Below are 72,089 nucleotides of genomic sequence, written 5' to 3'. Positions count from 1 at the left end.
TTTTAAAAGCACATCTATTTTTAACTTATCAAGTTCTCTGAGATATTGTGAAAGAATAGTAAAATAGTCATTTAAATTTGGCAATTGTGATATTGCATGATCAGAAACTTAGACATTGGTAGTTTTAGAATGCACAGATTCTTAGCCAAATGTAGGATCTATGACTTTCTATATATTACATGAAATATTTGAAGTTTTATTCAATATCTTTTTATATAAAACTTATTTCATGATCAAGACTAAGTAAGAGAGTAAAAATAAATTGTGTTTAATTACTTTCAAGTTTTAAATTATTTTGAGTAATACAAATTCTGCTACTTTTATATAAATGGTACATTTTTTTATAATCATAAAAAACTCAATATATACTATCCTAACATGAAGCATATCTCCCCAAAACACACCAATAATACACAGAGTTATTAAAAATGTGATGCTCTTACTATGACTTACCATACAATATATATAGCATGTGTGTCTACATATGGTTCAAGTAATATTATGTCTTTCCATTGCTTCTATTTGAGTATGCTCATATTTGTGGGATTATGTTAAATATATGTCATATTTAGTTAACTAATTTCTTCTTAGTTGCTATCTTTATTATACCTAATTTTTCACATTAAAATAATATTGTACAAAATTAGAAAGCCATATAAGTGTGTAATCTAGGTATTCTTTTATATATAAGGTATAACTTACTTCAAAATGATAAAATTATCTGAAGAAACATCAATAAAGAAATACATATGGCTAATAAATGTAAAAAATATTTTTACCTCATCAGCCATCAAAGGAGCACAAATTGAACAAATACAATCTCTGATTATGTCTTTAAAGATGCTAATAAAGCTGAATAAGCAAATGTTAGCGAATATGTAGAAAAAAACCCAGAACACACATAATTGGTAGGAAAGTAAATTAATATATGTAACATAGTTGGAGTGTAGTATGCAAGTTCTAAGAAAGACTAAAAACAACTTTTTTCACGTAATCCAGAAATCTCACTTCTAGATATATACCACAAATAAATAAAATCAGCATATCAAAGACATGCTTGAGTGCTAGATTTTTGCTGTACTGCTCACCATATGATGTAGACTCTGCCCAGATGTCCAGGAACAGATGAATGGATAAACACAACATATGAAGACACAATATAACAAACCAGGTTCTGGGGCCAGTAGGCTGGTGAAATACAGATTAGAAAAAAGAAACAAGAAATGGTAAAAGGCAAAGGAGCATTTGTGAGGGACAGCTGGGACCAGATATCTGAAACCAGAGGAAGAATGTAGCATAAGGTGATACTGACCAGGGATTTCCTTTACTACTATGATAATTTGCTCTTTTATGAACCAAAAATTCAAGCCTTATTGGGATACATTTTGGACTCCATGATTTTCAAAGTTTTTCTCAACTGTTTTTACTGAGAAACCAGGGTAATCCCTTTCCTTACTGCCCCTACCAACCTACTTCACTACAAAATTCTTATATTTCATGGATGACATTTCACCACAGCTCCTCCCCTTGACAAATCCCATTATGTAGTTGAAAACTATAACAATGTTATTATTATCCTAAAAGATCTCATGCCCCTCCATAATCCAAACATATTAGAGACTTTCACAGTGACAATTCTGTTTTGTATCTTTGCTTTTATATACTAAAATTTTATTTATAACCAAAAATATGTTCATTTGTAAATGACTGGTTTGGGTTTGATATTTTATATGATTTAGGAGAGGTAGCTCACAGATTCATAATATAGAACCTGTAATCTAACATTGAAAAGCTACTATCCAGGGTCAATACATATATAGAAATTATTATTTAGAAAGATATTATTTATCAAATCAGAAGCCAGGAGTTGGTAGATAATGAGATAATGAGGGAAGAAGGAATAGAAGTAAGGAGAGAGGGAAGAAAAGGAGAGAGGAAAGAAATGGGCAAAGAAAGGTGTGGCATGGAGACAGGGAGAGAGCAAGGCAGAAAGGAAGAAAGAAGCAAAGGAAAGGAGGAAAGGAAATGCTGTGGGATGTCTTTCTGTATGCTATGAATGTGTGTTGCTATGATTGGTTAATAAAGAAGCTGCTCTGGCCTATGGTGATTCAGGTTATAGCCAGGCAGGAAATCCAAGACAGAGATAGAAAGAAGAGAGGCAGAGGCAGAGGAGATGCCAGCCTGCCACCCAAGAAGACTGGTAATGCCACAGCCATGTGGTAAAATATAAATTAATAGAAATGGGTTAAGATAAAAGAGCTAGCTAGCAAGAATTCTTAGTCATAGGCCATACAGTTTGTAATTAATATTAAGCCTCTGAGTGATTATTTTATAAGCAGCTGCAGGACTGCACATAAGAGAGATTTGTCTGGACCACAGGCTGGATGAGACACAGGAAATCTTTCAACTACAAGGAAAGAAGGCAGGGATGAAGGAAGGAAGAAAGAAAGGGAGAAAGGGAGGAAGAGAGAGAGAAGATGCTAAGGCAGAAAACAGGGAGAAACATTTTTAATGGAGTTTACTTGCTCTCAGTAATGGTCATATATTCCCCTGACATAAACGTTCCTTTTGATCCCAGAAGGTCTTACATTTCAAGAGTTTTTCCCCATGGAACATTTCTCTTTTTCTATTTAGTCAGATTTCAAAGTGTATGGTAGCAGAGTAGGTCTCACGCATATCACCTTCAATTTCTCACCTTAAATATCAAAGTCAACAATTATTGAAGAATTGGAGGAAATCTCTTTAACTGTCAAGTGTTGCATGAATCTTAGAGAGTCTTATTAATAAAATCAAACCCGGGGCCAGTTGTTGGAGTGAAATTCTGGATGGTCAGAGAGACAGAACAAGCCACAGCTATCTCACCTTGCCAATTCCTCAGCTGGTCCTGTATCCTCAGACTGGAAGCCTCTGAGTCCTCATCCAGAATGAATCTCACCTGAACTGTGTTGCTCCAACTGTAGTTGGCCTGAATTCTTAACCAGGCCAAATGCTTAACCAGCCAAATGCTTCTAGTTTCTGGTCCTCACACCTTATAAACCTTTCTGCTTTCTACCACCACTCCCTGGGATTAAAGGCTCGCTTTCTGGGATTAAAGGTGTGTGTCACCATGCCTGGCCTTTCCAATGTGGCATTGAACTCACAGAGATCCAGAAGGATTTCTGTCTCTGGAATGCTAGGATTAAAGTTGTGAGAGCCACCATTTTCTAGCCTTTGTATCTAGTGGCTGTCTGTTCTCTGACCCCAGATAAGTTTATTAAGGTACACAATATTTTGGGGAACACAATACCACCACAGTCAAGGATTTGTAATTAAGCAATAATGGCTCCACAGTTAGTCACTCTATTTCATGCTTCCCATTCTGAAAACAAATCATAAAGTTTGCTGCACACTGCAGTGAAGAATGGAGGCTAGAATTAGCTTCTTGGGTCACAGTGAGTTATGATACCAGTATTTTATGTCTCCTGCTGTCTTTACCTATGATATGTGTTGAGATTGTTACTACCCATTCTGTATTGCTCTGGTGTGTTCTTGGTTGGGGAACTGATGGGAAAGTGACTATCTGATTTTTATTCTGGACTAAACTCATTTTCTTGAGCCTAGATTTCGATCTTTAGCTTTAGTCACTCCCCAAAAGAAATACTGTCTGGAATAGGGACATTGCCAGAACTCTAGCCACTAAGAAGACAGTGAACATGAGGGGATGTAAGACCAAGTAACACAGAGCCTAGGGTTAGGTTGTAGGAGTTACTTTATTCTGTAGTTATCAGTGTTTAAATACTTAATTCCTATTAATTCATAAATTCCAGGATTACTAACTAACGTTTGTTATAAAAGTAACTAATGTAGGGGTGTTGTCTGCTTTTAAATAATACAAAATGAAAGCAAACATTTGAGTTGTTTCAGTACTCAAACTATTGAGCAATTAGATAATTAAATATGTTCTAGACACAAAACTGATGATTCTCCTAGGAACAGCCAGCCTGGTAGACAAGATATAACTTCTCTAAAGCCCATTTCCCTATGAAAGCAACTGTCTTTTCCTTGCTACAAATGCTGTATTGAGCACTCCAGATGAATCAGCATATACGTGTGTGTGTGTGTGTGTGTGTGTGTGTGTGTGTGTGTGTGTGTGTGTGTATCGTGTGGAACTGGATTTAGGATAAGTATCCGTGACATATTCATGTGAATGGCAATGCTGTGTTTGAAGGGACCTCATTTTTCATGGATACCACACACAATCTTCCTCCTGAAAACTGAGCAACATTATAAGAAAGAAACTTTATTGAATTTGCTGTCTCAGTTTTCCTCTAGGGATAGGTCTTATAGATACTAATAAAAGCATTATTTCAATAAAATTAGAATGAGAGAGGTAATGGGAAGAGCCAAGGGACTCTACAGGAAAACATAAATGTTTAAATAATTGAAATACTCTGAATAAATAAAGATAAAATTGACAAAGTTGAAACAGGGTAATAAATAAGAGAGTAATTGTACTCATCTAATCCAGATGAAAGTTTTTAGATGATTATTATCAAATTTCGTGAATTAAATAGAGATTGATAGATAATGTCATGATTACTTCTTAAAAGCTGGAAAAGAGTATTTTAAGTGTTTCATCATAAAGAAATAGTGATGAATGCAGTAACAGGTGTGCTTATCTTGATTTATAGAACCTAAAATAAATTTTAACATGTCAAGTTTTATAAACAGATACTGGTGCAACAAAAATAAATGAGCACTGTCAAAGGTTTAGTGGGCAAAGGAGCCTCCTCCATTACCCAACTGAAATGTCCCAGTAGAATTGCTTTTGCTTTGTGTTTCCAAGTTTTGGGAATTTGGGAGACCATAGTTATGAATTTAAATAATAATAGCATTAAGGTGAAGTTTTGAAGGACCAGTTATGTAGGGATAGTGTTTGAGACTCTTTCATCTGATTCTGATACAGAGATAAGTATTGCATCTAACTGGGATATTTATCACATATTTAATATTGTAAAAAAAAACACACATATAAAATTTCCTTCAGGCAGTGTTAGATGGAATCCAGTTGTATTTTCTGAATCATAATCACATAGAGTAGAAGTCAAAGAGCTGGTATAGGTACGTTGTCTATACGGTGTTCCTATATAAGGCAAGGACAGGCATTTATGACAAATCACTGTGGAAGCCTCCTCACCCATGAATTCTAAGACTTTTTATTAAAAGATTTACTTCTGAAAGGAAATAACTAATATTGTTGTAGATTTATTGAAAGTGGTTATGACTGAAGGACAGAATTATCAAAAACATAAAATGCTCATGATATTTTAACAGATTGTGGATCCTAGGGAAGGCAATGCCTGGAGGAGTTCTATTGTAACATGAAAAAATGGTTTCTATAGGAGTATGTTTTCAGAAGAGTGTACAAATATCACTGTATCTATGAACAACAAGCTTCTTTTCCCTTAAGACTGATTTCAGTTTGGAGTGCTTCCAGAACCTGTTTTCTCTTCCACAGTAGACTGGGAACCATTTACAATTGGCCAATAAGTTCCTGTTTGGTTGATCCAAGCAAGTAGGAAAACAGTAAAAAGACAGTGTCTTGTATGTTAAGCTGTTACATTGAGACTAGAGTATGGAAAGACTTCCTCTTATTGAGGAAGACAAGAATGCTGTGGGATGTTCTGTATATCACATGTGTTGCTGATTAGTCAATAAATAAAACACTGATTGGCCATTGGCTAGGCAGGAAGTGTAGGCAGGACAAGGAGGAGAATAAAGCTGGGAAGTGAAAGGCTGAGTCAGAGAGACACTGCCAGCCGCCACGATGATGAACAGCTTTTAAAGATGCCGGTAAGCCATGAGCCATGTGGCAAGGTATAGATTAATGGAAATGGATTAATTTAAGCTGTAAGAACAGTTAGCAAGAAGCCTGCCATGGCCAGACAGTTTGTAACCAATATGTCTCTGTGTTTACTTGGTCGGGTCTGAGGCTGTGGGACTGGCAGGTGATAGAGATTTGTCCTGACTGTGGGCCAGGCAGGAAAACTCTAGCTACACAAGAATAAATTTAATCAATGAAATTCTAACCTGGACCATCAGTGACAAGGTTCTAAGAGGGGTGACTAAGAGATAAAAAGACAAAGAAATGGGAAATCTGGTGTCAAGATGACTTGCACAAAATAGACCTTATGCCTAGCAAGTTTATTCAGAAGTATAGCATCCTAAATGCTATATGCAGGGGTAGAGGTGGGACAGAATCAGCAGAAAGCTATCATACAATGAAACAAAATCATCAGGAAGCTAGTCAAGCAATGTTGCACAAAGGGAACATGGGATATCTGAAGAGCATCACAGATCAAGCACACTGTGGCCTTGAGACTGATATCAATAGACCCTTATGGTGGGAAGAGTTGGATTCTCAGGATCTGAAGCAGCAGCTCTCCCAAAGCCCTGGCCCCAGACCATTCCTGGCTTTCCAAGCATATTACTTGTTTTAGAGAAGGAATTATGTTTCTTCTGCATATATCAGGGCCTCAGAGAAAGCCTCAGTCTGATCTAGCACTCAGACAAATACATTTCATGTTTTTCTAACAATGATGGACAAACTAAAAATGTTAATAAGAAACCTCCTATATTTGAGAAGATGGAATAGAGTGCTCAGACATTGAAGATATGATAGAAGTAGATATATCAATCAAAAAAATTAAATTCCTGACACAAAACATCCAGGAAATCTAAGACATTATGAAAAACCAAAGACAAAGATGAAAAAGAAGGAGGAGGAGGAGGAGGAGGAGGAGGGTGAGGAGGAGAAGGAGAAAGAAGAAGAAGAAGAAGAAGAAGAAGAAGAAGAAGAAGAAGAAGAAGAAGAAGAAGAAAAAGAAAAAGAAAAAGAAAAAGAAAAAGAAGAATCATCTCACCTCAAAGGCCCAGAGAATATTTTCAACAAAATCGTACAAGAAAATTTTCCTAACCTAAAGAAGGAGATGTCTATAAAGATACAAGAAGCATACAGAACACCAAATAGTTTGGACCAGAGAAGAAGATACCCTTGCCATGTAATAGTCAAAACATTAAACGTACAGAACAAAGAATATTAAAAGCTTCAAGGGAAAAAGATCAAGTGACATATAAAGGTGACCTATTAGAATTATCTCCAGCTTCTCAACGGAGACTCTAAAAGCCAGAAGGGCCTGAACAGATGTCCTGCAGACTGTCAGAGAGCACATACGCCATACCTGACTATTATACCAAGCAAAACTTTCAATCACTATAAATAGATAAAACAAGAATTCCATGACAAAGTCCAATCTCAACAATATATATATATATCTACAAATCCAGCTCTACAGGTGATACTAGAAAAAAACTCCAATCCAGTAGGTTATCTATACCCATGAAAACACAGGAAATAATCTCACACCAGCAAAACTAAAAGAAGGGAAACGCACATACCACCACCAACAACAAGAACAACAAAATAACAGGAATTAGCACTCATTGTTAATTGATATCTATCAATATCAATGGACTCATTCACCAATAAAAAAACACAAACTAAAATAATAGATTTGAAAACAGCATCCATACTTCTGCTGTATATAAGAAACACACCTCAACATCAAAGTTAGACATTACCTCAGAGTAAAGGGTTGGAAAAAGATATTCCAAACAAATGGACCTAAGAAGCAAGCTGGTGTAGCCATTCTAACATCTAAAACAAAATAGACTTCAAACCAAAATTAATCAAAAGAGATGGAGAAGGATACTTCATACTCATCAAAAGAAAAATCAACCAAGATGACATTGCAGTTCTTAACATGTGACTGTTAGTGCCCTGAATGCAAGTGCATCCATGTTCGTAAAAGAAATACTACTACAGTTTAAACCACACATTGACCCTCACACATTGATAGTGGGAGATTTTAATACCTCACTCTCAGCAATGGACAAGTCATCCAGACAAAGACTACACAGAGGAATACTGGAGTTCGGAGATATTATAAACCAGATATACAGCTTCTTCTCGGTACCTCATGGAACTTTCTCCAAAGCTGATCACATACTCAGTCACAAAACAAGTCCCAACAGGTATAAGAAAACTGAAATAACCCCTTCATCCTATCAAACCATGATGGATTAAAGCTGGGTTTCAACAACAGAAATGGCAAAAAACCTACAAACTCATGGAAACTGAAAAACTCTCTACTTCTCTTAGTTAGGGTTTCTATTGCTGTGAAGAGAAACTATAACAATAATAACTCTTATAAAGGTAAAACATTTAGTTGAGGTGGATTACATTTTCAGAAGTTAGTCCATTATTATCATGGTGTGATATGGTGGCATGGAGGCAGACATTGTGCTGAAGAAGAAGCTGAGAATCCTACCACTTGACCCACAGGCAACAGAAAATGGTCTGTCTCACTGGGTATAGCTTGAGCATAGGAGACCTCAAAGCCCACCCCCTCAGTGACACACCTCCTCCTATAAGGCCACACCTATACCAACAAGGACACACCTCCTAATAGTGCCCCTCCCTTTGGGGGCCATTTTCTTTCAAACTGCCACATTCCACTCCCTGGTCCCCAAAGGCTTGTATCCATATTATAATGCAAAGATGCATTCAGTCTAACTTCAAAAGTCTCCATAATCTATAGCAGCCTCAAACTTATTTTTAAGTCTAAAGTTCCAAGTCTCTTCTGAGATTCATGCAATCTCTTAACTGTATCCCATGTAAAATCAAAATAGAAAAGCAAACCACATACTTTCAACATATAATGGCACAGGATATTCATTACCACTCTAAAACATAGAGAATGGAGCATAGTGAAGAAATACTGGACCAAAGCAAGACTGAAAACCAGCTGGACAAACTCAACTCTGCATATCTATGTCTGATGTCAAAATACTCTTGAGATCTCCAACTTTTTTCAGCTTTGTTGTCTGTAACACACATCTCTCCCTTGGGCTGGTTTCACTTCCTAGTCTCAGTTCTCTGGCAGGTATTCCACAGCTCTGGCATTCCCAACATCTTGGTATCTCCAAGACAATCCAGGTTTCACTTTTACAGCTTCACACAATGGCCTCTGTAGGCCTCCATTCAGAGACACCTCTGACATATGCCTGGCATCAGTGGTTTCCTTAGTCACTCCTTGACTTGAAAGTCAGATCCATATGGCCAAAGCTGCCAAGTTCTCCTGCTTGTTAGGGCTGGAACATAACCTCCTTGTTCAATTACATCTTCACTAAAATTCTGATTTCAATGGTTTCATGTACTGCCTATGCCTAGTTGTTCTGGAACTTGCTTTGTAGACCAAGCTGGCCTCAAACTCAGAGATCCACCAGCCTCTGCCTCCTGAGTGTTGGGAATAAAGGCATGCACCACCATATCTGTCTCTAAGCTTTTCTTTAATTCCTTTTTATAAGTTGGAAACTTAGCTGGGTGAGGTTTTTGCCCTGAGGTCACCACATCCTTTATTCTATTTCTTGACCTGTCTATCTCCTTGGACACAAGAATTAGTTCTATTCCACTTCCTTGTGCTCATTTTCTCCTCAAATTGTACATTTTATATTTTTTCTTTGTCATCTTGCTCCTTTTCATTATAAATCTTCATTATAGTTGACACTAATAACCTCATGACAGAGTTGTTTTGAGATTTTCTCTGTCAATGGAATTAATCCAAATCTCTTCACTTTAGCCTCAGGTAGACTCTTTAGACAACAACAAAAAGCAGCCACATTCTTCACCAAAATATCATAAGAAAGATCTCTAAACAACATACTAAAATTCTTCTCCTTTGAAACCTCTTGATTCAGGCCCCCACGGTTCAAATCTTCCATGGTCCTACCAGTGTGGCCCAAACAAACAAAAATCATGGTCAGGCTTATCACAACAATACCTGAGTCCCTGGTACCAATTTCAATCTTAGTTAGGGTTTCTATTCCTGTGACAAGACACCATAACCACAGAAACTTTTTATAAAGGAAAAACATTTAATTGAATTGAAGTGCTTTACATTTTCAGAGGTTTAGTTCATTATCATCATAGTGCGACATGGTGGTGTACAGGCTGAGATGGCACTGGAGAAGGAACTGAGAATCCCACATCTTGACCTGTGGGCAAGAGGAAATGGTATGTCTCATTGGGTGGAGTTTGAGTATAGGTACCTCAAATCCCACCCCAACAGTGGTACATATACATCAACAAAACTACATCTCCTAATAGTGTCACTCCCTTTGGGGGCCATTTTCTTTTTTTTTTCCTTTTGCAATACAATTCAGTTCTACATATCAGCCACAGATTCCCTTATTCTCCCCCCTCCCGCCCCCCTCACCTTCCCCCCAGCCCATTCCCCCATTCCCATCTCCTCCAGGGCAAAGCCTTCCCCGTGGACTGAGATCAACCTGGTAGACTCAGTCCAGGTAGGTCCAGTCCCCTCCTCCCAGGCCGAGCCAAGCGATCCTGCATAGGCCCCAGGTTTCAAACAGCCGACTCATGCAATGAGCACAGGACCCGGTCCCACTGCCTGGATGCCTCCCAAACAGATCAAGCCAATCAACTGTCTCACCCATTCAGAGGGCCTGATCCAGTTGGTGACCCCTCAGCCATTGGTTCATAGTTCATGTGTTTCCATTCGTTTGGCTATTTGTCCCTGTGCTTTATCCAACCTTGGTCTCAACAATTCTCGCTTATATAAACCCTCCTCATTCTCGCTAATTGGACTCCCAGAGCTCCACCCAGGGCCTAGCCATGGATCTCTGCATCCAGATCCCTCAGTTTTTGGATGAGGTTTCTAGCACGACAATTAGGGTGTTTGGCCATCCCATCACCAGAGTAGGTCAGTTCGAGCTGTATCTCGACCATTGCCAGCAGTCTGTCATGGGGGTATCTTTGTGGATTTCTGTGGGCCTCTCTAGCACTTTGCTTCTTCCTATTATCATGTGGTCTTCATTTACCATGGTCTCCTATTCCTTGTTCTCCCTCTCTGTTGTTGATCCAGCTGGGATCTCCTGCTCCCCCAAGCTCTCTTTCCCTCGACCCTCACCCTTCACTACCCCCACTCATGTCCAGGCTGTTCATGTAGATCTCATTCCATATCTCTGTCATTGGGCGATCCCCTTGTCTTTCTTGGGGTCCTGTTTTCCAGGTAGCCTCCCTGGTGATGTGAGTAGCAGTGCAGTCATCCTTGTACATCTAGTATCCTGCTATGAGTGAGTACATACCATGTTTGTCTTTCTGAGTCTGGGTTACCTCACTCAGGATGATTTTTTCTATATCCATCCATTTGTCTGCAAACCTCATGATGTCATTGTTTTTCTTTGCTGAGTAGTATTCCATTGTGTATATGTACCACATTTTGTTTATCCATTCTTCAGTTGAAGGGCATCTAGGTTGTTTCCATGTTCTGGCTATTACAAACAATACTGATATGAACATAGCTATACATGAACATTGATGCAAAAATACTCAATAAAATACTGGCAAACAGACTCCAAGAACACATCAAAACAATTATCCACCATGATCAAGTAGGCTTCACTCCAGGGATGCAAGGGTGGTTCAACATATGAAAGTCCATCAATGTAATACACCATATAAACAAACTCAAAGAAAAAAACCACATGATCATCTCACTAGACACAAAAAAGGCATCTGACAAAATCCAACACCTCTTCATGATAAAGGTCTTGGAGCGATCAGGAATACAGGGAACATACCTAAACATAATAAAGGCAATTTACAGCAAGCCAACAGCCAACATCAAATTAAATGGAGAGAAATTCAAAGCAATTCCACTAAAATCAGGAACAAGGCAAGGCTGTCCACTCTTCCCATACTTATTCAATATAGTACTTGAAGTTCTAGCCATTTTCTTTCAAACCACCACACTACTAAGTAAAATGGTCAAGATAGAAATAAATAAATTAATTAAAGACTTCCTAGAATTCAATGAAAATGAATGCACAATATATCCAAAATTGTGTGACACAGTGAAAGCAAAATGGTGCTAACAGAAAAGTTCATAGCATTAAGTGACTACATAAAAATATGAGAATTCTAATACTAGCAACTTAACAGCACACCTGAAAGCTCTAGAACAAAAAGAATAAAGAATACCTAAGATGGCAAGAAATAATCAAATCAGAGGACTAAAATCAATAAAATAAAAAACAAAACAATACAAAGAATCAATGGAACAAAGAGTTGGTTCTTTGAGAAAATCAACAAGATAGACAAGCCCTTATCCAAAATAAGAAAAAGACACAGAGAGAATATCTAAATCAACAAAATCATAAATGAAAAAGGGGACATAACAGACACCAAAGAAATTCAGAAAATCATAAGAACATACTTTCAAGAACTGAACTTCACTAAATGGGAAAATCTAAAAGAAATCAATAATTTTCTCAATAGGTGCTATTGGCCAAAGTTAAGTGAAGATCAGATAAACAAATTAAATAGACCTATAACCCATAGTAAAATAGAAGCAGTAATTAAAATTTCCCCATCAAAAAAACCTAAGGGTCAGATGATTTTAGCACAGAATTCTACCAGACATTCAAAGAAGAGCCAAAACCAATACTCCTCAAATTATTCCACAAAATAGAAACAGAAGGAACATTGCCAAATCTATTTTATGAGATCACAGTCACCCTGATACCCAAACCACACAAAGATTCCACCAAAAGAATTACAGACCTATTTCCTTTATGAACATAGATGCAAAAACAGTCAACAAAATACTCACAATCCAAATAAAAGAACCACATCAAAAAGATCATCCACCACAATCAACTAGGCTTCCTCCCAGAGATGCAAGGGTGGTTCAACATATGAAAACTCAGTCAATGTTATCCATCATATAAACAAACTGAAAAAGTCCATATGTTCATCTCATTACATGCTGAAAACCCTTTGACAAAATCCAGCATCCCTTTGTGATAAAAGTCTTGGAGAGATTAAGGATACAAGGGACATACCAAAACATAATAAAAGCAATGTACACCAAACCAATAGCCAGCATCAAGTTAAATGGAGAAAAACTTTAAGCAATTCCACTAAAATCAGGTACTAGACAAGGCTGTTCACTCTCTCCATATCTGTTCAATATAGTACTTTAAGTTCTAGCTAGAGCAAAAAGAGAACTGAAGGAGATCAAGGAGAAACAAATTGGAAAGGAAGTCAAAGTATCATTAGCTGCAGATGATATGATAGTATATGTAAGTGACCCCAAAAATTCTAACAGGGAACTCCTACAGTTGATAAACACCTACAGCAATGTGGCTGGTTAGAAGATTAGCTCAAAAAAATCAGTATCTTTTCTATACACAAATGACAAAAGAACTGAGAAATAAATCAGGGAGACAACATTCTTCATAAAGGCCACAAGCAATATAGCATATCTTGGATGAACCCTCTCCAAGCAAGTAAAAGACTTGTACAACAAGAACTTCAAGTCTGTGAAATAATTGAAGAAGATGTCAAGAGAGGGAAAGATCTCCCATACTCATGATTGGCAGGAGTAAAATATTAAAAGTGGCCATCTTACCAGAAACAATCTGCAGATTTAATTTGATCCCAATCAAAATTCTAACACAATTCTTTACAGATCTTGAAATGACAATACTCAATTTTATATGGAAAAAAAACTCAAGATAACTAAAACAATCCTCAACAATAAAAGAACTTCCAAAGATATTAGCATCTCTGATTTCAAGCTGTACTATAGAGCTATAGTAATAAAAACTTCATGTTACTAGCATAAAAACAGAAATGTTTGTCAATGTATTGTAGAAGTAACCATCTTATTCAATAAGAAACACAGAACCAGTGCAAAGAAGAAAGCCAAGAGGTCAGAGCTATTAGCAAGCCATAGTGACAGCCAGGTGATGGTGGTGCACGCCTTTAATCCCAGCACTTGGTAGGCAGAGCTAGGTAGATCTCTGTGTGTTCAAGGATACAGCCAGCATTGGAGACACACGCCTTTAATCTCAATACCAACCATAGAAGACCTGGAGGTCTGTACAAACAGGCAGTGACGAGGTGGTCATGTGGTTGGGTTTACAACCAATAAGAAGGCAGAACAGAAAGTCTTTATAAAGACAGACACACAGGAAATAGGTCTCTTTCAGAGAGGTAGGACCACTGCAAGAGGAAGGGTAAGGTTTTTAGCTCTTAGCTCTGACCTCTTGGCTTTCTTCTTGGTTACTTCTACAAATGATGCCCAACATGTTGGCAAGAGTTTCCACCTAAAACCCGAGAAAAAAGATTCTAAAATGGAGCTAAAAACAGTTCCTAGTTGTTTCTCTCAAGTTAGTGGCAGCCTGCGTGTTTGAGCTACTATGGCAGGTTCCTGGTGTGCGCGCTCCACCTGCAGTATGTCCGAAATGAGGCCTCTGCAAGTGGCACATTAAACTGTGTGGTGGATTTAGCTTTTGCTAGTACAAAACAAAAAGAGGTTTCTGGGCTACACGCTGCTTTGATAGAAGCATAGACCCACTCTTTCTGAGAGTTAATGGCTCCCAGAGCTGGCAGAAAATGTACCACCGCCATGTTGGGAAGCTGAAGTGGGCGGAGCCAGCAGCCACAGCACCGTTTCAGTCTTAGAATGATTCAGTTTAAAGCAATAGGTTCAAGGTAATACAAAAAAATAAGCCACATAAAGATGGCTATCACACAAAGAACTGTATTATGTTCTCTTTGATATTTGTAACTGAAGAAAAACATTTGATTGCAAAAGCTGTTGAGTTATGCCAAAATGTATATTTTAAAGGTACCTTGACTTCAAAATTTGGATATAAAGATATGTTGCTTTGGAAAAGAGGCTCTGCTTTTGTTTCCACAGAAAGCCAGAGGCTATGGATTTGTTCCAGATTAAGATACATCAGGTTTGACCAGCCAAGACCACCTGAAAGGTCTCTGATGACACCATGGCCCAGATGATCCAACATCCAGAATGGTTTCAAGGCAACTGGCTCAGACGATACACCCTCACAGACTACTCCATGATTCTAAAATTTTCTTTGTGTCCCCATGAGATACAGAGCCCCCCTCCAACAAGAAGTAGTAAGAGAAGCTACACCCAAATTCCCAAATATACCAACCTGGCTTTGGAGATGTGTAAAAGTTAAAATCTTCCTTTAAAAAAAAAAAGGAAAGAAAGAAAGAAAAAAGAAAGAAAGAAAGAAAGAAAGAAAGAAAGAAAGAAAGAAAGAAAGAAAGAAAGAAAAGAAAGAAAGAAAGAAAGAAAGAAAGAAAGAAAGAAAGAAAGAAAGAAAGAAAAGGGGAAGTGCTGTGGGATGGTTTGTATGTCAAATCTGTTGCTCTGATTGGTCAATAAATAAAACACTGATTGGCCAGTGGCTAGGCAGGAAGTATAGGTGGGACTCACAGAGAGAATTGAGAGAACAAGAAGGTGGAGGGAGACACTGCCAGACACCGACATGACAAGCAGCATGTGAAGATGCCGGTAAGCCACGAGCTACGTGGCAAGGTATAGATTTATAGAAATGGATTAATTTAAGATGTAAGAACTAGATAGCTAGAAGCCTGAGCCATTAGGCCAAACAGTTTAAATAATATAAGCATCTGCATGTTTATTTTATAAGTGGGCTGTCAGACTGCTTGAACTTGGCAGGAGCTGGAGAGAAATTCTCCAGCCACAATATATCAAACTGAAGACCCAGACATAAATCCATCTACCTACAAGCACCTATTTTTTTTAATAAAGAAGCCAGAAATATACAATGGAAAAAAGAAAGCATCTTCAACAAATGGTGCTGGTCTAACTGGATTTTGGTATGTAGAAGAATGTAAATAGATCCATATTTATCACTCTGCCCAAAACTCAAATCCAAGTGGATCAAAGACCTCAACATAAACCAGACACACTGAACCTGACAGAAGAGAAAGTAAGGAATAATCTTGAATGCATCTGCACAGGAGACAACTTCCTAAAAAGAATACCCATAGTGCAGGCACTAAGATCTTCAATTAATAAATGGGACCTCATGAAATGGAAAAACTTCTGTAAGGCAAAGGACCCTGTCAATAGGACAAAATGACAGCCTACAGAGTGGGAAATTATTTTCACCACATCTAAATCTGATAGAGGACTAAATATCCAAAATAAGTAAAGAGCAAAAGAAACTAGAAATTAACAAACCAAACAATCCAATTTAAAAAGGGGGGTTCAGATTTGATCAGAGAATTCTCAATAGAAGAATCTCAAATGGCTGAGAAACACTTAAGGAAAGAAATGTTCAACATTCTTAGACATCAAGAAAAGGCAAATCAAAACTACTTTGAGACTCTGTCTTATACCTGTCAGAATGGCTAAGATCAATAACACAAGTTATAGCTCATCATGGCAATGATATGGAGTAAGGTGAACACTCCTTTATTGCTAGTGGGAGTGCAAACTTATATAACACTATGGAAATCAATATGGCAATTCCTCAGAAAATTGAGAATCAATCTACCTCAAGACCCAGTTATACAAACTCTTGGGCATATACCCACAAGATGTTCCATCCTATCACAAGGACACTTGCCCAACTCTGTTTATAGAGACTTTGTTCATCATAGTTAGAAACTAGATATAACCTAAATGTCTCAGCTGAAGAATGGATAAAGAAAATGTGGTATATTTAAACAATGGAATATTACTCAGCTTTTAGAAAAAAATAACATCATGAAATTTACAGACAAATAGATGGAATTAGAAAAAGAAAATCATCCTGAGCACAGCAACCTGGAAACAGAAAGACAAATATGGTATGTACTCACTTATATGTGGCTATTAGCTGTAAAGAAAAGAATAATAATGCTACAATTCACAGAGAGGCTAAGTATCAAGAAGGGCTCAAGAGAAACACATAGATCTCCCTGGAAAGGGGAAACAAAATAGATTTTGTGCATGGACTGGGGGCTAGTAGAGATGGGAACAGGAGGGATCTGGCAGGGGAGGGAGGAACAGAGGGAGAGAGTATGAGAAGAGACACTGGAATGGCAGGCATTTGGAAGGTGATATGGAAACCTAGTACAGTAGAAACTTTCTGAAACCCATAAAGGTGACCTAGCAAGAACTGATAATGGAGGATTAGGAGCCTGAACTGGCCATCTTCTGTAACCAGGCAAGGCTCCCAGTAGTGGGACTGGAACACCAACCCAGCTACCAAACCTTTGATCCACAAGCAATGGTGGCTCAGAACTTTTGGGAGTGGCCAACATATGATGGTCTAATTTGAATCCCAAGCCATAAAAGGGAGTCCATACCCAACACTATCTGTTTTGTCCAAGAATCAGAAACTGGATGGTTCAGGGACCTAGGGTAGAACCAAACATGAATGACAAAGAAATTTTTTAAAGGGGTCAATGAAATGATTCCTAATATTCTGCTACACTCATAAATTGGTGCCTAGATCAATTTGGAGAGGCTTCTTTCAGCATCTGATGGGAGCAGATACAGAGACCCACAGGCAAATATTAAGCAGAGCTTGGGAACCCCACAGAAGAGAGGCAGAAAAGATTGTAGGAAGCAGAGGAATTAAGGACACCATGACAACACAGCCCACAGAATGAACTAAGCAGGACTCATAAAGGCTCACAGAGAGTGAAGCGTCAATCATGCAGCCTGCATGGGTCTAAATTAGGTCTTCTATATACTCTATCTATATACTTTATGGATTCTTTATCTTGGGGTTTTTGTGAGATTCCTAAAGGTAGGAGAAGGGATATCTCTGACTCTTTTGCCTGTTCTTGGGACCCTTTTCCTTCTACTGGTTTGCCCTATCCAACTTTGATATAAGGGTTTGGGCCTAGACATAATGCATTTTGTTATATCCTGTTAAGTTGATATCACTGGGAGGCCTGCTCTTTTCTGAAGGGAAGCTTGGGAGCAGTGGATTTGGGAGAGAAGGAAGGTGGGGGAGGGAGAGTCTGGGAAAAGTGGAGGTTGTGGTCAGGATGTATTGTATGAGAGAAGAATGAATAAAAAGAAAAAAGAAAAAAAGTATATTTCTAATGGCCTATTTGTTCTTGCTATGCCCCTCATATTAGCCCATTTACCTATAAATTCATTGATGGATTAGTTAACTGATAAGACAAGTGCCCTTATAATCCAATTTCTTCTCAATGTTACCAGCTTGGAACCAACCTTTCAGCACAGGAGCCTTTGGGAACATTTTAAAAGAGAAACCATAATAGGAACAGGTAAACATGAAGGGCTAACTATATGCTATCACCAGCTCTCATAATGAAGGCTTAGGAAGGTATCCCCAACAGATAGATTCCTCTTTTTGAGGGGCTATAAAGAGAGCAAGAGGAGGAGGAGGATGCTCATATGGCTACAATTGTAATATTAAAGATGTGGAATATTAGCATAATGACTATACTTTATTCCCTGTCCTTTTAAAATTTTATATTTCAGATTACAATATAATTACAAAAATTTTCCCTCCTTTTCCCTCCTTCCAAGCCCTCCCATATACCCATCCTTGCTCTCCTTCAAATTCATGGCCTCTTCTTTCATTAATTGTTATTGAATGTACATATGCATATACATATAAAGCTCTAAAGAGCCTTCTAGCACTGTTACTGAGCAGTTACTTCCTGTCTAGATGGAGTGGACTCAGAAAGCAATTATGGGAATACAGCTGCTATCCTCAATCTGGACTGTGGTGATATTTTATATGTGTCCCCCAATAAAGTTTATCTGAGGATCAGAGGAAAAAGCCAGCCACTATAGTAAACATAGAAGTCAGGTAGTGGTAGCATATGCCTTTAATCCTATCACTTGGGAGGCAGGGATCTGTCTCGATCTCTGTGAGTTCAAGGCCACACTGGGAACAGAGCCAGGCATGGTAGCATACACTTTAAATCACAGCACTAACCACAAAGGTCTGGAGGTCTGTACAGACAGACAGGAAGTGACAAAGCTGGGTTGGAAGAGGAAGTGATGTAGCTGGGCAGAGAGGAAATGAATTGGCAGAACAGAAATACATATAGGCATGGGTATACAGGAAGTAGCTCTCTTTGGAAGCTGTGGAGTTGGTGAGGTGAGGTTAGCTGTGGCTTTTCCTATTCCTCTGATCTCTCGGCTTTAACCCTAAATTCTGGCTCCATGTTTCTTATTTTACAAGACCTTTTAAGATTTGTGTTATACTGGACCAGCCTTTCTGAGCCTGACATTTCTTCTTAAGATGGGAAAGCTTGGTTATGAATAATAAAAAAGGAATGAGAGTAGAGGAATGAGCAAAGGGGTTATGTAACAAGAGATATCAAAACTATATCAATGTCTATGAACAGTGTTAAAAGAGCTGATATTGACTCAAGTTCACTGAGGCTGCTATTGCTTTGGTAAACCTGGTCAAATGGATGCCTGTCATTATAAACAGTCTCATCTTGGAAGATTACAACATACAGTTTGATGTAAGACTGGTTATGACACAATGGGACTCTTGTAAAGTACTACTGTCTTGTAACTGCTAGATACTTTCATTCTAAGTGATTTGTGGTCAAAGGCTAGATGATAACCTATGGCATAAGAAACATTTAATCTTTGCACCCAATTCTTGGCAGAGAGCTCATAAAACTTTAGGGATATCCCTAGTAATAGGAGTATTATCTTCTGTAATTAACAAGGCAATCCTTTTGCTCACATCTGGAATTATGGCAATGGGATGAGCTCAGGGGAGTTCCTCTACATAGCTTCAGTGTAAGAATATTCAGTAGAAACACATGATAAAATGTTTGGAATTTTCATTGGAATTGGAAAGTAGACTGAGTATGTTTGTCAAAATTCTAAACAATTAATTTCATTAATTTCTTGTTTTATATACATGTCAGAATTCTGGGAGAATGATGTGTCAGAGAGGCACAAAAATGCATACTACCCACTCTCTAAAGCCTGGCTTTATTTGTGTCTTTCATTTGGCTATTCCCAAGTGGCATCTTTGATAATAAACCAGTAAATACAAAAAAGTAATGATATACTTGGACTTTACTATAATTTAAAACTTTTCACCAAAACTCAACAAGAGACTTAAAAATGAAAGACACAAAATGGATAAAAAAAAAAATCTCTGTCTCTGCCCAAAGTATAACCAAATATGAAAATAACTTTGGCAGATTCCCTTGTTCCCTTTCCACCCTTTCACTCTTTCTCCCTTTATTTCGTATGTGCTCCACTACTCTCTCCCACTTCCTCAAAATCTTTTCTTTCCATGATTACTGTATACTTCAAAATTGAAAATGACTTGGTTGTGAGTTACTGTTGTGTGTTTCCTCCATCAGTTTAAATCTGAACTAATGGCATAGAATTACAAATTCAAAATGCACTGAACTGCAATGGATTTTAGGGAAGTCATAAAACTATTATTTTAGTAATTGATTAAATATTTGCCAAAGTAAAAAAATAATCAAAATATTTTCTCATAATGATTGCATTCCTCTTGTGGCCAGCTTAGTTTTAGCTTCAAATAATAATCCAAGCTCCAGATATTTAATATAAAATATTTACATCTGAAATTGGTGCAGATCATTTGGAAAATCATGGGGTCAGTGGCTACTTTAGCTCCATCTGCACATACCTCATAACCAGTGCATTTGAGGGCAGAACAAGTGGTAAAAACCCTGGACACTAGTGGTAAAAATCCTGGACATGTGAGTATTCAATTTAGTCATGAGTTTAGTTAAACTGAACTAGCAGATATGAACAGTAACAAAAGAGCAGCATATAGATCTTTGTTGGAGGATGACAAATAAAAGTCAAGATTCATGTAGTATTAGTAAACACCAAAAAAGCTTACCACCAAAAAAGGATATTAAATAAAATGGTTATTTGTTTAATGTCTTTCATTGCCTTTTGAAGATGACAAGCTCTGTAACATTGATGGTTTTGTATTTTATCTGTCATTGTCACTAAGTATGCAGCTCATAAATATCTGTAACATGGAAAATAAGAATTGGATAATACACCCATTTCATTAAAATATGGACTTTACAAAGGAGGAAAAATATAACTCTAGTTCCATAACTAGCGTCACAAAATATCAAAAGCTCCTCAGATGTCTGCCCTAGGGAACTTTCTCCCAGAGTCTGGGGAAGGTGCTTACAAGTAGCGGGAATTCTAATCTTAAGGAAATGAACTCCACACACTGTGCTCTTTCAGTCCATCACTTTATTGTTCTAAGCAAGCTTCAACTCTGCCTCTGATCTCCCTGCTGTTCTTTCTTTTTTCTACTGCTTCTCTAAATCTACAGCTTGTTTAGCTCTCATTCTTGGCTCCTCTCTTACCTGACTCCTTATATTTCTAACCAAAGACTCCATGCAATCCTGAGAAAAGTTTCAAAGCCCTCAAGGCCATAGCATATTCCTAGAATAGATGATAAGGAGCAGAGCCATTGTCTAGCAATGAAAAGTTCCAAGGTCTCAGGACCAGAGGGAGGGGGCACAGTGCCCAGTGCAACAAACTCTGAGACATAGCTTTTTATCAGAAGACTTGGCAAGTGAAGAATTGGCAGGCTTTTCTTGGGGTGTTTTGTGTTAGTAGTCTTGGTGAGACACCTGCAACTCTGACCTTGTGCATAACTGTAAACTTTAAACTTATGATCTATATACAAAGGCCTTTAGTCTAGTTTGAACTTGCTCAGAGGTATAAATGAGCTTATGTGTGCAGTTTGTGTTAGATTGAGGAGAGATTAATATTTTCTGTGTTAGTCTGAGCAAAATAAACAAAGCAGGCTTTAAGTGTCTACAATCTCATGAGACAATGAATCTGGCTTTGAAGCATATCCTAGTATATTTTCTATATATCAAAATTATACAGCTAAATGAAAAGCCATCTTCCTGACCACCCATGGATATATGTGCCCATAAGATTGAGATGTATTCATGAGATTACATATATACATTTTATGAAAATGTGTGGTAATAGGGATATATCAAAACTATTATTGTACAAAAAGTTTACAAAAGGAAACAACCAATTAATTCCAAAGGCAGTAATTCCAAAACACCTTGCATGATGGTTTCCTCCACCAGAATCCTTGGTTCTGATAGGTTGACCTTTTGAACACTTATTGTCACCTACTGTATACTTCCATGGCCTTTTCCAGCAGCTCTCAAAACAAATGACCAAAACTCAAACTGAGAAATGTGGACATAGTGTCTTAGAGTAACATCACAAGAAATTCATGTTGAGCATGGTTAGCCTTGGCCAACACTTCTGGGCTGGGTAGTGACAGGTGCACAATATGTCAACAGTGGTAATGAGGCAGAGGTAACTCAGAATGTAGACCATTAATTCAAAGGACAGAAGTACATACACATATCTTTTAAAGTCTTTATCAAAAACATAGAAACCTGTAGGGATTGGAGTGGTTGAAAAGATTAGTTTAATGTAAGAAAATTAGAATAAAAAAGTTGATTGTCCAAATAACACAGACATTTGACCTCTATCTGCTTGGGAGGCTGGTGTAGGACAGCAAATTTAAGGCCTGTCTGGGCAATTTAATGAGATATCTTAAAATAAAAAGAAGGAGCTAAAGAGATGGCCCAGTGGTTAAGAGTGCTTACTGTTCTTCCAAGGACCTGAGTTCAGTTTCTAGTAACCATGGAATCCTGTAATTCCAGCCTCAGACAATCCAACATTCTCTTCCGGTGTCTGTAGACACCTATGCACACATGACATACACTCACAGAGATTCATTAACACAAATAAAAATAAATATTTAATGTTTTTAAAGTAAATAAAAAGAGGCCTGTGATGTAGTTCAAAGAAAGTGTTTGCTTAACTTGCAGAATGCGCTGGTTTCAACTCCAGGTACAATATAAAGTAAATAGGAAGGTTGGAAAGGTATGAACTATATTACTTGGTGTTTTATTTTGTAAGTATTGTGGTTCTTTCTCACAAATCAACTGTATTTATTTCTCAAGAAAATGACAGCCGGGCGGTGGTGGCGCACGCCTTTAATCCCAGCACTCGGGAGGCAGAGGCAGGCGGAGCTCTGTGAGTTCGAGGCCAGCCTGGTCTCCAAAGCGAGTTCCAGGAAAGGCGCAAAGCTACACAGAGAAACCCTGTCTCAAAAAAAAAACCAAAAAAAAAAAAAGAAAGAAAAGAAAATGACTATTAAAATATTTTATCTGTCATATTGTACCTGAATCAGAACCTTGAAGAAATTGAGGGTCTAATCAATAATGGATAACCCTAACACCACACTCCAAAAAAACTGAAGCTATTCTTGACTTGGTAGGGGAGATACCTCAATGATTTTAGCTACAATTGTTCTGTCTTTTCAAGTCAAGAAACAGAAAAGCATATGCTAGCTTCCTCAGTTATCTGTGGGAACTCCAAGTCCTCCACCCCAGTCTTATCACTGCTCCTTTTACCTCCTTGTTCCTCAGTGTGTAGATGAGGGGGTTAAGAGTTGGAGTTATTACAGTGTATAAAAGGGTGAGAAACTTGCCCTGTTCATGAGCATAGTGAGTCTTAGGTTGAAGATAAACACCTGTGACAGTACCATAGAAGAGGGAGACAACAAGAATGTGAGAAGTACAGGTGCCAAATGCTTTTTTCTGCCCTTCAGTTGACTTTATCTTCAGCACAGACTTTACAATAGCACCATAGGAGGAAAGTATGATGACCAAGGGTAACACTAGGAGAATAACACTGGCTATGGACATCTGGACTTCATTGTAGGTAGTATCTGCACTGGAGAGTTGAATCAGGGCTGGAACTTCACACACAATGTCGTCTACCTCCCGCTGGGAGCAAAAGGGCAATCTGAGAGTAGCAGAAGACTGGATCAGAGACTGAATCAGGCCAGCACCCCAAGCAAGGACAGCCAGTTGCAGACAGACTTTGGGATGCATGACAGTTGTGTATCTCAGAGGATGACACACTGCTACATAGCGGTCCACAGCCATGACAACAAGAAGAACACATTCGGTGGCGCCAAGCCACAGAAAGATGTAGAGCTGAGTGGCACAGCCGTGATAGGTGATGATCTTATTTGGACTTCCCAAATTAACCAACATCTGTGGAACACAGCTGCTGGTGAAACAAATATCTAATAAGGAAAGATTGCAAAGGAAGAAATACATAGGGACTTGGAGTTTGGGGTCCTTCAAGGATACAACAATTATGATTGTATTTCCAGCAAGAGTCAAACAGTAAAAGATAAAAATGACCCCAAAAAGTACCTTCTCTAAATGTGGCCTGTCAGAGAAGCCAAGGAGGATGAAATCACCATGGCTGTCATTGCAAACTGTGGTCATGTTTTTCTGGGACAATCGCCTCTTCAAGCTACGACACAAAAGTGGTTGCTCAAAAGTCTGTGAAGATCCTAGCAAGCAGGAAGCAGGTCAGTGTAAATTGCTTGCTTCCTTTTTACATAAGAATATGAAGTTAGCCTGTAATGCTTAGGGGAGAAATAGTAGATTGAGTGAGTAGTTTAATATTTAATATTTGCCATTCATTCTTTTTATCATTGATGCTTTATATCTATAGCTCTTCAAGGTAAACTGTGTAAAATATACTTACTTTCTAATAAAACCATTTTGCTAAATATTAAACATGCTGTGTTTTTGTTTTTGAAGACTCAGCATTTACTGAATAGACAGACTGTGCAATGTGTATTTTTTTTTTTTACTTCCTATTGGCTTTTTTAGGCATCTCAATTTATCTGACTATTTTCTCTTGGTTCCTATCTCTGTTCTGTATTTTTCATTTCCTTCTTATTGACTTCTTTCTTCACATCTCTTTTATCTTTTTCATTCCTCCTTTTCACTTTATCTTTTAATTTCTAAGCTTTAGTCATCACTTAGTCATTTTTAATGCTGTGTGATCTTGTGAGTGAATTTAAACTTCTGCTTCATATTTTCACTGTCTCCTTAGGGGGAAAAATCAAGACCTTTAAAATAAATGAACTCAACCCTCCAATAACTTCTGAGTGTTTGTAATATATTCAGACATATCTGTATTTAATGTCCTTTTCATCCAGTGAATGTTAGCACTAGTTCATTCATCTAGGTATTCCTCATTCTCCATTTGGAGGCAAATTTGACACTGGAATAGTAATTCCTAAATTTTATAGAGTAGGGCATTCATATATTTTAAGGGGTGATGATGAAGAATGATAATAGAAATGAATTGAATAAACCAAAAACTTGGAATTAGTATTAAAACATTTTAAATCAGTAAAAACTAAATCAGCACAAGTAATTTAATGACATATATGTAATTGGGCCTTGATTCTGGGAAAGACTGTTGTGTGGTTTAATATTTAAAGTATGTTACATTCATATTTTTAACTTTATTCACATACTAGAGTTAGATTCAGCCAAAGGTTTCACAGTCAGTATTTATCATAATTAAAAATATTAAAGTGCAGGCTGCCCCCAGGACAAGCTTTTTTCAGAGCACTTAGGTGCACAATTCAAACTTTACCATATTTTGTTTACTTTATGCATAGTTATTACTGTCCCGTGCATTCTAGAAAGTTTATATATGGCCTTTGTGACTGGCATCTTCTCAGTGTCATTTATCCTTTATATTACCTAGAATTTTTTAACTGTGGTGATGTATTAGCACCTTCCTTGTGAGTAAAACATAGTCACAGAAGGTTAATTGTTATTTTGAGGAATTTTGCTTCCTGTGTTCACATCTACAATCTCATCCTATTCTTTGAATTCTATCTTTTTTGTATAGTGACTGACTACTAGTCTCTGTTTATCCAAATTCTGTCTTTGTTTCCTCTGTTTATTAGCAGTGTCTCTATTTCTGCATTTCTTTGACTCTATATATCAGTTTATCTACCTTCTGTCTCCCATTTCCTAATTAATTATTAATCATTTCAGGAGATATATTTTTCCAAGTTCAACTGTTTATATATTGTTTTCATTAGGAGACAGTCTTAGCCTAACTGGCTTTCATTAAGCAAAATTCAAGAATTCTCTCTATCTGTTTCTGTTCAGATCGTCATTTTCCAGAAACTATCAATTATCTCTTGACTGTTTTTTCAACTCACCTTTTTTACTTTTCTGAGCACTATCCAGGGAGTTCATATAGACACATGGTGCCCCTCTGATCCTTATGGTCACAAATGTAAAAGATAGCATTGATACATTTCTTTTAAAGTTGATGTTTCTGGTTCAGATATAGCTCTTTGCTTGAGCCCTGGTTTTATTTCAGCAGAACTACTGAGTCCTCTGTGAACTCACATTCATTTCAGACAAACTGACATTGGTCTGCTTTAAGGACCCAGTATATACTCCTCTCTCTGTCTTGAGGTCTCAAACCATGAGAGACCATTTTGCATATGAACAAGAGTTTCCCAGAAGCACTGATACTTAATGACCCAAGGGAAATCCTCAACTGAAGATGGTAGCAAGTGGCTAAATGTTTTAGCCAGTCTTCCCTCAGGTACAAATGTCCTTTTTCTGGATAGCCCTGAGAAAATATACCCATTCCATAAAACCTGGCTATCAAAACTCTATATTGTGTTTCCTACTTACTTATATCATTCTCCTTTTCCCTTTTACACTTGACTTGGTATCACTGCTAAAGTTATTTAACTTTATCTACCTCTTTAGCTAAATTCCTGCTTTTAGAAGAACCTGAATAAAAAGTGATTGCTATAAACTGACTTATAAGTAAGTACCTTAGAAGAATATTTGGGAAATAAATTATGCATGGGTCAGATTATCAAGGATCCTGAACTACTGAATAATCATGGTAACTTCTGCCATGCATCAACATCATCATCACTCATTATCTGTCTTACTTATGACTTTAGATGAGGAAGTTGAAGGAGCCCTAACAGACCTGAGCATGGCAAATAGAGGCCCAAGCATGGCAAATATTGAAGACAGGTTTTGCCCTTTTACCCTTATTCTTCTCTTTGGCTAAAATCATTAAATTCCTAAAACTAGCCCCAAGCTCTATTTCCATATTTGGCCGCTGACTCATTACTCAGACAAACACCAAGGTCCAACAATCAAAATTCATTATTTGGCAAATATGTCTAATCAGGATTTATCAACCCACCCTAGCACATACTCCCTGATTTTTCTCCTTAAAAACTCAGTCCTGCAGAAACACTTTCTCTTGCTTCTCTTGCTTTTGAACTCTTGCTCTCTTGTTTTATTTATTTATTTATTTATTTATTTATTTATTTATTTATTTATTTATTTATTTATTGGATTGCTGCTGCTGCTGCTTTGCCCACCTCACCACCTCTGCCAGTACCTTTCCCCTCCACAGCAATAAATTTCCTTTGTGCTGAGAACTTGGTATCTGGGTATGTCTGTTACTGATTCCAGTGGACCAACCTCCCTTTAGTAGGATCATGATTTGGAGGGTGTACACAGGACCCCAAAACCAGGTCTTGCACTTTCTGGACAGCCAGTGCCCTTTCACTAAATCCAACAGTAGCCAATTGGTGTGTTTTCCCTTACTACCCATCCTGAATATTCTGTAATACATTGGGTGATGACTGATGAATCTCTGGCATCCCTGCTCTGTCTTGCAGCCTTCAGTAGTCAAGGTGGACACCCTTGGATGTCCATTAGACAGATTTTGTTCGGCTTGTCTTGGTTGGCAGTTTTCCTTTCATTTTTATTGACTGTTGTGCTAGAATCCGGTATCCATTCAAACATGCCAAAAATACTATTGGCAGGTCTCAGATTTCTCCTCTGATCCATTGTGTCCCCTCTTGGTGATGGAGTTTGGGTGATGACCCCTCCCTCACAGAGGTCTCTGTGATCCACTTGAAGCCAGGGAATGTTCTCAGCTCTCAACCGTGTCTCAAGGCCACCACTGGCAAAGTGAATCTGGTCTCTCATTACAACTGAAAACTGCAACACATACCCAAAATTATTGATGTATCCTAACACTCAAAAATAGTCCTTATACTCTTCACCCCCAAATGACAATCTTTACATTTTTTTAGGTGGGCATAGACTGAAGGAAGTATATATACCGCTCCACTCTCCAAGTCATTCCATATCTCCATCTGTCCCTGCCTTCCCTCTTTGAGACATCTTTTGCCTCTACCTGTCCTTGCCTGCTTCTCTCAGACCTGAGTTTTAAATTCAAAGGCTCACTGCTATGTATGACAACGAAAGACCTACCACCATTGCCTAGCCATCAAGACTACAAGAGCCTAGGACTACTGTCTAGGTAATGAAAAAGTCTCTGTCATTTTAATTAATGCATAGAGAGTTTAAGATAATACTTCCTACTATAATTTATCCTTCTCAGATCTCTGATGATATTGACTGAACATCCCAAACCCACCCCAAATACTCCCCAGGAGCCTAGGTTCTCACTACTTTTAATATCATATTGCCTCATCATGTTCCTCACTCACCCCACTTACCATTCTTCTTTACCCAGAGTCACCCATAGTCAGAGAATACAGCCAATCCTCCAACCCCTCCAAATTCTACCCTTAACTTGCTTCTTTCAAACTTTTTCCTTTTCCCACTCCTTTATCACTACCTCGTGTTCTATTCCCTTACTAGAAAAGGAAGTTCTCTTCAAAATTGGCAAAAAAGTTTGCCCTGTTCACTGACAACAGCCCCCAAAACACCTCTATGTCCTTTCTCTTTCTTTCCTCAGCCTCCATGTACACATTATCTCACTCTCCAAAATCCTCAAATCTCTCCTGCCCTCTGCCCATTTCTCTAGTCAACCCCATTGTACTCTATACCACTATCCTTCCTTTGCTGCTGCATACCATACTCAAAGATATTTCTGCCTACATCTCCCAACCAAATACCTCCTACCCTTAACCAGACTCTGCCTAGGCCTGAAACCCATTATTCCTATGCCCAACCTCCTCACCCTAGAATGCTCCCATATTAACAATAACAACAACAACAACCAACAAAACTTAACAAAACCTTCCTCCTGGTCCAGGACCTTTATTTCATAAACAATGCCATTATTTCTCTCCATCCTATGGTTCCCTTCCATATGATCCTGTTGTGGGATGTTCTGTATGGCAAATGTGTTGCTCTGATTGGTCAATAAATAAAACACTGATTGGCCAGTGGCTGGGCAGGAAGTATAGGCCGGACTAACAGAGGAGAAAAGAAAGAACAGGAAGGCAGAGAGAGACACTGCCAGCCGCCACGATGAGAAACAGCATGTGAAGATGCCGGTAAGCCACAAGCCACATGGCAAGGTATAGATTTATAGAAATGGATTAATTTAAGCTGTAAGAACAGTTAGCAAAAAGCATGCCACGGCCATACAGTTTGTAAGCAATATAAGTTTCTGTGTTTACTTGGTTGGGTCTGAGCAGCTGTGGGACTGGCAGGTGGGAGAGATTTGTCCTGACTGTGGGCCAGGCAGGAAAACTCTAGCTACATGATCCCCTTTCAGTCCCTACAGACCTGGCCTGCCCTTCCTTTTTTCCCTCCTGCCTCTTTCAGTATGTATACGACCTCCTCCTTCTCAGTCCTTCCCTCTCTGATAGCAAATCTGACACCACCTCACTCCTCAATTTCCGCAGCTTCAGAAGTTACCAGATCTCACATTCCAAAACTCAACTCTCCTCTCCCCAAGTCATCTATCTAGGATTCTCTTTCACCCCGACCCATAAACACCTCATTTTAGACCACCTTGCCCATCTCCAGTCTTTATCATTGCCCCCATGGCCAGTTTCCTTCACTCATGAATCTCTAAATACTCACTTTGCATACATTACATGTTCAAAGCCATTTCATGACCTCCTCATGACCACATTCCTTCTATCCATAAATAATTACTTAAATTTCAAACATTATTCTTTCTACCCCTGCCCTTTGTCTCCTAAATCTATACAAACCTTACCATATTTACATTTCTAAAATACATAAACACTTTCTAGGACTGACCTTTACCCCTGTCACCTACCTTTGCAAAACTCTAAAAAAAAAGCATCCTTGTCTACAAACTCTTGCTACAGTCTCTCTGCTCACCTCTAAACTAACAAATTAACTCTGGGATTCCCCCTCACAAGATCAATCTATTCCCACCATCTCCCTTAACTCCTAACTTAATTGGGACCCCAGTACCTTCCACTGTCTCAGTTTCTATCCCTCCGAACTTCTATCAAATACATATCACTTGTATTCCTTGCCTGTCTTCCCTTCAATCCATCCAAGATTATCCCTTTGCCTCCACAAATCCAGATCCTCTATCCTCCTGTCCAAAAACTCTCAAATACCTTCTCTTCATCCCTTTCACACACAAAAGCATCCTCTAGCTACTTCAGCCTATTCTTTTTATAGGGATGGCAGCTCCTTCCTGTCATAAGGCCACATCAGACTGATTGATCCCTCTATTATTAGTAAAGACAATAATTGTGCAAACATAACAGCCTGTCAAGCTGCCTTTCATTCCTTATGACTCACCTCACTTCCCTCCAGGCTACCCTACTACTTAGATACCAGATAACAACATACCTAACCCTCCTTCAACACAGGACATCATTTGCTACTTACATCAAAAATTTCACTCTAATACTAAATCCCTTCTATTCTTTCTCCAAATCTATCTGATTCTCACCCCAACAGATAAGACTTTTTTACAAAACCAAACCCAGACCTAAAATATATGTCAGCTAACTAACTCCTCTTCTATGATACAACCTGTTACCTTTCTCATTCTCTAAATTATATAGGTCTGAAGTTATGACAGTCTAAGAAAATGTTTTGTTTTGTTTTGTTTTGTTTTTCGAGACAGGGTCTCTCTGTGTAGCTTTGCGCCTTTTCTGGGACTCACTTGGTAGTCCAGGCTGGCCTTGAACTCACAGAGATCCGCCTGGTTCTGCCTCCCGAGTGCTGGGATTAAAGGCGTGCGCCACCACCGCCCGGCTAAGAAAATGTTTTAAGGTATGTAAATACAAGTTATGAAGGTCTGAGGATGTAAAAACTTAATTGTAAATGTCTGTAAAAATGTTTTAAGGTCAGAGGATATGAAAGCTTAAGGAAGTTTTAAGGGTTTGAGAAAGGGATTTATGAGTCTTAAAAAATAATTTAAGGTCTCTGAAAAGTTATTTCATATTCCTTTCTTTCTCTCTATGTTATTGTTTCAATCACAAACTTTTACTATGACTCAAAAACATATGCCTACTGGGAGTGAAGGCACTCTAGTAGGCCCAAATTTGGCAAACACAGGCCCAAGCATGTCAAATATTGCAGACTTTTGCCCCTTTTCCTTTTGCTAAAAACTATTACATTCCTAAAACCAGCCCCCAAGGTTTATTCCCTTATTATCCACAGAAGCTTAATATAAATTATAAATACTTGGCCAATTGCTCAGGCTTATTACTAATGAGCTCTTACATTTTAAGTTAGCCCATGTTCTTTATTCATGCTCTGCCACATGGCAGTATGGTGGTACCTTTATTAGCATGTCATGTTCATCTCCTGTTCCCTTTTCATTAGGCTAGTGACTCTTGATTCTGCAATTCTCCTTCCCATCATCCTTAGTTTGGTCACCCGACCTATACTTCCTGCCTGGAAACTGGACAATAAGCATTTTCCTAAACTAATTAGAGTTACAAATTTTTACAGTGTATGACAGGATTATTTCACAACATCCTGATACATATTCATAACCAACACAATACTGTTTTTTGTGCTAATCTAGCCCAACATTAGATATTGTACATAAGAAAGTATTGTTATAAATATCAGAATAATAAATTTTCTAAGCAAGGTGAGTGAGGGATGCTCTGAGTATTTGGACATGTCTAAGCATAATGTTAGCTTGGTAGCCAATTGAATTCAGATTTTCTGATTTCATATGTTAAAACTGTACCAATGTTTTCAAATTATTTCTTATTCTTTATAGTAAGAAATAGACTTTGCATGATAATTTGATTTATAAAAACATATATATGCCCACCCATTTAGAGGAAAAATAAATTAATAAAATAACATGAACAATTAAATGTAGGCTAGATTACAACTCACAGTCTAAATGTACTAACCAGACTGTGTAGATAAGTATTAATACCTTTTATCTCTAGCCTTTGCAATAAATTACTGTTTGTCTTGTTTCTCAAGTTTTAGTATATTTTAAGAGATAATTTTTACTCAGTTTCACAATTCTTTTTATAATAAATTTTAATTTGGTGCTAGGGAGATGGCTCAGTGGGTAGGAGCACTTGCTGGACAAGCACAACAACAAGCCTAAGTTGAATATGTAGCATCCTTGTAAAATCTGGGTGTGGTTGAGGGAGCCTGAAATTTCAGTGCTAGGGTGCAGTTGGCAATAGAAGGATAGGGGGATTGTTGGACTTACAAGCTTTGTGTATGTGGGTGTGTGGAGTGATGTGTAGTGACGAACTCCAGGTTCACAGAAAGGCCCTGTCTTAAGAAAATAAGACAGAGAACAAGACACCAATAATTTTCACAAGCACGTTTACAAGCTCAGGCTCATATCTGCACACATATGTGCTCACACATGCAGCACACAGATGCACACACACGAGAGAGAGAGAGAGAGAGAGAGAGAGAGAGAGAGAGAGAGAGAGAGAGGACTAATAGGGTACAAGAAAGTCTCAGACTTTAAAGTAAGAGCAAAGAAGGTGCAGTATGAATTGTTTCTATGCAAATCAGACTGACCCACATGGAACTGTGAAGTTCTGAATTCAAATGAAACAAGCCATAACTAACCAGAGCCTGGAAACGGCTAGCAGTTCATGGATGAAAGAAATGTACATATGTGGTAAGTCATTGTGAATGGTTCCTGAGCATCCTTTATAATCATTCATTTACCATGTTTCCTAATGTAAGATTGACTGACTTTCTATTTACCTCATGATTATTCCACAAACATTCACTCTACTAAATTTTGAAAAAGTGATTTGAATTTATTTCTCAAATTAGTGTACATTTGAAGTATTAAAAACTTATAGGACACATTGAAATATTCCAAAAAGCACAGACTTCATAATGTTTCTGCAAGGAAGAGTGAATACAGTTATTAGAGTTAGATACATTGATTGTGAATAAACTCATGGAGGTACAAATCTAAAACTTCTGCATGACCCCTGTGAGAAAATTGTAACAAGTGGATATAAGAATACATAGTAGTTCCCATATGTGACCTAAAAAAAATAAATGAATGAATAAAAATAAATAAATAAAAGAATACATAGTAGGTATTATTCACTAAGTAGTAGACAGATAACTTTCTCATTATCAACTTTTTATTATGATTAAATACTAAATATTTAGAAGTTTTTTTTCAGTGTTTCTAGATTATTCATAGTGGATATTGTATTTTCACTACATATTATTTTTGCTATTCTCATGGCTTTTATTTCCCCTTATTGTTATAATAGAGATAAATTAAATCTCAAAGTTTTGTATGATATCCTTAAATAAGGTGACATAAAAAAATTCTCATTTAAATTACTGAGAATAACTGATTCAAACAAGTCCATCTTTAATTGTATACATTTTAGCTGCTGTTCAGTGTGTTGGGAAACGGAATTAGATTATTTCAAAATGCACCCCACTGCAGCAGAGATTGGCACCCAGCCTTAGCACAGCAGGTAACTAATTGTGTGTGTGAAGCATGTCCTCAGAGAGCTCTTTCCCAAGGAACCGTCTCTATCTAGTCACTCAGGAAAAGGGTAAATGAGTTGCCTCTGGAAACAATTCCCAAGGGTCTCAGGAATAGAAAAGAATCATAGTAACGTATAAGCCTTCTTGGTGTTTTCTATTATTGTCTTCCTAATTTGAGATTTCCCTCCACTTTGGCACCTTTGTATGAACTGAAAACCCGAGAGTTCTGAAGCAAATCTTAAACTCTAATGTTCATATCAGAGTCTCTCTGTCTTCTGAAAAGGACAATTTAAGTACCTTCCTTTCTAATTACTTTTTACCAAGTAAAGGGGGTTCATCAAATAAGGTAAGTAAAGAGACACCTGTATTGACAGACATGCATGCCAAGGAAAGGTGGAAATTGTGGGTTGCAGTGTCTAATTAGTACACAGAAAACACAGCTTCATTTCAAAAAGCCATTCATAGGCTTTGGCTATATCTTTTCAGTGGCTCTAGAAAGAACTAGACTTTAATTTGTAATTCATTTCTTTCTCATTCTATCACTGAAACCAATCTTAGAAGCCCTTAAGTTTCCATAAACACTGTATTCCTCAGATGTTGATTACCTGAGAGAATTATTAATGCTTTAATCAGTCATTTGATCTTTTAAAACCATGTTTAAAATGTGATTAATTTCGTTCATATGTTTAATCCAATGTTTTGGTCTCTGATTTTAAAAGTCTTCTTTAATGAAGGGTGTTTTCAAAATAATCATGGCTTCTTGCAACCTCCAAAGCCAAAAAGTACTGCAAATATAATTGAAATGCTGTTTGTTATCAAAAGGAACATGAATGTGTTATGCTGGTATGAAAATGCAAGCAGAAGTGTGGACAGCATGCCACCAGGAAGTCACCTGTAGTTTAACAGTGATGTTAAACACTGCTAGATGAATATATCCCTGTGAGTTGAAATAGTGATAAACCGTTGGATAAAAAAATACAAATCTCTCACTTGTCACCATCTCCATCTGCCTCCAGTTCACCCACAAAATCTATTTACTCCTCCTAGGGAAATCCTCCTGCCTCTCCTAGACCCCTCCTCTTTATCTAACTCCTCTGGGTCTGCGGATTATATTATGGTTATTTTTTACTTAACAGTTAACATCTACTTACAAGTGAGTACATATAATGTTTTTCTTTGTGCATCTGGGTTGACTCTCTCAATATGATTTGTTTTAGTTCCATCCATTTTTTGTTGGGCTCCTAATAGTGGGAGTGGGAGTGTCTCTGACCCTCTTGTCAGCTACTGAGACCATTTTCCTCCTACTGAGGTGCCTCATTCAGCCTTGATACAAGGGTTTATGCCTGGTCTTATTGCATCCTATTATGTCACATTCAGTTGATATCACTGGGAGGCCTGCTGTTTTTCTTAAGAGAAATGGGAGAGCAGTGGATCTGGGGGAGAAGGGAGGTGTGTGTGTGTGGTGAGCTGGGAGTTGAGGAGGGGAGAAGGCTGTGGTCATGTGATGTATTTTATGAGAGAAGAATTAAGAAAAAGATAGTCAAAAGTCATTGAATTCAAGAGCTGTACCATAATATTTCATAACAATAAATAGAAAATCCAGAAAATTTAAAGATGGAAGACTAAAGATAAATATACTGGGAGGTAAGTCACATTCGTCTTAGGAGAAATGGGAATAGTAAGGTAGAATACATATTAATATGAGAGTTAGATAAATTTAATTATGGAAGAATTTGTAGAGACTAAATCTAAAATTGCTCTTTGAAAAACTAATGCTTCACCCATGTTTGGAAACTATGATTACAGCAATGTTAAGTACACAGCATCCAGTAATGTAGGTACGTTACATTTTTTGAAATATTTATTTTATAATTGTAATAATTGATATAATGCTCTCATTTTATATTTCTTCTAAAACACAGAGATTCACATGTAGTAAGAGTTTAGCCTAAGATATTATCAAATATTAGAGGTGCTTATCTTAATATAGTCAGCTCAGAAGCTATATAGCATCCATGTTTATCATACCCAGAAGTGCTGACTTATAATCTGATGCTTTGTAACTATATTTTAGGCACTGATAAATTCTTGATATCTACATTATCAGTAGTTCTTAGGAAGCTAACAAAACAAACACTTAAAAGTATCATAAAATATAGAAATAAGATGCTCTGTTTCATTACTGGAACACACAATCAACATTGGGAACAGGTCCTAAAGGATTTTAAGAGTGGGAAAAGCTTATTAGAGTGCTTGTCACAAAGGACTCATTAAGAAGTTCTTGGAGAGACTGTATAGATGGCTCAGCAGGTAAAAATATTGACTGCTCTTCTAGAGAAGCTGGGTTCTATTTCCAGCATTCACATGGAGGCTCACAATCATCATTAATTCCACTTCCAGGAATCCTTTGCCCTCTTCTGGCCTCTGTGGGCACCAGACACACATGCGATGCACAGACGTATGTGCAGGCCAAACTCCCATACCCATAAAATAATTTTTAAAATTTGTGTTAAAAAATAGAAGTTGTTGGAATGATTATTTTACTAACACAGAAGTTTTTTTTTTGCTTTCTGTTTTTAATGTATACATATGACCTATGATAATGTATAGTCAAACAACATGATTCATATCTTAATCTGAGTGGCTTCTTATAGAACCTCACAAGGTGCCTGTGAGCCTTCAGTGAAATGAAGACTGAAATCTGCTTCTAACTATAAGAAAATAGTCTGCTATAAAGCTGCTGATTGACTAGAATAACTAACACTTGGTCAATGGAATGTTAACATCATATTTGAATATTCACTTTGCAGAGATGACTTTTTATAAAAAAAATAATAAAATGTGTATTTTTCAAAACATTGTTATACTCTGCTTCTTGAATTTGTTGTATGAGCATTCATTTTAGCTACAAAGTAAGGGAACAAATAAATCCAGGAGATACAAAATTACTGGGATTGGAATGTTACTTTGTTTGAATTAAGTTACTTGCTTAAAAAGATTCTTAGAGTTGAAAAATATATTCCCAATATCAGTGTGACTAACAAAAAACAATATATCCCTGATAGTTGACCAAATTTTTATACTAAAAGAAAGCATTGTGCTCAATTTCCAAAGTAATACGAGATGGATAAGTTAACTAAGATTGATCATGAATTATTGAATGCTGAAACATGGATGAAACAGTTACACAATAAAGCTCATAGATGCCAAAAATAACAATTAATTCATTTAGGTTATACAATAGGAGACTGTTAATCACAGTACAAATACAAAGAATAGTGTTAACAAGGTTTATACTATTTTGGTCAATCTCAATTACACAGAGGAGGTTTGTTTAGATCTCAAATGTCCTCATTTCTCATATAGAAGACTTGATGATTCAGCTCAGGAAATAGAACTGAACATGTCAACCTTTCATACTTGGAGCTCAGAGCTCTTCTTACGATCTTCTCTGATTGATTCCTGAACATGTTTATATGATTCTACAATGCCTTCCGCACTGCTGTTAAAATTGGTTCCTCTGCGTCATTCCACATGTACTTTCAGATAAATGGAAATTTCTTTTAAAATTTAACATCATAAATAGAAATTAAATCACCAGTTTCCAGATTATATATGTTATTTGTGTGCATGTAGAAGTATGTATGTGTGTAAGTGGGTGTGCATAAATGTTTGTGTGCTGTGGGTGTGTTATGCATATAAAATCCAGAGTCCGTGTCAAGTTTTTTTCTACATTTGATTCCTACTTTATGTTTTGAGACTGTGTCTCCAACTGTAGCTGGAGATCTATCCAGGCCTGCTGGGGCCCACAGCCACTCAGACCCAAGTAAACACACAGAGATTTACGTTACTTATAAACTGTATGGCCATGAGAGGCTTCTTGCTATCTAGTTCTTATATCTTAAATTAACCCATTTCTATTAATCTACAAGTTACCATGTGTCTTGTGGCTTATTGGTACTTTACATCTTACTTCTCATGGTGGTAGTGGCAGCTGGTAGCATACTCCTGACTCAGCCTTCCACTTCCCAGCATTCTCCTCTCTGCTTATCCTGCCTATACTATACTTCCTGCCTGGCTACTGACCAATCAGCATTTTATTTATCAATCAATTAGAGCAACACATTCACAGCATACAGAAAGACATCCCCAGCCCCAACTAAAACTGGAGGTCATCAATTCAGCTACACTAGCTGGCCAGCAAGCCCCCCAAAATAACCAATCTTTTCTTAACTAGAGCTGGAATTATAGAAATGTGTTTCTCTTGCCAACATTTTTACCTGAGTACTGGAGATGAAACTCAGGTCCTCTTGCTTTGGCTGGGTATCCTTGAACATGCAGAGATCTACCTAGCTCTGTCTACCAAGTGCTGGGATTAAAGGCGTGCGCCACCGCCGCCATGCTCTTGCTATGGCTCTAATAGCTCTGACCCCTGGACAACTTTATTTATTAACATACAATTAAAATCACATTTCAGTACAAATAAAATACCACCACACATGAGTCTTTGCTAGTCCTATCATACTAACATTCTTGATACTTTTTTACAATAGGTGAATCAGATTGCAGAGAATGGCAGTAATCAATAAAAGTCACCCAGAAGAGTTCATTCTACTCGGCTTTTCAGACCATCCTTGGCTGGAACTCCCTCTCTTCATTATTCTTCTGGTAACATATCCACTGGCCATGACGGGAAACATTGCCATCATTCTGGTGTCTATATTAGACCCCCATCTCCACAGCCCCATGTATTTCTTCCTCACCAACCTCTCCTTTCTAGACATGTGCTACACCACAAGCATTGTGCCTCAGATGCTAACTAACCTAGGGGGCTCCACAAAGACCATCAGCTACATGAGGTGTGTAGTTCAGCTTTATTTCTACCACACAATGGGGGGCACAGAGTGTGTCCTCCTGGCTCTTATGTCCTTTGACCGCTATGTTGCCATCTGCAGACCTCTGCACTATAGCCTTATCATGAATCAGCGTACTTGCCTCCTGTTAGTGTCCACTGTGTGGCTGATAGGAATTTCCTATGCTGTCTCAGAGGCCACTGTGACACTGCAACTGCCACTATGTGGCCACAATGAACTAGATCACTTGGTGTGTGAGATTCCTGTTCTGATAAAAACTGCCTGTGGTGAAAAAGAGACTAATGAGCTTGCTCTCTCTGTGGTATGCATTTTTATTTTAGCTGTTCCTCTATGTTTAATTCTTGCCTCCTATGCTAGTATTGGACATGCTGTACTTAAAATCAAATCTTCAGAGGGAAGGAAAAAGGCCTTTGGAACATGTTCCTCTCATCTTGTAGTTGTTCTCTTATTCTATGGCCCAGCCATTAGCATGTATCTTCAGCCCCCCTCCTCTATTACAAAAGACCAACCCAAGTTTATGGCTCTCTTCTATGGAGTAGTGACTCCTACTCTGAATCCCTTTATCTATACCCTAAGGAATAAGGATGTAAAGGGAGCATTAGGTAACCTATCCAGGAACATTTTTAGTTCAAAGTGAAAGTTTATAGACATCATACAAAATAGTTAACTAATTAATGACTTTTCCTAGAACTTGTTCACTATGCAAAGCTCATCTTTATATTTTGTATGAGTTCTTGTATAAACATGTCTTGTTACTTGTATTCTTTACAATCATGCTAGGCAATGGTTAATCTTGGATAGTATCAACCAATGTGGATGGATGCTCTGATTAGAAAATATATTAAAATACTTGTACTGAGGTTAGTAAATTCAGAAATACTTTATTCAGTGCTAAAACAATTGTTTAATTTATAATACAATTACATTGTTTCAGGCCAGTTGTCATGAAACTCACATAGTAATTGTTCATCAACAACTTCTTAATTTGTCATTTGTGAAACAATTTTTACTCTCTTAAAGCTTTCTCAGTTTCTTTTGGGAAATCTTGCTATACAGAGTGATTCAGAAATTGCTTTTAATAAACTATCTTTTAAGTTCATAGACTTCATTTATGTGGATGCTCATAAAAATTCATTGTTAATTTTTCTTAAATATAAATGTACATATATTCTATATGAGGAATTGAGGAATTTATCATTAAATACCGAAAAGAGTAAGATAAAAGATGAAAACACATTTTTTAACATTTATTTTGAATATTTGGATCAGTTAAATAACAAGAAAGTAGTAGGTAATGACAGCCTGAAGGATTTCTGTGCATATGCTTGTAGCAAGATGGAATGTCTTTTAAAACCATGAAAGAGTCAGGATTTGTCTTTTGCATATTTGATTGAAATAGAACTTGCTTATTTTTTCCACAATAAGAATTTTCATAGATATGTAATTTTCACATAAGGGTATTTAAAATCTACATCACTAACAGTTTAAATAGCTAAAACAATTCTAGGACTAATGCTTAGAATCTAAATTTTATCAAGAAATTAGTTAAACTTCATTATACAAATTGACAGATTAAATAGTTGGGTGTATTGAATTAGTTTATGGATAATTAAACACAGTGTAAAATGAAGAGCTAAAGACTAGAGGAAAATGCAAGAAGTGTTAGATTCTTTGGACCTGGTGGAACCAACTGTTGTGAACATAAAGAAATGGGTGCTGGGAACTGAATGTGGATTCTCTGGAAGAGCAGCACGTGATTTTTAACTGCTAATTCCTCTCTTTAACCCTCTTTTCTTGTGAATTTTATATTAGATAGCTACACTGCTGTGAGCAAAGGAATGGTCAGAAGGAAAAGCAGCCTCAGAGTTGGGAACTTATGAGGAACTGGAGACATTTTAGTAAAACACTGCAAAACTTCAGTCAAATGGAAAAATAAGCTTGAGAGACCTACTGTACACCATGCTTACTATAATTAGTACTTGTACACTCTGTACTTGAACACATCTAAGAGAGTAGACCTTAAATTTTTTCATTGCAATAATTTATGTTATAATGGACATAATTACTGTCTGGAATAAATTTTCTTATGACATACACATATATAAATTGTCATCCAAAATTCATATAATTGTGTTGACTATGTTTTACCATAAGTGTGCAAAAATTTAAATGAGGAGAGATGGTACTATATTTCATGTCTCAAATCATAGATTCCACAGTACATGGTGGTGCAAAGATATTATTTAGGTGGTTTTAAATTTAATGTTCTTGCTATATTTAGCTTAAAATACTGATAATAGATCAACAATAAGGAAAGCTGTTTTGGAACCTACTATATAACTCTGATCAAATTCTACAAAAAGAGTCAACTACAAACAGGACAAGGTAGTTTAACAGAAAGTTTTAGTATAAATTGTTTTGATCAGTCATGTTTGGATATACCTTAGGTCTCTAGGCTATCTAGTCTCTGGTACTTGACTACCCAAACAGTGTCAGGTATGGGTTCCTTCTTATAGTGTTGGCCTTAAATCAGACATTGGTTGGCTATACCTTAGGTCTCCAGGCTATCTAGTCTCTGGTACTTGACTACCCAAACAGTGTCAGGTATGGGTTCCTTCTTATGGTGTTGGCCTTAAATCAGACATTGGTTGGCTACTTGCACAAGTTCTGTGCCACCATTACACTAGTATATTTTGCAGGCAGGCCAGACTTTAGGTAAAAGGTTTTGTGATTGGGTTGGTGTATATGTTTCTCTTTTGGTAGCCTGCAGAGTACTTATGTACTAAAGAGACTAGAATATAGGTGTGAAACCTCCATGTAGTCACCAGCTTGACCTATCTACTTTCAATGATTTGTGTGAATATTGTCCTTGGCAATGGGGCCCCACTGTCAGTTTACAAAGTGCAACCTTTTGTCTTAGCATCAGCCTGGGTTATTTGGGAATTACCATGGGACCCCTTGACCAAAAAATCAATTGTATACAACCCAGACCCTCCACTGAAAGCTTTGCCTGGCTGCAAGAGTTGGTCAGTTGAGACTCCATATTATCCATTAATAGGAGTCCTCATTAAGATTACCTTCAGTGACTCTAGGAACTTTCCATTGTGCTAGGTTTCTACACCATCCTCCAAATGTCCCCCTAATTCCAGCCTGTCTCCTTGCACTCTCTCTTTCACTCCCTCAACCTGATCTCTCTTGTTTCTGTCCATATCTGCTCCCAATCCACTTGTAACATCTATTCTATTTCCCCAAAGCTCTCCTCTTTACCTAACCTTTCTGAGCCTGTGGATTGTAGCTTAATTATCATTTACTTAACAGTTAATATCCCCTTCTAAGTGAATACATATCATGTTTGTCTTTCTGGGTCTGGGTTACATCACTCAGGCTGATTTTTTTCTAGTTGTAATTTTTAACAGCTGAGTAACATTCATTGAATAAATGTACCACATTTTTTAAATCCATTCTTCAGTTGAGGAACACCTAGATTGATTCCAATTTCTAGCTATTTAGAATAAAGCTAAAATGAACATAGTTGAGCAAGTGTCCTTGAGGTAGGATGGAGAGTCCTTTGGGTATATGCACAAGAGTGGTATAGCTGAGTATTGATGGTAAATCAATTCCCAGTTTTCTGAAGAACTGCCATATTGATTCCATATTAGCTGTACAAGTTTTCACCACCACCACCACCACCAGGAATAGACAAGTGTTCCCCTTGATCCATATCTTCTCTGGCATGAGCTGTCACTTGTGTTATTGCATTCAGTCATTCTGACAAGAGTAGAATGGAATCTCAGAGTTTACATTTGCACTTGCCTAATGGCTAAGGATGTTGAACATTTCTTTAAGTGTTTCTTAGCCATTTGAGTTTCCTCTATTGAAAATTCTCTGTTTAGATCTGGACTACATTTTTCGTTTTTTTTGATATCTAGTTTTTGAGGTCTTTATATATTTTAGATATTAGTCCTCTATCAAATTGGAGTTAGTAAAAATCTTTTCCCATTCTGTAGGTTGCCATGTTGAATGACAGTGTCCTTTGACTTACAGAAGCTTTTCAGTTTTATGAGGTTCCATTTATTAATTGTTGATCTTACTGCCTGTACTATCAGTGTTCTGTTCAGAAAGTCATCTTCTGTACCAATACATTTAAGATAATTCCCCACTTTCTCTTCTATCAGGTTCAGTGCATCTGGTTTTATGTTGAGGACTTGAGTTTTGTGCTGGGTGATAAGTATGGATCTATTTTCATTCTTCTACATGCAGACATCCAGTTTGACCAGCACCATTTGTTGAAGATGCTATCTTTCTTCCATTGTGTATTTCTCACTTCTTCATCAAAAATCAGGTGTTTATATGTATTTGAATTTATGTTTGGGTCTTCAATTTGAGTCTATTAATAAACATGTCTGTTTTTATGCCAGTACCATGTGGTTTTTACTACTATACACTGTAATACAACTTGAAATCAGGGATAGCTCAAGCTGTTATTTTACTTGTCAGAATAGTTTTAGCCATATTGCTTTTTTTGTTTTGTTTTGTTTTCCTGTATGAAATTGAGTACTATCCTTTCAAGGTTTGTAAAGAATTGCATTGGAATTTTGGTGGGGATTGCATTGAATCTGTAGATTGCTTTTGATAGGATAGCCATTTTTATTACATTAATTTTACCAACCCATGAGCATGGGAGATCTTCCTGTCTTCTGTTATCTTCTTCCATTTCTTTTTTCAAAGACTTTAAGTTTTTACCATACAAATCTTTTACTTGCTTGGTTAGTTACCTCAAGATATTTTATATTTTTGAGGCAATTGTGAAAGGCATTGTTACTCTGATTTCATTCTCAGTCTATTTGGCATTTGTTTATAGGAGGGATACTGATTTATTTTCAGTTAATCATGTATCCAGTCACTTTGCTGAAAGTGTTTATCAGCTGTAGGAGTTCCCTGATATAATTTTGAGTCACTATGTATACTATCATATCATCTGCAAATAACAATACTTTGATTTTTTTCCTTTCCAACTTGTATACCCTTGATCTCCTTCAGTTGTCTTATTTATAATGCCAAAACTTCAGGTGCTATATTGAATGTGGAGAGAGTGGACAACATTGTCTTGTTCCTGATTTTAGTGGAATTGCTTTGCATTTTTCTCCATTTAGTTTGATATTGGCTATAGGCTTGCTATAAATTGCCTTTATTATGTTTAGGTATAATGCAAATTAGTATACATGGCAAATTAGATACAATCCTTTGGATTCACAAAGATAAGATAGATAATGGAGTATTTTCTCTGAATTTGTCAAATGCAAATGGACTAGACATTGTTGATGTAGTTATTGCTTGTATACATTGTGTATAGTTATTGTATTTATTGTATAATAAGTTTTTCTTATATTAATTATAATCTTTTATTAATTTAGACAAAAAAGAGGAAATGTGATATATTATGTACCCCAATAAAGTTTGCCTGGGGATCAGAGGACAGAGCCACCCACTAAATTAAATAGAGGTCAGGCAGTGGTGGCACACACCTTTAATCTTATCACTTGGAAGGCAGAGATCCTCTGGATCTCTGTGAGTTCAAGGTCACACTGGGCTACATGAGAGAAACAGAACCAGGTAGTGGTGACACACGCCTTTAATCCCAGGATGTGATGTGACAGGACACAGAAAAGTATATAAGGCATGAGGAAACAGGAACTTCTCTCTTGAGTCTGAGGAATTTGTAGAGGTAAGCTAGTGGCTGGCCGTTCTGCTTCTCTGATCTTTCAGCTTTCACCCCAATGTCTGGCTCTAGGTTTATTTTAATGAATAAATAAATTAATTAATTGGTTTTTCGAGACAGGGTTTCTCTGTGTAGCTGTGGTGCCTTTCCTGGAACTTACTCTGTAGCCCAGGCTGGCCTCAAACTCACAGAGATCTGCCTGACTCTGCCTCCTGAGTGCTGGGATTAAAGGTATGCTCCACCATTGCCTGGCCTGGGTTTTTTATTATAATACTTTTAAGATTCATGTTACAAAACACAGTTTTAATATTTATGAATTTATATATTTTTAAAAATATTTTATTATTAATTTTTTAAGATTTCAAACATGGTATTTTGAACATTTTATCCATCCCCAATCCTATACCCATCCAGCTTTGTGTCCTCATTTTTGTAAACTAATTGAATCCCATTAATGACACCTTTATATTCTTAGGTGTGTGGCTATCTATTGGAATGTGTTAGTCCTACTGGGGACCACACTCTTAATTAAATCTCTGTTTCTGGAAGCTGTTAACTCCTCAGCTAGGGGTGGGATTTCATGTCCATCTCTCTTCTCTATGTTGTGATTTTTGTCTGGCTTGAGCTTGAGCAAATCTGTGAATGCTGTCACAATAGCTGTGAGTTAATATGTACAGCTCCCTATTGTGTCTGGTAAACACTATTTCCTTTTTTTTTAAGATTTATTTATTTATTATGTATACAGCATGCAGCATGTATGACTGCAGGCCAGAAGAGGGCACCAGATCACATTACAGATGGTTGTGAGCCACCATGTGGTTGCTGGGAATTGAACTCAGGACCTCTGGAAGAGCAGTCAGTGCTCTTAACCTCTGAGCCATCTCTCCAGCCCCCAACACTATTTTCTTGCAGTTATTCATGACCTCCGATTATTATAGTCTTTCTTCCTCCCTCTTCCACAATAATCCTGAGTCTTGAGAGGAGGAGGACATGATATAGATGTCCAGTGTAGGACTGAGTAATTCACAGACTCTTGTTCTATGCACCTTGAATAGTTGTAGGTCTTTCTGTTAATTGCCATCCATAGCAGGATGAAGACTCTCTGATGAGGTTGAGAAATGAACTGATCTATGAGTATGAAATGAAGTCATTAAGAGTCAGTTTAATGTTGTCACATTAGCAGAATAATAGTAGTAGCCAATGTCTATCTATTATGAGAAGTAAACATTATATTTTATTTTCATGTTGCTATCAAGACAGTGTATTTTGACCAATTGTTCAAAATTTTCTGAGCAAAATATTGTGAACAGTGCACAAGAACGCATAATGAACCTTTAATGTGTAGTAAAATTTTGATAATCATTTAATAATTTATTCTATATAAAACTAAAGTCTAAACATCCCAATCATTTTAATACTTAAATAATAAATGTTTGCTGTGGGATGGTCTGTATGTCAAGTGTATTGCTGATTGGTCAGTAAATAAATCACTGATTGGCCATTGGCTAGGCAGGAAGTATAGGCGGGACAAGGAGAAGAATTCTGGGAAGTGGAAGGCTGAGAGAGAGACACTGCCAGCCGCCACCATGACAAGCCGCATGGGAAGATCCCGGTAAGCTACGAGCCATGTGGCAAGGTATAGATTAATGGAAATGGATTAATTTAAGATACAAGAACAGTTAGCAAGAAGCCTGCCATGGCTATACAGTTTGTAACTAATATAAGTCTCTGTGTTTACTTGATCGGGTCTGAGTGGCTGTGGGACTGGCGGGAGAGAGAGATTTGCCCTGACCGTGGGCCAGGCAGGAAAACTCTAGCTACAAATGTTTTTCACACTTTCTAAAATGTACCAACTTTTACTTATTGATCTTAAGCTCTCAATAGATTCATATATACTAACAATTATTTTACAACTCAGTTTGAGGAACTATTTCACAGAAAGGAAAATTTACTTCTCATGTGAAATAGTTACTAAATCTATTTTCTGTTGCACTTTCTTCTACACTCAGCACATTTTGCCTAAAACTAGCATTTCCTTTCATATAAATCATAGTATGTAACACAGCACTCCTGTTGTTATACTATTGTTTATTATGCATTTTCTTTTTATGTGCATTTATTTCTGTGTTTAGCAATATCTCTTCTACTTATCTATCTGTCAAATAATTTTTTTCTTTAACATAAAAAGTAATGGCAGCCTGTAATAAAGTCTGGGAATCACATTCAAGAATATTCTTCTGGAAAAAAAAATGACTCAAATTCCACAATATTGTTTTATGTTTCAAATATTGTGAATGTTTAAAATGTGCTATTATACTCTATATAGTACTAATTATTATTAAAATTCTTTCATATGCAATCTTTGGCTCCTTACTTCCTGTGCTATAGGCAAAGAATTAAAGAACACACTCCAAGCTGCTAAACATGGCTGCAGAAAGAGATTCTACAGACACAATAGGAAGGACAAAGTGAACAGAGTCAGCATGTCTGCAAGCCACAGAGTAAACTGTAGGGGACATTTTGATGTTGGTTCATTTTATGATGTAGGAAATTGTGTTTAAATGAAACAAAGTTAAACTCTAAAGTCTTGAAACACTATAGCTCATACTAACACACACAATTCTTCAGCACTAATATACTTTTCTTGAATTTCCTTTTAGTCATTAGTTCACTGATATAGCAGACAGTAAGAGGGTTACTGACAAACAGTAAATGCATTGCACATAGAGGCAGTTGAGAATAATATGGATAGTATAATTATTCATTTTATAAGAAATAAATTCTTTTTATAAGAAATAGATTCATCATCACACTACTAATGTAACCAATACTAAGGTTACACCCAACCCATAAGCTTCATTATTGCCCCATTGCATCTTTGTTTCATAGAGTATAGATGAGAGGGTTCAAGCTAGGTGTGACAACAGCATAGGTCAATGAACTTAGTTTGATCTTGAGAATTTTCTGTTTGAGGCTGAATATAAATGCACATGGCTGGAATGAAAAAGAGGCATACAACCATAAGATGGGCTCCACATGTCCCAAATTCTTTCTGAAATCCTGTGTTTGTGTGTATCCTTAGGGACAGCTTGAGTAATAGCACAATAGAAAGTGAAAGTAAAGATGAGAGAGATGAGAACAAAAGCAGATCTTGCCACCAGCAGAATCATCTCATTAGCTCAAGTACCAACCCAGGATAATTGGAGTAGTGCTGGAACTTCACAGATGAAGTGATCTACATGGTGATGTCCACACAGAGGTACCCAGAAAGTAAAGAGAAAATAAAGTGCTGAGTCCATAAAGCCACATACCTAGGAGGCTACTGCTAGTATATGACAGAAATTAGGATTTATGAGGACAGAGTAATGCAAGGGTTTGCACACAGCTGCAGAGAAGTCATAGGACATCATCACTGAGAAGACATACTCCATGGTACTAAATAAAAGAGAAAAGTAGATTTAAAGTGTGCAGCCAGCATAAGAAATGGTCTTTTTTGAGCCCCTAGAGATTCACCAGCAACTGGAGGATGCAGCTGTTAGACATCCATGGCTAAGAGATTTGACAGATAGAAGTTACATAACTGTGTACAGGTGGGAGTCCAAGCATGACAGGATGATGATGAAGAAGGTTCCTGTCAGTGTTGCCAAGTAAAATATCAAGATCACCATAAAGAGAACTACTTCCGAGTGAGGCCATTTTGAAAAATCCAGAAGAATGAAGTACCTTTCAGAACTTGCATTGAACTTTCTAAACATTTTTCAATTTACCTTTAATTCTAGGAAAATTTGAGCACAAAGAAAAATAGTTATAATAATTAGCTGAAAATCAAAGTATCAATAATCTCATTAACAGAAATAAAAAAATCAATGTGTGGTAAAGGCTAAAGGATCTAAAGGGGTTATAGGATCCCATATAATAGAAATCTAACTACTAAGAATTAAATAAATGATTCTTAGACTGATGTGAGCAATTTCCAAAGTAGTTGTTATATTTATTAAGCAGTGTTTTAGTTACATAGTGTGGACTATTCTTCACAGATTACTTATTAATTACAAATTGAAATTTCATAAATTTTATATTTTATGAAATTTTAGTACATGACTCGACAAAAACATGAAAAAAATTAACTCACCAATGTTGACAAATAAATACTATATGGCTTTGAGAGTGATAATTTGAAGAGGATATCATGCCACTCCAGTGTCATCCTTCCCAGAAGATATAGTAGGCTTCTAATCATGAATTAATAATATGAGAAAAATTCAAATGAAGACAGTCATGGAAGGTTAATGATGATAAAGATGATGATGATAGAGACAAGATAGATGGTATATAGATGATAGTGATAGGAGACAAATGTTATATAGATAATGAATAGATAATTGACAGATGATGAGCATATAACAGACAGATGAAAGATAAAGACATGGAGACAGATGGTAATAGACATATTTTGAGATGGTGAAGGGATAGATACAAGAATACATGATAGGCAGATAATAGAGCAAAGCATTCAGTAAATATATCTAAGTAAGGCTCAGTATAGATAAAGGGTAAATGGTTGTTTTATGTACCTTAACTATTCTGTAATTTTTATATGTTCTCTAATAAAGTTTTATCAAAAGAGAGTTCAAATGATTTTATATCCCATCTGTATTTTCACATATTTACTGAAAGATAACAATTTCTTGAACTGTGTAAGAAAGTTTTACAATTCTATGGGTTTGGTCCCAGGTTTTAGTACCAAAATGTAAGTAACTGTGTTGCAACTCTGGGGGAAAAGTATCCCGACTATTTGAGGAGTCAGGTGACACCTTGAACTGCTAGGACAGCTCTGACACCTGGAACTGCCATGAGACAGCCCAACTCTGGAGGGTGAAGTATCCCAGATACCTAGAGCTGCTAGGACAGCTCTAACAGCTGGAGTTGCAATGAGACAGCTCATCCCTGGAAGGGAAGGTATTCTGACTGCTCAGAAGAGTCACGACTGTTGCTGCTAGGACAGCTCAGCAGGGAAGGGTATCCTGACTGCTCAAGAGTCAGGCTATACCTGGTGTGGTGGAGATGGTCTCCCAGCAGGATATAGCAATCCTCACTTAAGGGGGCTTCCTATCAGAGCTCAACTTCTTCTCTGGCCTAAGATGTTGCTTCTTTTGTTTCACTCTATAAAATTGAAAACCCCTGCAGAAATGTAGCAATCTTCTCCACTTGTTACTTTTTCAGCTCCCCCTTGCTCTGAGGGACATCTCAACAAGGTTCTTCCATTCAGTTCCCCTTGAATGAAGATTTTCATGCCCAAAACTTTTTTGAGAAAGAGATTTGTTCATTAAGGACTCCAGAAGAGTGGCTGCCTCTACCAGGGTGGAGAGAACAGCCCCCAACTGAATAGGCAGGGTGGTTTATATGTGATCTTTTGGGGGTGGAGTCAACCAGGAATTGGTTAGTATTTTCTGGCCAGGGATTGGTTAGTTTTGTGGGTTAGAGGTAGAGATGGCCCTGGTTTCAGAGCCAAACTATGTTTCTTTCACTGGCCTTTCTTAGCTTTTTGACTCTAATTCTAAAGCTGGGCATATTTCTTTTACTGGCTCTGATTTTAGGGGCCAAGAGTGTTTCTTTGGTACTGGTTTCAGAGTCAGGGCATGTTTCTTAGGTTCTGGGTTTAAGGATAAATTGTTTATTCCTCTGGCTCAGGTCCCACATCCAGGCTGTGTTTCTTTTCCTGGTTCTGGGCTCCAGGGTCAGGGTTGGTTTCTTTAGCCAGCCCCTTTTCCCTACAAATTGTAACTCTTACAAAGGATGTCAAGAATGGATACTTGATTGCAGTCCAGTAGAAAAATTAAGAACATTCAGTTAGTCCCTATAATAAAAGGTAGTTCAATCTCATAACTCCAAAGAGTATCCTCAATGCAAACATTTTCTTTTACTCAGTAACCACTTAGGACAATCACTTAGTACACTTAAAAATGACTTATATTAAAAATCACAAGTGTGCCGGGCGGTGATGGCGCACGCCTTTAATCCCAGCACTCGGGAGGCAGAGCCAGGTGGATCTCTGTGAGTTCGAGGCCAGCCTGGACTACCAAGTGAGTCCCAGGAGAGGCACAAAGCTACACAGAGAAACCCTGTCTCGAAAAACCAAAAAAAAAAAAAATCACAAGTGTACCACAAATAACAGTATTCATATAAAAATCAAGAAGATTCCTATAGTTAGGACTCTATCGTTTGATGGTTGTTTCCAAGAGGTTCTTGTTAATTTCCTTAGAGTAGAACATAGTTCAGCATGAGAATCAAGAATTACTTCCTCTCAGGTGGGGGTAATGTTTCCTCTTCTCTTTGACTTTAAATACCAACTAGAACCAAGTGCCAGCTGTGAGGTGTCTGTGCATGGGTCATCTTCTGCATTCTCCTAAAGGTAGCTTTCAAAAGGCATATGTGATATGAAACAAAAAGATAGATACAAAAAAAAGATAGATACAAAATATAAAATGTAGAGGCATGTGGTTTTATTTTCCTCTTGCTGAAAATATAGATAACAAAGACCATATTAAAAGTTTCTTTACATGGGCTTGGGTTAAAGTCTCCTCTCATTATTACAGAGGGAAAAGGGTGGCTATTCCTATCCCCAGAATTAGCTGGTATTTTCTCATCTGGGACCCATTTACTTCATACTTTTATGTAGTACTCAAGCAGAGTTTCATCCTCATTCACGCCCATTCTGAATCCATCCACATTACCATATGCTGCTTTATCTCTTCCAACTTCACTTGTGTGGATAACCTGATGGCTACTGTTGAACTCTTTGAAGTTACTAGCACAAACAGATGCATGTACCTGGTACTGACCAACTACATCATGGTAGGAGAGCAGAGTCTGAGTCTCTGTGATTATCACTGTTACACAAGCAGAGAGACCTAAAGTTAACAAAGTATTTGTTTACAGATACAAGGGTACTTATTTACTGCTTAATTATTATTTTCAAAATTCAAAATAGTTCTGAATAGTGAAAAATAAGTAAATGCAAGAAAGGCAGTAGGTGACCTGTACTCTCTTGGTATTTCCCTGTAGATAGTCTAATGTATAGTATATCATGTGAGGGACCCTTAAAATAACCAATTGTCATTGTAGATATAAGAATCTGACCTGATTTTTTAAGCTGGATCATGGGAGTCTAAATCGCAAAGAGCCAACTAATGCCTGTAGGGACTTGTGCTAGTTAGATCACTTCCCAGGAATGGCCTAGCCTTGACACCACACCACTATAGAACTAAGATGAAAATGAAACTCAGGCCAAACCTCTACTGAGAAAATACACTTTGAGCTGTGTTTACAGGAAAGATGGATTGTCATGAGTTTGCTGAAATCTTCTGTGAATCCTCAAATTGTTAAGAGCTAAATTTGTCAAAAATAAAATGAATATCTCTAATTAACATAAATTTCAGATCCAAGTGGAATTCAAAATAACTAACATTGAAATTGAATATTCTAAAACTTTATTCTAATCTTCATACAAAACTTAAAACAACATAAAATAAATAATTTATAAAAGCATAACTTCATAAGTATTTTTTGCTTAATATATTCAAAATTCAGAATAACTATGAGTAGTTAAAAAGTAAATACATGTGAGAAAAATGAGAATTGACTTTTACCTTCCTAGTGTCTCTCCATGTATAGGTATAGTCTAACTTAAGCAAATATTAGAAGGAAATTTCATGTTATCACAAAAAATTAAATTGTAATTCAAATTTACCCATAAAAACATCATCTCTCATTGTCTTAGTTCTTAAACCCATTGGATACTGTTACAGTCTATAAAAAAAAACAAAAACAAAAAAATCTTTAAAAATTTGAATGGAGGTAGAAAGTATAGGTGGATAATACTGTCTCAGAAGCCATAAGTGATAAAATGAAAATCCCAGTGCCTGGAGCTATTATCCATGAAGTTTTTAGAGGACCCCAAAACTATGCAAAACTATACCATTGCTATTGGTTGCTCACCAAAACTGGATGTTCATACTTGGTTGCTGAAGACACCATATTCCTTCATTGCAGAGTTAAGGGAAAGTATTCTGGAACTGAAGTGGAGGCTATCTTTCTGCTATCTATCCTTAACAGTGCTGGGAGTTACTTTTCAGGCATCTAGAATAGGAAAGTCAACAACTGTCTACAGCAGCTTTAGACTTGAATGCTACAATACTCTGGTGATTTGAAATAAAATGACCTCCAAAGGGAGTAACACTATTAGAAGGTGAGGCCTTTTTTTCCATGTTCTGGCTATTACAAACAATGCTGATATGAACATAGTTGAACAAGTGCTCTTGTGGTGTCGTTGAGCATTCCTTGGGTATATGCCCAAGATTGGTATAGCTGGATCTTGGAGGAGATGGATTCCCAATTTTCTAAGAAAGAGACAACCTAGATGCCCTTCAACTGAAGAATGGATAAACAAAATGTGGTACATATACACAATGGAATACTACTCAGCAGAGAAAAACAATGACATCATGAGGTTTGCAGACAAATGGATGGATCTAGAAAAAAAATCATCCTGAGTGAGGTATCCCAGACTCAGAAAGACAAACATGGTATGTACTCACTCATAGCAGGATACTAGATGTGGAACAAGGATGACTGGACTGCTACTCACATCACCAGGGAGGCTACCTGGAAAACAGGACCCCAAGAAAGACACGGGGATCGCCCAATGACAGAGAAATAGAATGAGATCTACATGAACAGCCTGGACATGAGTGGGGGTAGTGAAGGGCGAGGGTCGAGGGAAAGAGAGCTTGGGTGAGCGGGAGATCCCAGCTGGATCAACAACAGAGAGGGAGAACAAGGAATAGGAGACCATGGTAAATGAAGACCACATGAGAATAGGAAGAAGCAAAGTGCTAGAGAGGCCCACAGAAATCCACAAAGATACCTCCACAACAGACTGCTGGCAATGGTCGAGAGACAGTCCGAACTGACCTACTCTGGTGATGGGATGGCCAAACACCCTAATTGTCATGCTAGAAACCTCATCCAAAAACTGAGGGATCTGGATGCAGAGGATCCATGACTAGGCCCTGGGTGGATCTCTGGGAGTCCAATTAGCGAGAATGAGAAGGGTTTATATGAGCGAGAATTGTTGAGACCAAGGTTGGATAAAGCACAGAGACAAATAGCCAAACAAATGGAAACACATGAACTATGAACCAATGGCTGAGGGGTCACCAACTGGATCAGGCCCTCTGAATGGGTGAGACAATTGATTTGCCTGATCTGTTTGGGAGGTATCCAGGCAGTGGGACCGGGTCCTGTGCTCATTGCATGAGTCGGCTGTTTGAAACCTGGGGCCTATGCAGGATCGCTTGGCTCGGCCTGGGAGGAGGGGACTGGACCTACCTGGACTGAGTCTACCAGGTTTATCTCAGTCTGTGGGGAAGGCTTTGCCATGGAGGAGATGGGAAAGGGGGGCAGGCTAGGGGGAAGGTGAGGGGGGCGGGAGGGGGGAGAACAAGGGAATCTGTGGCCGATATGTAGAACTGAATTGTATTGCAAAATAAAAATTAAAAAAAAAAACATAAAAAAAGAAGAAGGTGAGGCCTTGTTGGAGTAGGTGTGGCTTTGTTGGGGGAAGTGTGTCACTGTGGAGAGAAGCTTTGAGGTCTCCTATATGTTCAAGCCATTCCCAGTATCTGAGACTACTTCCTATTGCCTGAGTATCAAGATGTAAAACTCTCAACTCCTTCTCTAACACCATGTCTTCCTGCATGCCACCATGTCCCATCATGATGATAATGGACTGACTCTCTCAATTGTAAGCCACTCAATTAAATGTTTTCCTTTATAAGAGTTGCTGTGGTCATAGTGCTTTTTCATAGCAATGGAAACCCTAAGACAGAAGTTGGTACCAGAGACTACAGTATTGCTGTGATGGGCCTGACCATGATTTTGTTTGAAGGAAGATGGATCTTGTGACTGTTGATTAGAAATGCAATTGAACACTTTAAGTGCTGCTTAATTTACCATGCTAGTATGGAAGATAGTAGTGGTGCTGAGGGTGATTTGAACTGTGGGTGCCTGGATCAAGAGATTTCAGTAGAGAAGAATATCGGTATGTGACCTAGAGTCCCATCTTGTGATATTTTGTTGAAGAATGTGGCTGCCTTTTACCCTTGTCTAAAGAATCTGTCTGAGGCTTAAGTGAAAAGGTTCAGATTATTTCTGTTGGCAGAGGAAATCTCAAAACAGCCTAGTATAGACTCTGTTAATGTGGTTATTAGTGTTAACTCTAATGAAGATGTACAATGAAAAGGAACAAACTAAGCAAGGCAAATTATAAAATGTAAAATTTTATCAGGAAGTGGGATGGAGCTAAGTCCTGTATTCAAGGATATAAACAGATTAAGAGATAGAACAAAGGGAGTGGTGATCTCAGGGCAAGATCCTACCCAGCTAAATTTCCAACTTGAAAAAAGGAATTAAAGAAAAGCTTAGAGCAGGGTGTGGTGGTACACAGCTTTAATCCCAACACTCCAGAGGCAGAGGCTGGTGGATCTCTGAGTTTGAGCACAGGCTGGTCTACAGATCAAGTTCCAGGACTGCCAAGCTTAGGCAGTGAAGGAATCTAATGAAAACCAGAAGTTAGTGAAGATGTTATTGAAGGAAGGGGTATATTCTGGCCCTGTAAGCAGCAGAAATTGGCAGCTTCAACCATGAGCTCTGGAATCAGGGATAGAAGAAAGACATTATAAAACCTTCCTCCATGACTAAGAAAAGCCACTTCTCAGTCAGGGTTGTCCCAGAATTGAGGCCCTGAGATGCCATGTGTGAAGCTGTAAAAGAGAAGCCTGGCTTGCCTTGCAGACCCCAAGACATTAGGGATACCAGCCAGAGTTGTGGGATATCTGCCAAGGAAAGCTGTAACAACGAGTGGAATCAGCTCAAGAGAAAGAAGTATGCTGCAGTAACAAAGCTGAAAGGAGTTGGAGAGCTGAAGAGTGTTTTGACATCAGACATAGAGACTCAGAGTTTGGAGTTTACCCAGATGGTTTTTAGTCTTGCTTTGGTCCAGTATTTCCCCACCATCCTCCTTTACCTATGATTTGAAACAGTAATGTATAGTCTATGCCATTATATGTTGGAAGTATGTGATCTGGGGTTTTTTATTGTTATTTTTATTTTCCAGGGGATTACAGTAAGGAGATTGCATGAATTTCAGAAGAGACTTTGAACTTTAGACTTTTAAATAAATTTGAGACTGTTAAATGAGAGTATGGGGATTTTTGAAGTTGCACTGAATGTTTTTTTGCATTATGATATGGATACAAGCCTTTGGGGGCCAGGGAGTGGAATGTGGTGGTTTGAAAGAAAATGGTGCTTAAAAGGAGCAGCACTATTAGAAGATGTGGCCTTGTTGGAGTAGGTGTGATCTTATTGGAGGAAGTGTGTCACTGTGGAGGTGGACTTTGAGGTCTCATGTATGCTCAAGCCACACCCAGTATCTGAGACCACTTACTGTTGCCTGCCTATCAATATGTAAAACTCTTAGCTCCTTCTCCAATACCATGTCTTATGGTGATATTTTATTTGTACTAAAATGTGATTTGTATGTTAATAAATAAAGTTGCCCAGTGGTCAGAGCTATTAGCAAGCCATAGCAAAAGCTGGGTGGTGGTGGTGCACGCCTTTAATCCTAGCACTTGGTAGGCAGAGCTAGGTAGATCTCTGTGTGTTCAAGGATACAGCCAGCATTGGAGACACATACCTTTAATCTCAATACCAACCATAGAAGACCTGGAGGTCTGTACAGACTGGAAGTGACTAGGAGGTCATGTGGTTGGGTTTATAACTAATGAGAAGGCAGAACAGAAACTCTATAAAAATGACAGACACACAAGAAGTAGGTCTCTTTCAGAGAGGTAGGACAACAGTGACAGTGAAGGGTAAGGTTTTTAGCTCTTAGCTATTGCTCTGACTTCTTGGCTTTCATCTCTGTATTGGCTCTGTATTTCTTATTTAATAAGACGGTTACATCTACAATGTCTTCCTGCATGCTACCATGTATGACTATGATGATAATGGACTGAGCCTCTGAGCTGTAAGCCATCCAATTAAATGTTTTTCTTTTTAAGAGTTATCATGGTCATGACAGAAATAGAAACCTAACTAAAACAAATATCAACTTTCCAGTCAAGAAGCACTTAATGGTACAATCATGACATTACTGCTATATGTGTAACTAGCTTACTGCTGATTGCACCTGTATCCTACTCTGCAGGATGCAGTTCATGCCAGTAGAGGGACCTGGTCAAAGGTTCATTATTGGAGAAGTCATAGGTATTAGGAGAGAACCCTTTTTTTTTGTTTTGTTTTGCTAAGTGGAAATGTCATGCCTCCTGTAAAATATTCATAAGCTAATGCTGTTTCTGGCCTTGATTAATGCATACAGAATATAAACATCCATATATACATAGGTAAAAAGAAAAGCTATTCACACTTTTCATATATACATACACAAAAAGGAGGAAATCTATTCACTCTTTTAGTAGAATGTCAGCTATGTCACCATTCTAAAAACAAATCACTAAAATCTAATGTTCAAAACCTAAAAAATATATCATCTTGTACTTCTGGAGATCAGAAGATTAAATTGGATACAGGCCTGCATTTTTTGGACTTTAGGAGAGAACCTATCTTCTCATCCTTTCCATCCTCCTGAAGTCATTTACATTCCTAGGCTCTATCTCAAGATATTTAATTTAATCATATCTGTAAAATCCAGAGAAAAATTGATACATTCAGATGGGTCTGAGCAAACATGATAGGTAATTTGAAAGAATAAAGAGAGAGAAATTATATGGCCTTGCACATCTACTAGCAAATGTAAAATGAATAATACATGTGCCAAAAAAAATCTCCATTTGGCAATCCTCAATTTTATAATCATAACATAGACCCATTATTTGGAAAACAACCACAAATTACTTAGTAATGAATGCACATTATTCTGTGACTTTTCAAAAAAAACTAAAATGAATATTGTTTTATTATATATAAAGAATGATAAAGTACTCATTGACATTTGTGAAATCTAATAGTTTATCGTAAGATTTTTGTATGATTCTCATGAAATTTATCCACATTGTCTGTAGTTTTAGAATTCTAACAAGATAATTTGCATATAAAACTTTATTGTGTTTATAGTCATATAATATTGCCAGAATGTGTTATAATAAATCTTCTCCATAACTCATATAGAAAGGAGAGATAGAAAATAAGAGAAAACGAGGCTGAGTATGTCTGGGCTAGAAGGAGGGGTTCTTGTAATTACCTGGATGACATAGTTGTGATGGTAATCCTGTACTGCTGAGTGACCTAGAGAGGGAATTAAGCATGTACTAGTAGTATTTGTTTCACAGGACAAAGCATAAAAATGAAGTGAATACAGATTGGGACACATCCACCTGGACAACAAGGAGAAATTGACATACTGTCTTAGGATTTCTGTTGCTGTGATGAAGCATCATGATTCATGGAAACTTTTATAGAAGGAAGTTTAAATTGGGGCTTGCCTATGGTTTCAGAGGCTTAGTTCATTATAATCAGGGTGGGAAGCTTTGCAGCACACAGGCAGACATGGTGTGCTACAGGAAGAGAGGCAGCAGGAAGAGAGAGTTACTGGGCCCAGCTTGGGCTTTTAAAAACTCAAAATCTACCTCTAGTGACACACTCTCTCCAAAAATATTATAACTACTCCAACAAGGACACACCTTCTAATGCTTCTCAAGTAGTGTCACTCTTTGATGACTAAGCATTCAAATACATGAGCATATGGGGGCCATTCTTATTTTAACCACCATATCCCACTTTCAGGCCCCATAGGCTTCTAGCCATATCATAATGCAAAACTGCATTTAGTTCAAATTCAAAAGTCCCCATAGTTTATCAATCTCAACACTGTTTAAAAGTCCAAAGTTCAGAGTCCCCTCTGAGACTCAAGGCAATCTCTTCACTGTGAAATCAAAATCAAAAGAGCAGATTACATACTTCCAGCATACAATGGCACAGAATATATATTATCCTTCTAAAAGGGAGGTAAGTGAGCATAGTGAGGAAATACTGGACCAAAGCAATACCTAAAACTAGCAAAGCAAATTCCAACTTCCATATCTCCATGTATGATGTCAAAGTACTCATCAGAACTCAACTACTTCCAGCTTTTTTTACTACAACACTCTTGTCTGTCTTGGGCAGGTTCCACACCTGGTCTGCAGCTTTCCTTGGCAGGTACCCCATAGCTCTGGCATCTTCAACATCTTTGGGTCTCCAACATAATCCAGACTTCACCTTCATAGCTTCATGCAATGGCCTCTCTGAGCCTCTATGCAGGGACACCATGACACACACCTGGCCTCAGTAACTTTCCTTAGTCATGGAGGGAGATTCCATATCCCCTTTCTTGTATCCTTAACTCTAAAGCCAGAACTGTGTGTCTATGCTGTCAAATTCTGCTGCTTGCCAGGGCTGGAAATGGTCCCCTGGTTCAATTACATCTGCATCAGTTTTCTGTTGATGATCATTTCCTTCACTGCTTAAGCTTTTCTTTAATACTTTTTCACAAGTTAGAAACTTAGTTGGGTGAGGTCTTTCCCTGAGGTCACCACTTTATTCTGTTTAACATCTGGCTTTTCCTTGAGCTTTTTATATTCTTGAGCACTGGACTTAGCTCCATTATACTTTCCAGTGTGCCTTTTCTCCTCAAATTATACATTCTGTATTTTTCCTTTCTTAGATTGCTCCTTTTCCTTATAGATCTTCATAAAAGTAACCACTAATAATCATATGACAGAATCAATACTAGACTGTCTTGAAATCTCCTCTGCCAAAGCCATTAATCTAAAACTCTACAACTTAGCCTCAGGAATACTTTTTTGGACAAGGGCAGAAAGCAGCCACATTCTTTACCAATAAACAAAAACAAACAAAAAACAAACAACAACAAAACAAACCCACAAGAATAGTGCATAGGCCACTTACTAATAGTCTTCCCCTCTGAAGCTTCTTGAGCTGAGCCCCCACAGTTCAAATTGCCTTCTGCACTGTCTTTCATGCCCTCCTAGGATGGTCCATTAAGCCTTGCTTAAAGCATCCAGCCACTTTTCTAAATCCAAAATCCCAAAGTCTATATTCCTCTAACAGCTTTATCAGGCCTGTCACAGTAATACTCCAGTTCCTAGTACCAACTTTTCTTAGTTACAGTTTCTATTGCTGTAATGAAACACCCTAACCATGACAACTCATAAAAGAAAGCATTTAATTGGGGATTATTTCAGAGTTTTATTTCATTATCTTCACAGTAGGTAGCACGATGGCTCTCAAGCAGACATGGAGCTGGAGAAGGAGGTGAGAGTTCTACACCCAGATCCACAAGCAGAAGGAAGAGAAAGTCATTGGGCTTGGCTTTGGCTTTTGAAACCTCAAAATGCACCCCTAGTGACACACTTCCTCTAACAATGCTATACCTAGTCAAGCAAATACACATACCTTAATCCTTCTAAAGTAGTGCCACTCCCTGATGACCAAGCATTTAAATATAGGGGCCTTTGAAGACCATTCTTATTCAAACTACTACACAGATTAAAAAAGTTGGTGCCTCTATGTACAGAAGCTCTGTTCTTTCCTAGGAAAAGGTTGATTTCAAACTTTATTTTTCAGTTGCTTCTGAAAATTTTCTCATGTATGTCATGCATATACTAATTCAGTAACTAGCTCTAGATTAGTCAATCAGATACCTCAGAGCTTCTGAGGTTAACATTAACAATGGGCCCCTAGAATCAGCTTTTCATACCCAAATTTTGTCACTGAAAGACAGTTTATACATAGACAACACACATAATCTTTTTACTTTACTTTAATTTATCCTTTAATCTTTTTACTTAACAACTTAATAATTTTAAATTATGAAAAATAACATACTATTCATGTCACTGCTTTATGTGTTCATCATTAAGAGAGCTTTGATTACTGTTGTGGGTGAAGACTATTCATATGTTTAAGGAGACTATTGTATAAATGTGCCTGATATTCAATACCATATATGTTATAATTATGTAATATCTCAAAGGAAAAATGTCTGTTCACATAAAAAGGTATATATATTTTTCAAAGCTAAAGGAAGAGAGAAATACATTTTAAAATTCAGGAAAATTGCCGGGCGGTGGTGGCGCACGCCTTTAATCCCAGCACTCGGGAGGCAGAGCCAGGCGGATCTCTGTGAGTTCGAGGCCAGCCTGGACTACCAAGTGAGTCCCAGGAAAGGTGCAAAGCTACACAGAGAAACCCTGTCTCAAAAAACCAAAAAAAAAAAAAATTCAGGAAAATTATCTTTAGAAAACAATGTATTAAAGATAGTACAATGATCAACTTTCTGTAATACTGCTACATATTGCATCACAGAAAATCATATGCAAGAAAAAATCTGCATGTACTTCAGATATACTTATTATAATTTATGATTCATATTCATTATAATAGTAGAACATAAAAAAATGGAACAAAATCCTTTTCTGATATTTGTTTGTAAAGGGGAAAGAATGTATCAGACATTTAATTGTGCCTTAAGCAAAAGGCACAACACAAAAAATGTTCTGTACATAAAGTAAAAGATTAAAATATATATTATAAAGATTTTAAATTATAATGTCTTATTTCATTAGGAATTAAAAATATGTCTTTCCTCAACAAATACAACAAATCACATATCAGACTGAACAGATTTGCATTCATAACAGTTATCTGAGAACAAAACTGCTGCTTTTTAAATCTGACTTTTAACAAGGCTATGTTCAACAAAAGTTGTCTTAGGCAGATAAGGTTTATTTATATCCACTATTGTAGATGTAACCAACTGTCTTATTCAATAAGAAACACAGAACCAATGTAAAGAGGAAAGCCAAGAGATCAGAGCTAAGAGCCTTACCCACCTGCTGCAGCTAGCCTCTTCAGCCAAGAGACCTCTCCGAAAGAGACCTACTTCCTGTCTGTTTGTCTTTATATAGACTTTCTGTTCTGCCTTCTCATTGGTTGTAAACCCAACCATGTGACTGCCTCATCACTGCCTGTCTGTAAAGACTTCCAGACACACATTGGAGTGTGTGTCTCCAATGCTTATAAATAAGAGATCTACCTATCAATGCCTACCAAGTGCTGGGCTTAAAGGCATGCACCACAAATGCCCAGCTTTGCTATGGCTTGCTATTAGCTCTGACCCCCCAGGCAACTTTAATTATTAACATACAAATAAACTCACATTACAGTACAAATAAAATATCACCATATTTCCCCTTTTCTATTTTAATAAAAAGGAAAAAGGTTATAACTAACATAAGAAAAACTATATACAAAAGTACATTAACTATATACAATATATACAAGTAATAAATACCTAAACAATGTCTAGTCCATTTGTATTTGACAAATTCAGAGAAAATAATTCCATTATCTATCCTATTTTGGTAAGTCCAAAATGTACCTAATTCACTTTCTATCCTAACTAGTCTTCAACTATAACTAACTAATCTTCAACTATAACTAACTAACCTTCAACTCCCTCAGAGACCCAAGAAGGAATTAATATTACCTAACAAAAATAAAAACAGGAAGTGCATGCAAGCAATTTCCAAAAAATTTGTGAGTTGACAGAAACAGCCAGCTGCCTGGACAGTCACATGAGGTTTCTTCGCAGTGTTGGAGCATCATCTTCAGCCTACAGGCTTAGCGTATCTGACAGACTCATTTGTGAAGTAGGATGTACACAAGGTCAACAGTTCAACCTCACATTGGGTGAGAGCAGTCCATGTACCAGAAACACCTGAATTCCACTAGTGTCATGTCATGATTCAGAATTTTAAATTCTGGAAATTGTTGATGGTTTTTTAATTCAGCTGTCCATTCTTCTTGGCTGTATATATATGGCTTCATCTCAGCATCCTGTTCTTCTCCACATCCTGCTATTAAATGTCAGTCTACTATTGAGAGGCATGAGCTTAGTTGCTCTTCAAGAATAACTGTTTCAGCTGCTGTTCCATTGCACATCAGAAGCCATCGGCCCACTGCCTGTTCAGCTGCCTTCGAAGAAAAGGGCACTGTACCTTTTCCAGATTGTGAAGGCCACTTCAGGGATGGTGCCATATTGTCCTGGCCTCAGAAGATGCCTTTTGATAAAGCCATAACCACACTTGTTTTGGCAAGAATCAGTAGTCCTTTGTTTCGTGTCCTGTCTGTCTGTTTGTCAGCAGTTGATTTGAGGATACTTTGCTGTCCAGGGGCTAACTTTTGCCACAATGAAAGTTAACTCCAATTGCAGTTTTTTCAATGCCCATATTTTCTCTGAAGTAGAGTGGTACTGCCAGGAGCCAACATGTCTCATAGTCATGACAAAAAAGAAAAATTTTCCAAGTTATTAAAACATTTTAAATGCCATATTCTGTAGATCTCTGAATGGTTTGAAGATGACCTGTCTATCTAAAATATATCTGCTCAATTTTTAAAACATATCTAATATGACTACAAGTTCTATTGTAATGTCTAACTACTAACTTTCATTTCTTTATATCCTAGTAGTTGGTAATAATAACATTCAAGGATCAGAAAATTGCATTACATTGTTAAATGAATGGTATAAGTACAATTAGAAATATACATATAGCATTTTCTAACAATATCAATTTCAATATATATAATTTGTATACAATCTAAAACAATCCAATCCAATGTAAAGTATTTAAAACTAGTAACTGTCTTTTTCTTTTCGTTTCTTTTCTTTTCTTTTTAAACTAGAACCTGCTGTGGGATGTATGGCAAATGTGTTGCTGATTAATCGATAAAACACTGATTGGCCGTTGGCTAGGCAGGAAGTATAGGCGGGGCAAGGAGGAGAATAAAGCTGGGAAGTGGAAGGCTGAGTCAGAGAGACACTGCCAGCCGCCACCATGACAAGCTGCATGTGAAGATCCTGGTAAGCCACGAGTCATGTGGCAAGGTATAGGTTTATGGAAATGGATTAATTTAAGCTGTAAGAACAGTTAGCAAGAAGCCTGCCATGGCCATACAGTTTGTAAGCAATATAAGTCTCTGTGTTTACTTGGTCGGGTTTGAGCGGCTGTGGGACTGGCAGGTGAAAGAGATTTGTCCTGACTGTGGGCCAGGCAGGAAAACTCTAGCTACAAGAACCTTAAATCTAATCTCATTTGCATAGCCTTTTTCCTAACCCTTGACAACAACTTGTAACCAACCCCCCTAAACAATGAAAATTATCCCAGACCCAAAACCCATTAAAAAGACCAAAAAAACTACCCGCCCCACACCACCTCTTTGGGAATGTGGGCGTGGTATTCTTAAAATTGCTTCCTGCTGGGTATGGGCGAAGTTATCTTTATCCTAAAAGAAAAATTTTAGGTTAATTGTCAAATTCTAGGAAAGGTAACTATATCCTTCATTATCCAGTCTGTGTATAATGCCAAAGTTCAGGGTTTATCTCAAGTCCTTATTCAAGTAGTCTTTGAGACTGGATCATCTCACCTAGCCCTCTCAAAATCGCTCTGAGCACTTTGTAGTTCAAAGCTGATCTATAGATGATGTTTGTCAGCTTAGTGATATTATTATTGTCCATGTGGAATTGTTGTTGTTGTGGGGTCCCATCTTCTTTCTGGAGACTTCAGTTGATGTTAGGCCTGGCCGTGATTTCCTGCAGAAAACTGATAAGAGACTCGAACACAAAGACATATATATGCAGCTAATTGAAGCCTTTTTTCTAAAATTAGTTAGTACTCTATATGACCATTCATATCTTAACAAAGTTTAAAATGTATATATATATATACATTAATCTTTTAAAATTTGATATAAAATTTATACTTTAAGAAAAGTTTAAAGAATCAGAATAGAACCAAAGAGTTGAGATTAGTAATAGAATAGTCCCTTAATTAATTTGGCTTTTCTCCTGTCCCATAGCAGAAGATGGCTCTTTTCTTCTGGCATGATACAGGGAGTTTGTATTTTCCTTTTAACAACATGCTTGAGTTTAAAGAAGGAGAGGGTCATTCTCCAACTCCAAAATCAGCTTTAAATTTTAATTGAACTGGGGCTATTAGAAGACCAATAGTGTTAGATCTTTAGAGAAGAGCAGAAACAAACATTTAGGAAGACATAAAATTTTTTAGATGATATACCCATATGCCATTTCACGCTGTTTCCTGGGATAGATAATTTGTCCCTTTTCTTCAGGTGTCTCATTTGTCCAGTGTTCTTCAGATTCCTTAACCTTCATTCTCCTAAAAGATAAAAACAAAAACCTTTCCCCAAGACTAATTTTGGGGATGTTCTTTTTGGCAAGTTATTATCTGATTAAATGAAAAGGCATGTGTTACTGGTATAAGTTAGTTTAAATTGGATGTTCATGCTGATTGATGAACTATCACCTCCTCTAATTAAGAGGTCTCTCTTGTTCAAATCAAACCTTTATCAATTTTGATGGTACCCACAGCTTATCTTCTCCTGTAGAAACAAAAGCAAAACCTCGTCCCCAACATAACACATTCCCTGGTTTCCATTCTGAGGTCAGCACATCCTTAAAGTATATAGGCTGATTTAATTCTGTATTTTTTTCTATTATCCAATGTCTCTCTGCAGCTGTTGTTCCTTTTTCGTTGGCATTGAGAAAATTCAAAGTTAATAGAGCATTATGCAGTCTATTTCTGGGGGTTTTGTTACCCCTTTCTGTTTATTTAGCATATCCTTTAGAGTTCTGTTTGATCTTTCTATAACTGCTTGGCCTATAGGATTATGTGGTATGCCTGTAATATGCTTTATATTGTAATAAGCAAAAAACTGTTTCATTTTAACAGAGACATATGATGGAGCATTGTCAGTTTTGATTTGTGCAGGTATACCCATGATGACCATAACTTCTAGCAAATGAGTGATTACAGAATCAGCTTTTTCAGAACTCAAAGCAGTTGCCCATTAAAATCCTGAATAAGTATTAATGGTGTGGTGTACATATTTCAATTTTCCAAATTCTGCAAAGTGAAACACTGTGGGCCCTGGTCCCCCAGTATGAGTGGCTGCCTCCTTGCTTGCCGACCTTGACCAGATGTCCTCCCTATTCAGATTCCCTGCCACTTTCCTTCTCACCTAACTGATCAACTGGAGGTTCTTTGTTCCTGTATCCTGCATTTGGTGTAAACAGCTTAGATGCAAAAATGTAGCGAACTTCTGCCCTTCAGGGATCTGCCATTGTGCTGTAAGCCTGTATTTAAGGTTTCCTCCCTCTTTCAATAAACGGCATTCAGCTGGCATTCAGCATTCAGCTGTGGTGAATGACTCGCTGTCTCTCGTCCCTTATTTTTTAATCTGCAGCCCCTCGCTCAGACATGGTGAATGTGTGTCTGTAACGCGGGAGTTGCCGTTACAAAACACATCTATCTGCCAGATTCCATTCCTCTGAATACCCTTTGGGTTACATCCTGCTGGTAATGATGTTTGATTGTAGAAGGAACAAGTAGAACATTTCTTTACTATTTCTTTGGCTTGTTGCCAGGTTATGGAAAAATCCTTTTTTAAACTGTTACTATTGACATGATGTTTTTTTTATGAAATTCTGAGGCCTCCAGCACATTTCCTATCAATAATTTATCAATCTCATCATTGCCTTGTGCTAGAGGGCCTGGCAGACCAGTATGGGATCTAATGTGAGTTATATATAAAGGATGACTCCTTTTCCTGATTGTATCTTGTAATTGAATAAATAGTAAAGTTAATTCTGAAGCATCAGGGATAAATTCTGCAGTCTCAATATGTAATACTAAACTTTCAGCATACTGAGAGTTAGTTACTATGTTGAGAGGTTCTGAAAAATCCATTAATACCAACATAATAGCATACAATTCTGATTTTTGAACTGAATTATAAGGACTTTGAACCACTTTACTTGAATTTTCTGATTGTAACCTGCCTTTCCTTGTTTGTTGGCATCTGTATAAAATGTACGAACTCCAGATATGGGTTTTTTCCTCACAATTCGAGGCAAGATCCAAATAGCTCTCTTTATAAGATCAATTCTATTGCTTTTGGGATATTTGCTGTTAATTTCTCCCAAAAAATTACTACAAGCTTTTTGCCAAGCTTCATTTTCTATCCATAATTTTTCAATGTCCTCCTTAGTTAAAGGTATGACAATTTCTGCTGGGTCTATTCCTGCTAATTGATGAAGTCTCAATTTTCCTTTCCTAATCAAGTCAGAGATTTTTTCCACATAAGTTTTTAATTTTTTATTTGGTTTATTTGGTAAAAATATCCATTCCAATATAACATCTTCCCTCTGCATTAATATTCCTGTAGGAGAATGCCTAGAAGGTAAAATAACCAAAATGCAATCCAGCTTTGGATCAATACAATCCACGTGCCCTTCATGTACTTTCTTTCCTACCAAGGCCAATTCTTTCTCAGCTTCAGGTGATAATTCTCTTGGACTATTTAAGTCCTTGTCACCTTCTAAGGTTTTGAACAAATTATGCAGTTCATCATTTTTTACCCCAACAATAGTTCATAGATAAGAAATATCTCCAAATAATCTTTGAAAGTCATTAAGAGTCTGTAGTCTATCTCTCCTAATTTGCACCTTTTGGGGTCTAATTTTTTGTATCTCTATTTTATATCCTAAATAATTAATAGACTCTGCTCTTTGTATCTTTTCAGGAGCAATTTGTAATCCCCAGCAAGGCAAAATTTTCTTTACTTCTTCAAACATTCTTTCTAAAGTATCTGCATTTGAGTCAGCTAGTAAAATATCATCCGTATAATGATAAATTATAGATTTAGGAAATTTTTTACATATCACTTCCAATGGCTGTTGTACAAAATATTGGCACAGATTTGGGCTATTCAACATTCCCTGTGGGAGGACCCTCCATTGAAATCTTTTAACTGGTTGAGAATTATTGAAAGTAGGCACTGTGAAAGCAAATCTTTCTCTGTCTTTTTCTTGTAAGGGTATTGAAGAGAAACAGTCTTTTAAATCAATAACTATGAGAGGCCATCCTTTTGGTAACAGAGTAGGCAAAGGAATTCCAGATTGTAGAGAGCCCATTGGCTGAATTACTTTGTTAATTGCTCTAAGGTCTGTTACCATTCTCCGTTTACCAGATTTCTTTTCAATAACAAGTACAGGAGAATTCCAAGGGCTGGTTGATTTTCAATATGCTGAGCATTTAACTGTTCTTCTACCAGCTCTTCTAAAGCCTGGAGTTTCTCTGTTGTTAAAGGCCATTGCTGAGCCCATACAGGCTTGTCTGTTAACCATTTTAAAGGTAGAGTTGTTGGTGTCTTTGGAAGATCATCAGTTTTTGTGCCCTGTTCTTGTATAATATGGATGGCTGGTGACCACTCATTAGAATAATATCTTCTAATATTTCTCTCAGAAACATGTGCTAGTTTATGATTTGTTTCTGAGATTGGAGGGATGTTAATCTGAGTATTCCATTGTTGCAACAAGTCTCAACCCCACAGGTTCATAGCTATGTTAGCCACTTATGGTTTTAATTTTCCTCTCTGTCCTTCTGGACCTACACATTCGAGCCATCTTGCACTCTGTTTCACTTGAGATAATGTCCCAATTCCTAACAGTTGAACATTTACCTCCTGAAGAGGCCAAGTTGGATGCCAAAATTCTGGTGCAATTATGGTAACATCCGCACCTGTGTCTACCAGACCAGACAACAAAACACCATTTATTTTTATTGTTAATTTTGGTCTTTGTTCATTAATAGAAGTTTGCCAAAAATTTTTCTTTATGTTTTCCCCTGAATTTTCTTTTCTCTCTGTTTCATCATCCTGACCAGCATGATTTATTCCAATAGGCATTTGGTTATTTAATTGCTCTGAGTAGGGGTTTCCTCTATGACTGCAGGAAAGGTTTGAACTGGATTTGCTATGGAGGCCTGCATGAAGCCCCTCTGGGAGTTTCCCGAAGACTGAGGCAAAGGATTACCTTGCCTGTCCCTTGTTGATCTACATTCATTGGTCCAGTGTTTTCCCTTACCACACCTTCTGCATACTCCAGAAGGACAGGGAGTTGCCATTGTTCCTTGAAGAAACATTGTTTCTGTGATTGACCTGTTTACAGTCCCTTTTCAAATGTCCTTGCTTTCCACATCCAAAACATCTAACATTCCTCAAACCTTTTGAAATTGCTTCTCCTACCCACATAGCATCATGGTCATGAGCCTCAACATTAACTGTGTCTCTAATCCAATCTTCCAAAGGTGTAGATCTTGCCTTTAATGGCCTGATTACTCTTTTGCATGCTGCATTTGCATTCTCAAAGGCCAAAGATTCAATTATTATCTAACTAGCTTCTGAATCCGGGACCATTCTCTTTACTGCTAAAGCCAGTCTTTGTAAAAAATCTGTGAAAGATTCTTTTGTGCCTTGTATAACCTTTGTAAATGACTCAGCTTTTTTCCTGGTTCCTCAACTCTGTCCCATGCATTCAAGGCTGCCGTTCGACATAGAATTAGGGTTTGGACATCAAATAAACATTGTGTTTGTACTGAAGCATATTGGCCTTCTCCAATAAGCTGATCCTGGAAGGCTTGTATTCCTTTATCCCTCCATTGTTTTTCTATGTTTTTAGCCTCATCCCTGAACTAGATTTGCCACTGGAGCCTTTGACTGGGTTCCAGAACAGCCTGTGCCAGCTCCTGCCAGTCCTGTGGTATAATCCTATTATATATTGACCAAGAGTTTAACATTTGCTTTATGTATGAGGAATGCATACCATAAGATACTATTGCCTACTTAAACCTTCATAAATCTAACATTTCAATTGGAGCCCAAATACTTTTTGTAATCATTTTATTAGGCAACTGCTGTACGGTTGCCGGATAAATTAAGGGTGACTGTGTGAAAACAGGCTTTCTTTCTGTAACCTTATGATCCAATCTTGAAACAACTTCACTGTTAATTTCTTCTGTCTGAATTTGAATTTCTCTATTATTCATTTTTACAGGTTTAACAAGTTTTTCTAAAACTGTTATCCTGGCACTTAAATTGACTATCCTTTTAAATAGTAAAATGAGAATAAGCATAGTAATAAACTGCATAATTTGATCAACATTAATCTTCTCATATAGTTGTTCCATTGTCAGATTGCCTAAAATTTCAAACAAAGCCCAATTTTCTTCCAATGCACACATAAAACCCATTTTTTTAATGTGGAGAAAATTTCTCTTTTAAATAGTTTCCTTTAAAATATCTGATATGTTAAGTGACTTACCAAGTCTGTGTAGAACAGTAGAAATCTGAGGGAATTTCAAAACAGCCACCTAGTGTCCAAGGTGTGAATCCAGAGAGAGAGAGAGAGAGAGAGAGAGAGAGAGAGAGAGAGAGAGAGAGAGAGAACAAGAAAGTGTAGCCACAAGTTCTGCCTAAGAGCTTGAATCCAGCCTCGTATTCCCGCTTGAGCGGAGTCAAACCTTGGCTCTGGCTTCCTTAAGCTCCGACCACGTGCATTGGCTTTATAGGCAGGGGCCCTGTTCAGCAGGGCAAGCCTGAGTTGTTTGTAGCACCGGCTTTAAGCTAACCACTTGGGGCTATGGTTAGTCTGGCCTGAGGCCAAGCCAACCTGGGCCCCGGCTAGGGAGTCAGCTGCCCAGCCGGGAAACCGGACCTGCCACCAAGCCAAGTCAAGCGGTTTTTAATGGATTCTTGTCACATTGGGTGCCAAATGTAGATGTAACCAACCATCTTATTAAATAAGAAACACAGAACCAATGTAAAGAGGAAAGCCAAGAGATCAGAGCTAAGAGCCTTACCCACCTGCTGCAGCTAGCCTCTTCAGCCAAGAGACCTTTCCGAAAGAGACCTACTTCCTGTCTGTTTGTCTTTATATAGACTTTCTGTTCTGCCTTCTCATTGGTTGTAAACCCAACCACGTGACTGCCTTATCACTGCCTGTCTGTACTGACCTCCAGACACACATTGGAGCGTGTGTCTCCAATGCTGGCTGTATCCTTGAACACACAGAGATCTACCTAGCTCTGCCTACCAAGTTCTGGGATTAAAGGCATGCGCCACGAACACCCAGCTCTGCTATGGCTTGCTATTAGCTCTGACCCCCAGGCAACTTTATTTATTAACATACAAATAAAACCACATTTCAGTACAAATAAAATATCACCATACACTATAATACTGCATGAGTCTGTGGAACCATATGAACAAGTCACACTACTTGAATGGAAAGGTGGTTGGACAATGGGTAGACTGAAGAACCTTAGGGAAGAGATGTAGCATCACACTGCTAATGTCACTAGTACTCAAGATACTACTGACCCATTAGCCTTCTTACTGCTCCTCTGACATCTTTGTTTCTTAGAGTATAGATGAGAGGGTTCAGGCTAGGTGTGACAACAGTGTAGAAGAGGGCAATGAACTTGGCTTGATCTTGAGAATTTTCTGTTGGAGGCTGAAGGTAAATGCACATGGCTGGAATGAAAAAGAGGCATACAACCATAAGGTGGGCTCCACATGTCCCAAATGCTTTCTGAAATCCTGTGTTAGCGTGCATCCTTAGGACAGCTTGAGCAATAGCGCCATAGGAAGTGAAAATGAGAATGAGTGGGATTAAAACAAAAATAGAGCTTGCAACCAGTAGAGTCATCTCATTAGCTCGAGTATCAACACAGGATAACTGGAGCAGTGCTGGGACTTCACAAAAGAAGTGATCTACTTGGTGATGTCCACACAAAGGTACCCAGAAAGTGAAGAGAGAATGAAGTGCTGAGTCCATAAAGCCACATACCCAGGAGGCTGCTGCTAGCATGTGACAGAAACGAGGATTCATGACAACAGAATAATGCAAGGGTTTGCACACAGCCGCATAGCGGTCATAGGACATCACCACCAAAAGAACACACTCTGTGGTGCCCAGAGCAAGGACAAAGTAGAGTTGGAGCATGCAACCAGCATAAGATATCGTCTTCTCTGGACCCCAGAGGTTGAATAGAAGTTGAGGGACAGAACTAGTGGTGTAGCAGATATCCAGAGCTGAGAGATTTGACAGAAAGAAGTACATGGGTGTGTGCAGGTGGGAGTCTAAGTGTGATAGGATGATAATGAAGAAGTTACCTGTCAGTGTTGCCAAGTAGAATATCAAGATCACCACAAAGAATACTACCTCCAGGTGAGGCCATTTAGAAAAACCCAGAAGAATGAAGTACCCTTCCGAACTTGCATTGATTTTTTCCATACTAATTTACATCTTCTTTTATTTTATCTTCACTTATAAGAAAATTTGAGTGTTAAAGGGAATAATTACAGTTGTTGACTGAAGAATATAAAGCATCATCAAACTCATATGCTACGAAACAAACAAAAACAAAAAAAATCAGTAAGTGAAGACAAAAGTGTCCCATTTGCTAGAAGCCTAACTTCAAAGTATAAAATGAATGACTGTTAGATGACCTGAATGGATACAAAAGTAGTTGATATTTTTGCTGAGAAATAGGTTATTTACATTTTCTAAACTATCCCTTTATAAACTACTTGTTAATCACAAAGTGAACTTTCTAGTACAAAAATCCTGTTGATGCCTCCATAATCACACACTATCAGCTTACTAGTGATGACACGTACTAGTACTGCATGACTGCTGACACAACTGAATTCTTGTTATGAAGAAACATGGGAAAGAATCAAATGAACACAAAATTGTTTGCCTGTACTCTACAAAAATGTCAGTTATTATAGCAATTAAGATTGAGGAATTGGGTAAATAGATTTTAAAAGCTGATGTCTAGATGTTCACACACTTGAAAAAATAGCACAAACTTCAGAGAATTGAAAAAAATTGAATACTCACTGATAATTTTGCCCATTTTAAATTGGTTAA

General features: G+C 37.6%; 3 protein-coding genes and 1 pseudogene across 3 annotated transcripts; 1 reads left to right on the top strand and 3 right to left on the bottom strand.

Moving 5' to 3' along the window:
* Positions 1-23,320: 23,320 nt before the first annotated feature.
* LOC131893816 (olfactory receptor 2H2-like) lies at positions 23,321-24,262 on the bottom strand. Its single transcript, XM_059243904.1, has one exon. It carries the CDS (start codon positions 24,260-24,262, stop codon positions 23,321-23,323), a length of 942 nt encoding a protein of 313 aa, XP_059099887.1.
* Positions 24,263-38,128: 13,866 nt separating this feature from the next.
* On the top strand, positions 38,129-39,067 carry LOC131926735 (olfactory receptor 2B11-like). Its single transcript, XM_059282295.1, has one exon. It carries the CDS (start codon positions 38,129-38,131, stop codon positions 39,065-39,067), a length of 939 nt encoding a protein of 312 aa, XP_059138278.1.
* A 7,918-nt stretch (positions 39,068-46,985) lies between these two features.
* On the bottom strand, positions 46,986-47,904 carry LOC131893735 (olfactory receptor 2J3-like; annotated as a pseudogene).
* Positions 47,905-70,523: 22,619 nt separating this feature from the next.
* Positions 70,524-71,447, bottom strand: LOC131926826 (olfactory receptor 2J3-like). The gene has a single exon (XM_059282459.1). The coding sequence runs from the start codon at positions 71,445-71,447 to the stop codon at positions 70,524-70,526; it is 924 nt and encodes a 307-aa protein (XP_059138442.1).
* Between the last annotated feature and the right edge of the window lie 642 nt (positions 71,448-72,089).

This window comes from Peromyscus eremicus, chromosome 16_21, assembly GCF_949786415.1.
Source record: "Peromyscus eremicus chromosome 16_21, PerEre_H2_v1, whole genome shotgun sequence".
NCBI lineage: Eukaryota > Metazoa > Chordata > Mammalia > Rodentia > Cricetidae > Peromyscus > Peromyscus eremicus.
This window is presented reverse-complemented; position numbering and strand designations above follow the sequence as displayed.

Coding starts and splice junctions, on each gene's coding strand:
- LOC131926826 (XM_059282459.1), bottom strand. CDS start 71,447: ATGGAAAAAATCAATGCAAGTTCGGAAGGGTACTTCATTCTTCTGGGT.
- LOC131893816 (XM_059243904.1), bottom strand. CDS start 24,262: ATGACCACAGTTTGCAATGACAGCCATGGTGATTTCATCCTCCTTGGC.
- LOC131926735 (XM_059282295.1), top strand. CDS start 38,129: ATGGCAGTAATCAATAAAAGTCACCCAGAAGAGTTCATTCTACTCGGC.